Below are 71,796 nucleotides of genomic sequence, written 5' to 3'. Positions count from 1 at the left end.
TGCTTCCCTCAACGATTTACATAAAGAGGAAGCGGAAGAATTATGGATTAGCATCCGAGAGCGATTCGCCATTATTAACGGCCCTCGAATGCAACAATTAAAGGAGGAAATTGTGGAGTGCAAGCATAAGGGAAGGACCATAGAGGATTACTATGGAAAACTCACTATTTTGTGGGAGGAATTGGCGAATTATGAATAGATTTCAACTTGTACGTGCGGAAAGTGCACGTGTAATCTAGGAACAGCCTTAGAATCCAAAAAAGAAGAAGAAAAAGTCCATCTTTTCCTCATGGGGCTGGATGACACAACGTATGGTACGGTGAGGCCGAACATACAAGCCCAGGAACCATTGTCATCATTGAACAAGGTCTATTCAAAGCTGGTGCAAGAAGAATGTGTGAGAGAAATCGCACGAAAAATGGAGTACCGTAGTGAAGTCATGACTTTTGTCGTACAAGGAAGAAACCGTGACCAAGGTAAAGGGAAAAATGATAGTGCATTTTGCACACATTGCAAGAGATCCGAACACGTTATGAACGGATATTTTTGACTCATTGGTTATCCAGATTGGTGGCCAGTAAATAAAATATGAGACAAGAAAATCGAAGGAAGAAGACGAGGACAACAACAACAACAACAGAGGGGTAAACTGGGATCCAATCGTAGAGGAGGCAACTACCGGGTTAACACCGTGGTTATCAAAGAAGGAACTCAGGCGGTGAACAAAGACGGGACATGATCTCTCAAATTGATCAACGAGATTCAGAAGACTGTGATTCACATGTTGAATTCCCAAGGAATAAACTTGGATGGCAAGCTGGATAGTAAGACCGAAAACTCATGCTGGATTATTGACTTTGGAGCTACCAATCATGTGACAGGTAATTCAGAGCAACTGAGCGATCAGCGAGACATTCCTAAGTGTCCGGTTGGCTTCCGGATGGAAGTATCTCGGTGGCCACGAGAGAAGGAACAACCAGGAAAAATAATAGGATATGGTTGAAGAATGTCCTTTACATTCCGGATTTAATGCAATTTAATTTCTGTGTCACAATTTGTTGATCATTTAGGTTGTGAAGTAAAATTTAACAAAATTATGCATGCTATACTTGACCCTACTATAAGGAAGCTACTTGGGATGGGTGAGCATCGAGGTGTACTTTACTACTTTCGGAATGTGTCGTGGATACGAGCTATGAAGGTAGAGGCAATTGATTGGTTCGATCTTGGGCACGAATGGTTAGGTCATCCTTCAACACAAGTAACGAAGTCATTTATGGCACTAGGCCTAAAAGAGAGTAGTATTGGATCATATAAAGAATATGAAATATATGCCAAAGGGCAAAGCAAACAAGAAGTGTTTTTCCCTTAAGTGATAATATAGCTTCGGATATCTTTAAAATGATTCATTGTGATTTATAGGGATCGTATAGAACCCCTTCTTCTTGTGGTGTTTCGTATTTTTTTACTGTTGTTGATGATCGCTAGCGAGCCGTGTGGATTTTTCTATTAGTCAACAAGAAAGAAGTGTCCCAAACCCTGAAGAATTTCTTCACCTTGGTGGATAGGCAGTTTGGTAAGAAGGTGAAAATTGTTAAAAGTGATAACAGAACTGATTTCACATGTATGAAGACTTACTTCTTCGTACATGGAATTTTTTTTCCAAACAACTTGCACAGGGACACCACAGTAGGATAGAAGAGTTGCAACACCCCGTACCTTTAACTTAAACTTTGATCATGATCCTAGGCTTAGAAAATCAGATAAAGAATGTGAGAGTTAGAATCTCCCAGTTCAGTTGTAAGATGGTGGTTTACGCCCATGAACAGTGACCGTATTTCAGTTTACACCCATGAACAGTGATCGTAAACTGAAACCAAGAATTTCTGAACATTCTGGAATTTGGCATTTCGATGTCACATGGTTAAATACGGACTGTATTTCAGTTTATGGCCCGTATTTCAAAACTTATTTTGAATTTTGGAAAACTTCCTTGCTAAAAGTTGTAGATCTTTGAAATACCTTTCCAACAGTATACTGTGGGGGTCAAACGGACATCTGTGCAAAGAGTTATGGCCATTTTACTGAAGAGATGCAGTGCAGTCCGTATTTCAAAATACGGACCGTATTTCAGTTTACGGCCCGTATTTCAAAATACGGCCAGCACTGTTCAGGACGTAAACTGCAATTTCACAGGACAGTATATATTCGTCCATATCAGTTCGACTCATTATTTTTCATTCTTTCAAACCCTAGAACGACCTCCTACTCTCCTCCATCATCAAGAACATCAATGTAAGTCCACTCTAATTATTCCAACTCAATTCTAATACATATCCTTGTAATCTAAACAAGAAATCATTCTTCCTAATCTAGGGCTTTTCAAGAAAACCCATGTCAAGATTCAAGAATCAAGATTTAGGAAATCTTCTCCAAAATTCAAGTCTTTAATTCAAGTTTTGGAGCAATTAAGGTATGTAGAACTTCCATCCACATGTGGGAATCTCTACGTTCTTCCCCATGCTCCGTTTCTTGATATTCATGAAGTTCAATTCCTAGGGCATTAAATCCAACATATTGGTAGCCCGTATTTATGTATTTATGTACATGAATCTTGTATCTATATTCGTTATTGTATTCCTAATCTTCCATTACGGTTATTAGGAATCCCAGCTTAATCCATGAATCATGAATTCTTCCTCATGTGATCTCATTATGTTTATATGAAACTTTATGATTCTATCTAGCAAGTTACAAACATGTTTTCAAGTCAATTATATATATGATTACGAACTATTGTTATTACTCATGAATCAAGAACATGTTTGCAAGACTATGACAAGTTATCTTATGAAACTATATTTCAAGTTATTTCATGAAACCATGTTTACAAGTTATTTCGTAAAATCATGATTTCAAGACAAGTACAAGTTAATTCACGAAAATCATGGGCTTCTTAGCCAATTATATTATTTTCATGTTCGGGAGTAGTATTAATACCGAGAAGGCTCAGATAGCCTGAAACTACGTATGTCAACGCAGGATAAGGATCGCTTCGCCTAGTTAGGACGATTCCTTAATGTTTTCCCCATTGAAGGATTTTGGATCCATTCATGTCATGTTCATGTCTCGTGCCCCGGGAAGGTACGAGATGGCTTAGCTGATCGGGCAGAGATCAGACTCCACGTTTCTCCCCGTGGTGGTTCATGTCGGTATTACAGATTATTTCATGCTTACAGTACTCATGTTTATGTTCAGTTTCAGTATTCAGTTTCAGTTTCAATTTCATGTTTATGTATCTTGTGCCTGTTATTTCTCTCATGTGTTTACATACCAGTACATTCAATGTGCCGACGTCCCCTTTTTATTGCCCGAGGGCCTACATTTCACGATGCAGGTACTGATATACAGGACGACACATCTTCTCAGTAGGACAGCATTCATATCAGCTTATTGGTGAGCCCCATCTCATTCGGGGTTTAGTCAACTTTTGTTTTATGATTAGTTATGCATCCAAGGTATGCTGGGGGGCTTGTCCCAGCAAGGATGTTTTCCAGGTAGACTCATGATAGAGGTTTCATAGACTAGACAAGTCAGTTATGTTATGTTAGACATTCAGAGTCGTATAGCCATTTTGGCTCATTCATGTTATTTCCGTACTCATGTTTAAACAAGTAATTTTATTACTATTATGACTTACTATGTCTTATAAAAGCTCATCATGCACTTCACGTTATATTTCCGCTCATGTATGCCTCATGATGGTTCAGCAAGCCATGTGGTTCGCTCGGTCACATGAGTCAGGCACCGAATGCCGTGTTACGCCCAGGCCATGGTTCGGGGCGTGACAAGAGTCGAAAGAAAACACGGTCACATTCTCAATGTGGTGCGAGCATTGAAATTCCAGGGTCATCTTCCAATCAAATTCTGAGCAGAATGTGTTTTAACTGCAGGATCCTTGATTAATAAAACACTATCTTCAGGTTTGAATAAGAAAACCCCCTATGTAATTTTATACGGGGAGGAGCATAGTATGATTATTTAAGGGTGATAGGGTCACTATATTATGCACACACAAAGGGAAGAACGAGGGACAAGTTTGAGAGTCAGAGTTGTAGGTGTGTCTTCTTGGGATATCCCTACGGAAATAAGGGTTAGAGATTGTATGATTTAGAGAACGATGAATATTTAGTCTCAAGAGATGTGGACTTCTACGAGACTTTGCTGTAGGATCAAGTAACTTGATCGACAACACAGAAGTGATTCTAGACGAAACTGAGGGAGAAAGAAACCAACACAACTTCAAAAGAAGACCAGACTGACAGTGTAGGTACGAATGAAACTTGAATGGTCGAAGTACGGACAGTGGATACCGAACCTACAAATTAGCCAGAATTAGACTGGACAGATACCAACCTAGATAGATAAAACGTGAATGAAGTACAGACGAAAGGTGTTCGGGCCCACGAAGTGCCATCGGAAGAACAATTGAGTCGGGGTAAACGTCAGAACCATGAATCGATTTGGCTGGGCTACTACGTCACTGAAACATTCTGGAAAGAAAGTCCATCAGCCCATTCGCCTAATCCTCAACAACTATCAGGTGCGTCTTACCCTTTTGCTCACTATATATATCTTGTGATAATTTTTTCTCGCACCCTAAAGCTTCCTTGCAACAATAACCACAGGAACCTAGCCAAAAATCTTCTCGGAGGCAATGAAAAAGGAACATTAGAGAAAATCCATGCAACAAGAGATCCAAGCATTCGAGGACCATGGAACGTGGACATTAGAAATATTGTCACCAGACAAGAAAGCGCTCAGATGTATATAGGTATACAAAATCAAGTATAATTATGACGGCACAATCTAGCGTTATAAAGCTTGGTTGGTCATTTTCAGGAATAAACAGGAGGAAGGAGTTGACTATAATGAAACGTTTGCTCCAGTTGCTAAGGCAGTAACCGTTCGGACCTTCCTGACAGTTGCGGTTGCGCGAAATTGGATTTGCATCAGATGGATGTTCATAATTCCTTCTTGTATGGTGAACTTACGGAGGAAGTTTATATGAAATTGCCACGGGGTTTTTGTGTTCCTGGTCCAGGCTAAGTATGTCGACTCCGAAATTTTTTGTATGGTTTGAAACAAGCCCTACGGTGTTGGTTTGCGAAATTATCAAATGTTTTGATGAACTACGGGTTCAAACAGCCATACTCGGATTATTTTCTCTTCACGATGCACGAAAGAGGTATGCAACTTAACGTTTTAATCTATGTGGATGACTTGATTATCTCCGAAAACGATCATAGTGTATCTCCGAAAACGACCATAGTGCCATTAAACGATTCACAGACTATCTACGAGCATGTTTTCACAGGTAGGATTTGGGCCCTCTGAAGTATTTTTTTGGAAGTTGAAGTTGCACGTGGACCAATTGAGTTATTTCTCTGTCAACAAATCTTGAACATAATCTTTGAGTCCGGATTATTGGGAACTAAACCAATCAATACTCCCATGGAATAGAATCACAATTTGGTGTTAACCGAAGGAGCCAATTTGGGTGATCTGAAACCATACCGACATTTGGTTGTCTTATTGCGTGCATGTTCTATCCCAATTTATGCATCAATCAACTAAAGCATACTGGAACGCGGCTCTCTATGTGGTACACTACTTGAAGAATAACCTAGGACAAGGTATTGTGATGAGAAAAGATTGTGATCTCCAATTGTACGGATGGTGTGATTCAGACTGGGCCGGATGTCCGTTGACTCGAAACTCACTTACTTATTAGTTTATCTCCCTCGGGAATTCACCCGTATCATGGAAAATCAAGAGCAACACAATGTCTCTCGCTCGTCAGTGGAGGCAGAATACTGATCAATGTCAATGACAGTCTGTGAATTGAAATGGTTAAAGGGAATTTTACATAATTTGGGCGTTGAAATATATCCCCGGTGAAAATGTATTGTGATAGTCAAGCGGCATTGTATACTGCACGAAATTCGATATTTCATGAACGGACTAAACACACTGAAGTCGACTGTCACTATGTCCGGACACACTCCAATCCGATATAATACTTCTCAGTCATGTGTCAACCAGTGAGTTTTTGACCGATGTGTTTACAAAGGCTTTGGCAAATCGTAACATCAATATTTGATTGGTAAGTTAGGCATTCGGGACCCTCATGCCCCAATTTTTTTTTTTGTTTTTTTTTGGGGGGGGGGGGGGGTGTATGGAACCCTATTCTAGTCTAATTGTAATAGTTTTATTTATGGTAAATTATAATTATGGTAATATAGGATGTGTAGTCCTATTAGAATAGAGTTATTGATAAGTTATGATACCTTATGTTTTGATGATTTGACAAACTCTAAGGAACCCTATGGAATGTGCGGCTATGTTGACATGCTCCTTGAATAAATAGATGCAATTGGTCTCACTACACAAACTGTAGGATATGTTCATATATGATGGACTAGATATGTTTTCAGAGGGACCAGATGAGATCAGGTTCCCAGTAGGATATGTTCATATATGAAGGACTAAATACAAATTCAGAGGGACTAGATGAGATTAGGTCCTTAGCTATTGCTTGGTCAACTGTATAACTGTAAAGAGACTGATATTGCAGCAGTGTAGCAGCAAAGTTGTTACAGCCCGTTCAAGAACAGATGAGGGACCAGATTCCTCCAGATGAGGGACCAGATTCCTCCAGATGAGAGACCAGGACCCTGGAGCTTTGAAAAGTCAACTCTACAGTTGTAAAGTTATCGACACTGTAGTGGTACAGCAGTGTAGCAGCAGAGTTGTTACAGCCGTTCAAGAACAGATGAGGAACCAGATTCCTCCAGATGAGAGACCAGGACCCTGGAGCTTTAAAAAGTCAACTCTACAGCTGTAAAGTTGTCGACACTGTAGCAGTACAGCAGTGCAGCGGCAATACAACAGCAGAGGACCAGTATGGGTTGTCACCTTATCACCCCTTCCCTCTACATATATAACACATGCTCAAATGAATAAGCATTCTTGCAAAAATCAAATTGCTCCATCCTAAGTGTAAGTTTCCGCCTCTCAAGGTGTTCTCCTAAAACAAAGCCTCAACAAGCCGAAGGACCAAATCAAGACCTGAAGATGCTTTAGGTCCTTAGGTTGTTGAGTCTGTATTCCTTTGTGCTAAATTGTAAACCTACTCTTCTCTAAACATAAGCTAGTTGTAGGTGTTCTAAATTCTCAAGGTTGTTTCCACAAGCCCTTGAGTGGTACACTAGGCTAGAGTTAGTCTAGGTGTATTAGTATGTGGGTGGCTAGTCACGGTGTTGAATTCTCAAAGGGTGCCTTTGAGTGGTACACTAGGCTAGATTTAGTCTAAGTGTATTAGTTTGTTTGGCTAGGGGCAGTCAAGTATGAAGGTTACGATTGGGCTATTGTAAAGGTGAGGGGTTATGGGAGTTAATTATTCCTAACTTACAATCAGTTGTAATCTGAAGTTGCTCGGTTAGTGGAGTTGAAATCCTACTAGGGTAGGCCGTGATTTTTAATCCCTTGAGCAAGGAGTTTTCCATGTAAAAAATCTTGTATGATTCTCTTACGTATTGCACTGTCTGAGAGAACTGGTAGCAACCAAGTCTCTCTATATACTTTGGTTGGTGGACGCGTAGCCTCTAACAGTATATAACAGGTCATTATGATGAATACAAAGCAAAAAGAATTATCCCATTATTATTCTCTCTAAATTCTCATCTCTGTCTTGATTTTAACACTATGGTGTACTATTCTATTTTAATGTTAGTTTACAATGTACTTATGCATGAGCTTAGCGCTATCCACGGAGTTCATATAATGTATGTATTCCATCGATAAAATATTTAATAATCTGAAATGTTATATTATTGGTGTCAACTTCACACATTTCAGTGTGAAGTTTAGCTCGGCAGTCACGCAAAATGTCTGAAGTTTGTCTGCCCATATGTAATATGATTTATTGAACTTCAATCTTGTAAATCTGAAGTTAATTTTGGAGTGACCAAACTTACGATAATTTATAAAATTAAAATATGTCTTAAATAGGAATACTAAAATGGGTATATGTACACTTGCGCTATATACGGTGGAGCAAAATAATTTACACCATTTATGAATACAACCAAATGTAGCCAACTTTTTCTACTCCTCCAAGCAAAAAAATCAACTATTTCAGAGGAATTTCATTTAGATGGAGAAACATAATTGTAAATCTGTTTTGATACATAATTCCCAGAAGTTTTCTAAATGAGGTATAGAGAGCGTACGATAAGAATTAAAAGCATTCCCTTCTTGAAATCATTTTTTTCTATTTAATTGCCTTATTTATTGGCAATCTTCACCTAATTAAGGCATTTTTAACCAACATGTACATGCACATTGCCACATTCCATTATTATAAGTTAATAATTAGTTTTCGACAAATTTAAACAATTTTTATGTGTATCTTAATGCACAACAAAATAATCTACAAAAGCGCAAAATAATATATTCATCATACCAACCCCACTCTATATCAAATTATAAAAGATGCACTTGTAAGTATCATACACAAAAGCTATTTCCAAGAAATAAATATTAGCTAGTTCTTGTTGGAACACGTAAATTTATATAAAATAAACAACGCGTAAATCATAAAAATAGGAATTTACAAGGGTTTTCACGTAGCGGAAACGACCCTAATTTAAGCCTGTCAATTGGGCCGGGTCGGCCCGGGACCAACCCACCTAACCCCGGCCCATAACCGGCCTGGCTCCCCAACCCGATAAAAGGATGGTGGGCTGGGCTAGTGGAAAAAATTAGGGGCTGGGCCGGACATGTCATTTAGCCTAGTAGCCCAGCCCACCAACAGCCCGAGGTATGGCCCACCGGGCGCCCGGCCCTGCCCGGCCCACTTCGAATTAATTTAAAAAAATATATATTTAAGTGGTATATTTGTGTATATATTGTATATGTTAATGATATATTTGTGTATATCTTGAATATGTTGTTGGAATGAAGACTTCCAACGGCTATTTAAGTGCTAAAAATTATAAAAAGTTGAGAATGTGATACAAGACTACATAAGTAATTTAAAATAAAGCTTCAAACTTAAATTGATAACATTGAAAATTCAAAACATACAAACTTGAACGGTTAACTTATTACAAATGAAAAGTTCAAAACGCTAGCATCGATGGAGAAATTTAAAGAAGAGATAAACTTCAAAGTTCAATTTTGTGCCCTTTGTCGAGTGCCTATGTAACGGACCGGTACCCTAAAAACCGATTTGGACTTATGGAGATATATTTGACCACAATGTTGACATTTAACATGTTCCTCGTCTACTCGCTCAAAATGCAACCACACCAGACTTAAAATTGATCTTCGGACTGGAGGAGGATGTGGAGAATTATCATTATCCATTAAATTTAAATTTTGAAATTTGAACTTGGAAGTTGGAAGAGAGAGAGATAGAGAGATTTAGATGAGGATGAAATTTAGGGAAAGAGGAGAGTAGAGAATTGTGAGACAATATGGAGAAGAATGAATGGTATTTATAGATTGAAAATAGGACCAAAGTATAATTTAAGGAACTTGATGGTTAAAATAAAGTTGACAACAACTAGATTTTAAAGTATCAAACTTAATAAATTTTAGTATTAGATTTTTTTTTTTAAATAATTAAAATCCGGTCGAGCTCACTAACTAAAACCCGGCCTGGCCCACTTAGCCCACTATGTACCTGTCACGACCCAGCTAGGGGCCGCGACGGGTACCCAGGGCTAACCACCAAGCACCGCTCGTTCTATTACTCATCATGCTCATTTAATGCTCTTTATCAATTTTATACTCAAATCATGAGAAATTCACATTTCATATGGAAACATAAATACTCATATACATACATATACATATGCCTCTCGGCCATCAAAATAATATATACACCTAATAGCATCTCGTGAGACCATCTAACCCACACTGCGTATCTACGAGCCTCTACTGGAGTGCTGAACATAAGGACGGGACAAGACCCCGTCATGCCCAAAAATATATATACATGAATATACATAAAAAAATAACCAAGCACCTCCGGAACAAAGGAGTGATTTTAATCAGCTGACAGCTACTACGGATCTGGGTCGAGCTCACCTCCCTGTCTACCTGTGGGCATGAACACAGCGTCCAAAGAAAACGGACGTCAGTACGAACATTGTACTGAGTATGGGAGGCACAAGCAATGAATTAAGACAATGATATAAAGGAAATATCAATAAGAAACAATCTGGATCTGACTGTCAAATATGAAAGAAGTAATGCATGCTGTCTTACTCATACTGATCATCATGTCATGTATGCAGAATGTATAAGCTGCCCGACTATATCGGATCGGTGTGATAATCATAGCATTAGCCTGCGTCCAGGCCTCCCGCGTCCGGGGTATCATCTCATGCCGCCCACTAGTGGTGTCTGCCCATGCCATTTGGCCATGGTGTATAGTATAGCTGCCCGCCTTAGCGGTGATTGCCCGGCCATATAGGCGTTGTGTAATATTATCATCATGGTATGCTCATCATAATATGCTTAACATAGTACATGCATAAGGCTCAAGAACAACTATACTCTATCGGGGTGACGTAAGGTCGTGATCCTCCGATTTCATTATGGAGCAATCATTAACAACCTGCCTCACCTTAAAGGAATTAGTATATACGGTGAGTGTAAGCAATAAATAGCATCACTAACATCATAGGATCATCACATCATATGTATTAGAATTTCTATACTTTACTCATTACCTTGTGTAGCTAATTATGGACATAGACTCATATCTTCTGGAACTTAAAAGGTTCATGGATAAGGAAGAGAGTCATGCTATAGGATTCATGCCATAGAAAGAAAGGACTAGCCTCACATATCTTTGACGTTTAACTAAGCTATCGCTTGCTTGTTCTCCTTCGATATCACGTTTCTACCTTCAAGAGAGAATTCGTATTAACATTAGTAAGTCGGCTACAAGAATGCGCTACTATTTCTAAAGAAAATTGGGCAACACTTCCTTTGTTTATACTACTTTCCCCGCATTCTATTTCAACTCTCAAGTGTTCACAACAATATCCACAATATTGAAATCGACAATCATCATTTATATACATTGACCACAATTCACCATTTCTCTCCAATTTCTCCACATTTATACTTATAACTCATTATCGCGTTTTCTCATATATAATACTTATTTCGTGGTCTAAATGTCATTTATAACATATTCATAATCACAACATCAACATTCATGATTCAATACAACTACCATTCGACCATGGCACTATTCACCCATTTATGACCCATTTGCTAGGTGTTTCTACAATTCAAGTATCTTAACCTTCTAATACCTTAAACAACATGAAATGGTCATGAAGCTTACCTTAGATGTTGTAGGAACAAGCCTTGAGTGGTACTACTCTTCTTGCACCAAAACCCTAGTTTACTTCTCTTGAAATTTCCTTAGCTTGGATGAACTTTGATGAGTTCCATACACTTGATTCACTTGGATTCTTGACATTGATCTTTGATTTCCTTTGTTTTCTTGTAGATGAAGAGTGGATAATATTCTAGAGGTTTCTAGAGAGAAGTATCGTGGAAATGAAATGAATTAATGAGCTTGGGTCTCCTTTTTAATGACTTAAAATTTGATCCGGAATGAATAGTAGTTGAAGTACACAGTGGTCGTAAATCCAGTTTACGGTCCGTATTCCAGTTTACGGCCCGTATTCTGTGGACGTATTTAAGCATATCAAAACCAGAAAGGTATGTTGGAGTCATGGTGGTTTACGATCGCAGTTTACGGGCCGTATTTCAATTTACGGTCTGTATTCCAAGTCGTATTTAACCATTTGAACATTTAGCAGAAAGTTGAAGTTTTGTAGGTCGAAATACGACATGGTAGTTTACGGGCCGTATACCACTTTACGGTCCGTATTTCATCGACGAGACCAAAGTGCAAATCTGCAACTTTTCACATTTTCAGAACTTATAATAGTCGTTGGGCTCATAACCTACCTCTTATTCCCATTGCCTTTGAAATCTTACTTAGGGTCGTCAAACGTCATTCCCTTCTTATTAAAACATTGTATTCTTCGTTAGTCTATTCACTGTGCATTCACGGGGAAATTTCCGAGGTGTAACAGTACCCCTACCCGAATAGGGGGCTGGGCCGGACACCCCAACCCGACCCCCAATTCGGCCCACTAACCATGGCCCGGCCCGGCCCCATGTGACTCGCATTTATATGGCCCGGCCCGGCCCCATGTGACCCACATTTATATGGCCCGGCCCGGCCCACTTGACAGGCTTACCCTAGTTTGATTAGACAAAAAAGAGATTGTGGAAAAGTATATCTTAATTGTACATTATATATAGGGGTAGTTTGGTACACGGGATAATGTGAGATATCCTACGATTAAGTTTGGGATTAAATTTTTACTATGTTTATACCATTAACCAAACACAATATAAATTTAATTTCAAATTTAATAATGGATATCGCACGTGATCCTATCAAACTTAGAATTATAAATTAGTCCAAGAATTATAATCACAAAAAAATAATCATGAAATAATTTAGTCCGAGAACCAAACAACCCCTATTATATTTCTAGGTAAACTCTATGGCCATCCGTTCTCTACAAAGTAAAAGGTAAAAAAATAATACTCGGGTTTAGAAATTTTTTCCTCCTTATTCTTCAACAGTCCCTTCTTCATTTTGTATTTCTTTTTTCAAGCCCCAATTATTCAATTCAAATTATTATTTCCTCCATTCCAATTTATGTGAACCTATTTTCTTATTAATTCGTATAAAAAGAATGACTGTTTTTTATATTTGGAAACAATTTACTATTTATGCTATGATATATAGCCACACAAATTTTGTGTGACTCATTGAACACCGCAAATTTAAAAAATCTTCTCTTCCTCTGTATCTAGTTAAATAGGTTCACATAATTCATAAATTAAAAAGTAATATAATAGAAATTTAAAAGTTTTTCATTTTTAATTAATTGAATTGAATGATAAATGTTAAAACCCTAAAAACCCTAGTAGGTGTTTACTTCTAGACCCTTCTTTTCTTCTCTAAAAATAAATATAAGCCCAACAGCAGCCATTCAACAGAGTCTTGTTTCTCCTCCTTTCTTTTTCTCAGCTGCAATTTTCCAACTACAATGTATCGTTTTGCAGCAAAACTGGCTTCTAAATCCAGGTATCTCATCAACCCAGTTTATGCATTATGCACTAGAGTTTTGTAAATCCGTATTTTAACAAAATATCCGTTTTTTCTTGTTTGTACAGGGTTGCAAGAAGCAGCACCCAACAGGTAATTTTCACTTGTATCTAGTACTTTTAGTAGATCAAAAGCAGTGGCGATCCAGGATTTTGATTCAGGGGTTGAAAAAGATAATAAAGCTAAATATAAAAAATAATGTTGTCCATTAATCCAACCTAGGACGCTAGAGATAATTTTGAACACTCTGGATTGCTTGAGCTAACCTTTTGCATTTGTTCAGGGTATTCAAAAGTTAATATATCTACATAAACATAGAAATCTACCCTATATATACACTGTAATTTGTTCAGGCACCCCCTAAATCCGCCCCTGGTAAAAATAGTTCCATTTGGGTGTATTTAGTAAGGCATATAATGTTTTACAGTGTTTGGCTACGAAAGCATTTTCCACTATGGAATTTGCAATAAGCAGCACCCAACATGTAATTTTTGCTTGTAACTGAAGGAAAATGAATGATAATAAGATGGAACAAAATTTAATGTATATTTCAAGTTTTAATAGATTTTTTTTTTTGTTGACGAGCTATATCAGTTGCACTGTTAAAGCAACTAAAAGGATCAGTGAAATAGGATTTTTGTTCTGTTTGAGTGTATTTGGTAAAGCAGATAATGTTTTCCAACGTGGCATACATTTTCTGCAGGAAATCTTTCATGTGGAAAGCATTTTCTTGCTTACCTGATGCAACCCGAATATTTCTTAATATTTGGGATTGGATTGGTATTTGAGATAGGTTTGATTGATGCAGGTTGGTAGTAGGTTGAATTGGAGCAGAAACTATGCAGCTAAGGATATTAAATTTGGAGTTGAAGCTCGGGGTTTGATGCTTCAAGGAGTTGAACAGCTTGCTGACGCAGTTAAAGTCACCATGGGTCCAAAGGTGGGTTCTTTTACCTCCATTTATGAGTAATCGAAGTTACTATAGCAGTAGTACTCATGCTTATAACATCTGAACATTGATCTCAAGTTTTTGTTGTTAGTGAATTAGATTTTATATTTTCTACGTGTGTACATTAGTACATTTTACTGTTCCGGTTTATATTGTGATGGATGCGCTTGAAAAATTTACTAACGAGATCCAACGATCTGTCTATATTAAGGGTTCTAACAGCTTGAAATGATATAATTTTCATCCTTACTAGAGTGCAACGGAAAGTGGCTTAGAGTGAGTTGCCTCCAAGAACATAAGCTTAGTGTGATTGTCTCAACTAAAAATCTTATCGCATTCTGTTAGTTCTTGTTGGTTCTGACTCTTCTTCCCCGGGTATTTTAAAAACAAGATGTTGGAAAGCTTAGCTATCTGATGATAGGGTAACTGGATGTTTGTTTTACAGCTTGTACCCTTTCAATTAAAATTGGAATGTGTTACTAGTTCTCTCTTTCCTTGTTCCTACTATCGGCAAGCAAGATTTCTTTACGCTGACATACTCAAAGGGGACAAAACATAAAGTGGACCACTACAAATATAGTATTTTTTTTTTTGGCTGGGAGTAAAATTCATTAGGTGATGACTAATGTTATATGTTTATTTATGAAGGGTCGTAATGTGGTGATTGAACAAAGTTGGGGTGCACCCAAGGTGACAAAAGATGGTGTCACTGTTGCAAAAAACATCGAATTCAAGGACAGAATTAAAAATGTTGGTGCAAGCCTTGTAAAACAGGTTGCCAATGCCACTAATGATGTTGCTGGTGATGGTAAGATTTCAGATATATTGTTTCTTCCCCTGTGTGTCTTCATTTGTACCTAGTTTGCATGCTAAAGTTTAAAAATCTATTACATGTCCGCTTGAGTTTAACTCTAGCTCTGTATTTCAGGTACCACTTGTGCAACAGTCCTCACCCGAGCAATATTTGCTGAAGGGTGCAAGTCTGTAGCTGCTGGTATGAATGCAATGGATCTTAGACGGGGTATCACAATGGCTGTTGATGCTGTTGTAACAAACCTGAAAAGCAGAGCACGGATGATAAGCACATCCGAGGAGATTGCCCAGGTATCTTTGCTAGCTTTAAACTTTTGTGAGTCACAGTCACGAAGGATATGTCTTTTCGTTGTACTTGAACATTAAAAACATCGACATTTTGAGCAGAAAGTCCCTCTGGCCTCGAACCCCTCCCCACAGTGCCGGGGGGGGGATTCATTTAAGAAAGGGATAATGACCGCAATGTGTTAGATGGTCAGTGCTGTATTATTTCCACGAGGATTCTAATAGTGCAAGAATCAAATTGAGGGGAGGAAAAGCAGAATCTAACTTGCTTTTTGGTGCTAGAATAATTTCAAAACACTAAAGACATCAATCTCTGCTCTTGAATATCCGTGCTGAACAATTTCCAATAAGGTTATGATAGTATGGCCCTTTGATAGGTTGGGACAATCTCTGCAAATGGAGAAAGGGAAATTGGTGAGCTAATTGCAAAGGCGATGGAGAAAGTTGGCAAGGAAGGTGTCATCACTATTCAAGTAAGTAATTTCTTGATACTGTTTAGGTGCATAACGCATGGTCGTTTTTGCCACAATGGTCTGAATTTTAAAAAAATTCTGGTCCTGTAAAATCTTAATTTCTTTTAATGCCTTGTCGGATGTGCTCTCAAAGAGGAGAAGATGTTGAGTTACAACCAAACTTATTGTGATTTGATGACCCATTTGAGTTGGTAATAGCAAAAAAAATTGTTTAAGAATCTGACATTTGGAGCTTTGGCACGGTTTTTACTAGTCAGATAAGAACATTGTATAATCCTTAACTTTGTGATAACTGAGTTAGAAACATATGGAATTTTGTCGTAAAGATGTGACACTAAGTCATCTCCTTCATAAAAAAGATGTGATACTAACTCATATGTAATATCATGCAGGATGGAAAGACATTGTACAATGAGTTGGAAGTTGTTGAAGGGATGAAGCTGGACAGAGGCTACATATCCCCATACTTTATCACGAATGAGAAGAATCAAAAATGTGTATGTCTTTGGTTTGTCTATATTAATTCGGCCGCATGACTGATGTGGCAGTCTTGTGTATTTTACAGACAGCCTCTTTTTCATTTGAACTCACAACTATTCTGATACCTCACAGGAGCTGGATGACCCACTTATTCTTATTCACGAGAAAAAAATCTCAAGCATAAATGCTATTGTGAAAGTGCTAGAGTTGGCTTTAAAGGTAGTCTTTCTTCTTCTGAGATTCTTGGAGTTTCAACTATGACGTTCTTCTTCTGAGATTCTTGGAGTTTCAACTATATGACCTTTGGAGTTGTATCTTACTCTTGCTTTATATATTCAGAAACAAAGGCCACTCTTAATTGTGTCCGAAGATGTGGAGAGTGAAGCACTTGCTACACTTATTCTGAACAAGCTTCGTGCTGGAATCAAGGTAATTTGCTGCTGAGGAAAAAACATGTTTGCTTTATTGATGGTCGGTGCCACACTTTGTTCAGCTAATTATACTGGAAAATAATTCAGGTTTGCGCCATCAAAGCTCCAGGATTTGGTGAAAACAGGAAGGCTAATTTGCAAGATCTTGCTGCTTTAACTGGAGGCCAGGTAAGCAACTGTTCTGGTGCGCTCCTGTATAAGATGTTAGCTATTTGTTCTTACATCACCAACATTTCTTACCCGTGGCTGATAGGTCATCACGGAAGAACTTGGATTGAACATTGAAAATGTGGAGTTGGACATGCTGGGAAAATGTAAAAAGGTATATTTGATGTTGTCACTGTGTTATAGATTTGATCATTATTTAATGGTGCGTTCTACATTGCATTTCTTGTTTCGTTTTTTCTATTTTTTGCTGTTGAACATTTCTGTCTTCTGTAATCTCATGGCATTTCGTTTTCTAGGTCACTATCTCCAAGGATGACACTGTCGTTCTTGATGGTGCGGGTGAGAAGAAGGCCATAGAGGAGAGATGTGAACAGGTATATTTTGCATCCATCTGCACTTATCCTATCAATAAATATAAGCGCTATATTATCCAAAAGTGGGGTTGAACATATGTTCTCTTTTTGTATTGACAGATTAGATCAACAATTGAATTGAGCACATCTGATTACGACAAGGAGAAATTGCAGGAAAGACTAGCTAAGCTTTCAGGGGGTGTTGCCGTGTTGAAGGTATGCAATTTAATTGCAATTTGTATTCTCTGAGAACCTAACTATGCTGAAAAAAGGATCCCAACTTTTAGTCTAAGCTCGCAAATAATCAAGACAATTGTAGAAGGTATATTAATTCGGATTAGTGCGGGGCTGCCAGGTAGGAGGAGCTAGTGAACTTGAGGTTGGTGAGAAGAAAGACAGAGTCACTGATGCTTTGAATGCCACAAAAGCTGCTGTAGAGGAAGGAATTGTTCCAGGTTATAACATGTTTCATGTCTCTTTATGCCTGATCAAACTCACCTAAGAGCCTATAGTGGGAGACTAATCTGGTTCTTGTCATGCAGGCGGTGGGGTTGCACTTCTTTATGCGTCAAAAGAATTGGAGACGTTGCCAACAGCCAACTTTGACCAGAAGATCGGTGTGCAAATTATTCAGAATGCTCTCAAGGTCTACAACTTTTACATTTTTTGCTATCACATGTTCAGATTAGGTTCCTTAGTATTTGCTTTCTCAGGAATAGAGTAGATATCAAATCATAATTAGCAGAGATGTGATGATTTGGAATGAATTTGTAACTGCAGACACCAGTACATACAATTGCCTCTAATGCTGGGGTAGAGGGATCAGTAGTGGTTGGCAAACTGTTGGAGCAGGATAACCTGGATCTTGGATATGATGCTGCAAAAGGTTCGGATGCTCATCTCTTGTTCCTTCTGAATTTCCACGTGATAAAGATTCCATTTCCTAAAAATAAAATTAACATAGGTGGCATGTTAATGCATAATAAACAAATCGATTAATCTCTGTCTGTTCCTCTCTGCAACAGGTGAATATGTTGATATGGTAAAATCAGGGATCATTGACCCATTGAAAGTAATTAGGACGGCCTTGGTTGATGCTGCTAGGTGAGCACTCTCTTTTATCTTTTATTCTTGCAATGTATTTGTTTCCCCGGCGTTCTTGTTAATGTGCTTTTGATTTTACTCATATCGGCAGACAATTTATTGAGGTTTTTACACTATTCTGTGTAATGTTTAATTTGACCTGCTATAGAATGTTACTCGTCTTACTTTTATGAAGTTACTAATTTGACTATATAGAAGCCGAGCTTATGTTTTTACGTCTTTTGCGTGCAGTGTGTCATCTCTATTGACTACAACTGAAGCTGTTATTGTTGAGCTTCCCAAGGATGAGAAGGCATCTCCAGCTATGCCTGGTGGTGGGATGGACTACTAATCGCACTAGCAAAGAGCAGTGATTCAAGGTGCCTGACATAAGATTTAGCACACGAAATAAGAAACTTAAAGTTGTTGCTCATTTTGATGAATCCTTAATGTAGCAATGGTACCACCTCAATTGTAACAATAGCAAGAGATGAATCTGAATTCATGTTTTTTGTAGGTTGAGAACTTGTAATATTGCAAGACTGCGGCATCCTCATTACGAAAAAAAATTCTTATTCTCGGTGACATCTGAATTCCAAAAAAATTTCTATGCTGTGTATAAAAAAATTTCAAAAGTACTGCTAATCTTAGAGAATTTGTTATACAGGTACCAATTGGACGAATAATTGGCATAAAATGGCCGTATCAATGTGATAGTGGTATACCTTTCTATAAATGGGGATGCACATTTTATTGCCATGAAATTGTCAACCCGTGAAATTAAATATTTGGTGAATGTGCATTTTGTTTTGAGGAATTTCGATTTGGGAAGGGACAAGCGTGAAATTAGTAGTTGAATATAGAATAATCACTTTTTTTGATGCTTTTAGTTTGTTTGGTAGGATTTGGCTATTCGTTATCAATTTTTTTGATCTATAGTTGCTACGCATAATATTCAGCAGCTAAAATCCTAGTACTAGTTATTGGTCCACTACTACATAATAGTAAATCAGACAGCAGCTATTTGAAAATAAGTGGGCTATTCCATTCTCTAAAGTGAAAAATTGAAACTGAGAAGTCATAATAGGAAAATGAAAAGTGAGATCTAAGATGGATTAGAAATAACAAGTGGCCGGTCCAGCATTCTCTGACCTTTTATTGGACCTTTCCATGCATAATTTATAATTTCCCTTTCCATTAATGATGTGCAGAACCAAAATGAAGTCGATAGGGGTAGCAAGTCAAGACAAAACCCCCACCTCAACCAAAAGCCTTTCTTAATTATTATAACGAATTAAAAAAAAAAAAAAAGACCTGTAAAAATTTACTATACTGCAAACAAAAGATTCCATTAAGAACTCTGTATACAAAGGAGCATATACAATTTTGTAAGATTATTTGTACCTACAACACTCGAAAGGAAACTCCAACAACCTCACAACATTTAAATCCCATGTCAACTCCATTTTTCTTCCATTTGTGATCACTTCTCTTTATAAAGTGCATCCCATTGTCAACTCAAAAAAACATCTTCATACAATAACCCACAACCACAAAGAAGAAAAATCTCAATGTTTAGGCAATCATTTCCACAGTTCTATTTGCAGCCATCAACCTTGCAGTCTTTGTGACCGCAGTTGATCCTGAAACACTTGAAGAATCAATCCTGGAATTATACATGCATGATATTCTCGGAGGCAGCAACCCAACAGCCAGGCCAATCACGAGACCTCTTGGTTTCGTACCTCTATAGGATGGTGTAGCCATTCCCAATGGAGCTACTCCAACAGACGATAGGAACGCTGTTCTTCTAGGAACATTAGCAGGCACATCATTTGCTGGAGACAGCAATACCCAAACTGTGACTACTCCATTAGGCCCCTGATGGCCTAGGACTTGGCTTGGAACAATCAGTGTATATATATATATATATATATACATATATTTTTTTTTTTTTTTATGTACGTGGTGTCCGGGCCAGCTTGCGCCACCTCGACTAATTCCACAGGATACCTACGACTTCCCACCAACAACAGGTACTAGGTAACTTTGTCCACCTAAGCTTAAACAGATGGGAAGAAATCACCTAGTGTTTTTGTCTCCGCTATTATTGATGATATCTTGACCTCTTCCTCGGAGTTGGGCGCTCAAAACATTGGCAAAGCTTAAGCAGTCTACATTGCAAGCTCTGCAGATGGGAGTATTCAGATGATGGCGTTCACAGCCATGATGGAAGGAGGGGAATTCGGTGAGAGCTTCAACTTATTTGGGGTGTTTAGGATAGGAAGCACCATGGTGCGGCTTTCAGTCACTGGAGACACTGGCAAGTTTAAGAATGTGTGCGGCTTTGCAGATATTCGTAACCTCATACTAGCTGGTCAGCATGTCAAAAATGGTGCAGAGACGCTGCTTAGGATCACTGTTTATTTTTCTTAATGAAGTTTCTCTGTGTATCTTTAAGAAAATCAAGAAATTGTGGATTGACTTTGGGTTAAATTTAATTAACTTGATTGTCTTTCAAGTTTCTCTCATTCTGGCAGAAAATATAGCCAGATATTTATGTCTTCAGAAGCAATCTTTATGAATCTGAAGTTATGGTTTTTCTTTTTTCTGTCTTTTCATTGCTTCTTCTTGTAACAGAGACTTATCTTCTCTTTTGTGCTCTTCTCCATTCAGGTCTTTCTTTTTGCTCCCACCAAGACATAGGACACTAAACCTAATTTTGTTCCCCAACACCAAAAAATGGCACAGAATAGCTCACAAGTTTGAGAAGGTTCCATCATACCCTAATTCTATGGGCCAAGTAGTGCTGTGCCTAGGTTTCATACTTTGGAGATTCTTTTTTTGATAACCGTGGTGTCGAGGCCAGCTTGTGCCCACCTCGACTAATTCCACAGATTACCTGCATAAGGGTGAATCTCAACAAAATTTCTGCTTATGACACAGATATGACACCAATGATGATGCTTGGTCACAATTTTTGACCTCCAAAATGAAGGCAAACAGAGCTACCAAACTCTAGAAATCTCCTTATACCGTATAATTTCCCCTCGACAAATGCCTCTTTTGTCTTTTATGAAATCTACAGCATACAAGTGGGAGAAGCAGGATACTGAGCTAAAAATGTTACGTCTGATTAAGCGTTTAAAGCCACAGTGGTAATCCATAATCTAAAACAAGTTTCTAGAGGAATGAAAAAATGATTATCAGTCAGATACTTAAAAACGCATGTTTTTATTACGGGTTAAAGTATGTAAAAAATCTAACAAGTAAAAACATGAAGGGACTATTCGACATATACTTGATGCTACAAAACTTCACATTTGGTCTAATAGACAATGACACATTCATTTCTCCTCTAAGCATTAGAAGTGGCTGATTCTTACTCGACCAAGTGCAGTAGCTTCATCAAGTCCATATAACGAATCAATCAATTGTGTCCGCAGTGAAGCTGGACCTTTAGCCATGTCCATCCCTATCTCACTGGCGACACCAAAGATAGCCAATGCAGAAGCTGTCGCTTCAACTGCATGAGATGGATCAACTGCGACAAAGGCAGTAATGAGAGCAGAGACGGAACATCCAGATGCAGTAATTTTTTGCAACATAGGCACCCCATTATGCACACAGACGACCCTATCACCATCGGTGATAAAATCAACAGCTCCAGAAACAGCAACTACACTACCAAGTTGTTGAGCAAGGGATTTTGCGGCTTCAACAGCATCGCTTGAACCGTGTACACTATCCACACCCTTAAATCAGTCAAATGGAAACAGATGAGACATTATGTGCACAATAATTAAATTTAGTGGCTTAATAAGAAACAGAATAGGAATGCGAAAATTGTAATACAGTAACGACTCGGTTCTCAAAAACAAAACTTGGCTTATAAGAAAATTTTCACTTGGAGCACACAATTCTATATAAGATACAAAGAGGTTAAAGGGTAAAGAACAACAGAATCACGTGTATATCACTTTGATGTTTATGGCCACTGGTAGCAGAATTTGTCCTGAAAGTAGACAAATAGATCAAATCACATGAATATTTCATCAGATTACTTGCTCTTTCATTTAGCGATCTCATTCTCTGTACATTACCGTCCATAATTAGTCATATAAGTATATCTTAAAATCGTTAAACCATCTACAGATTAACCTTCTTTTTCTTTTTTTTTCCTTTCCTAACCCATATGTTGAACTTAGGTTCTTAACCAGTTTTAGGAATTTTTGCTGCTACCAATCCGCCTATACCATTATTAGGTAGAAATGCCCCACTTCACAAATTTTCTGATTATAGCATAAGAAATACTATAAGGAATATGAAGAGGAATATGAAGAGGAGTTAACTTTGCAAAAATGAGAGAAGATCCTTCTCGTCCTCCCATTCTTACATCAGCATGTTAAAGACAGGGTATATTGTAGGTCTTACATAAAGGAGAGATCAAGAATCAGGAGACCTGATATTACCAAAACTTGCATAAAAATGCAGCGTTTTGGTAAAAACTAAGCATTTCCCCCAAAAAAAATAAAAATAAATGACTGCCAAATAAAGGATCCATTTTGGCTTGATTGTCATCTAAGAGAGAAAATCATTAGGAAATTCAAATAAAAATATAAGAAGTACTATATCTCAGTCCCAATCCTTTAGTGTTCGGCTATATAAATCTTACAAGAGTACTATCTATTTCGCTCCATTTGGCTAGTTTCACAATAGTTCAGTCTTCTCTACATGTTCTACTCACATCCAAGTCTCAGATTGAAAAACCTCCTAGCAAACACTGGACATAATGTAAGCATACCAACAAAGATAAAATTGACTCTAAAAACTTACATGCATCATGTAGTTTTATTAATAAAGTACCAAAATGGTACAAAGCAGTACATGATTAAGCATCCCCAAACCAGACAAATTCTACATATTCCCACCAAACAGATTCAAGAAATCCATGTATTGATCCATATTCTCTATTGTGTTAGTATTACACCAGAAATATAAATTATGCAAACATTTGTTCTTCACTACATATATGTGACATTTCTTCCCTTCAAAACAGGCACAGTTTCTTTCCAACCATATAGTCCAGAATATGCAAATGGGAATGGTCTTCCATAGTTGTTTCATCTTACAATATTTTTTAGTTTGTTTCAAAAAGAATGTTTCTTTCCTAATTTGACAACTCTTTAATTTCAACATCCCACCTGGCATGTTTGAGACCACTAGATTAAAGGGCATTTTAATCCATTATACATCATATTTATTTTAAGACCACAAGATTTAAAAAACTTCTTTACCTTATTAAACCTCTGCCCAGTCAAACTAACACAAACAAATTGAAATAGATGGAGCATATATTATGCCAAAACAGCTTTGCACAAACTAATGCACATATATTTTCTTACCTTAGAATTTGAGTCAACAGAACCCTTAAAAAGAGCAAGAATCTCAGACCCATTGCCTCTAACAACACTAGGCCTTAAAGCAAGTAGGTCCAAACACGCATTTAACCGGAAACTTGATCCACCAGCAGCAACAGGATCAAGCACCCAAGGCTTCTTAAACTGGTTAGCAACCTGCACAGACACGGAGTCAGGATTTCAGCTTTATAGATTCTGTATTTTAGAACGACAACTTCAAGTATTAATAACTGAGTTCTAAACTTAATATTTGTATATCAGGGGTCCTTCGGTATGCTGGACAGGATATCCCATGGGTTTATTTTATCCCCAGCTTCTATATGGGATAGTAATCCAACCATTTTAGTACAAATGGTGGGATAAAATAATCTCGGGACTAATTAAACTCCCTCCTCCCAATTTAAGTGTCTTACTTTCCTTTTTGGTCTGTCCCAAAAAGAGTGCCTCTTTCTATATTTAGTAAGTTAGATAATTCAAACATCAAGATTATAACCACGAGATTCAAAGAACATTTTAGTACATTAAACACATCTTTAATTTAGAACCACAAGATTCAAAAGTCTCTCTTTATTTCTTAAAGAGTCAAACTAAGACACTTAAATTGGGACGCATGGAGTACTCATTACCAAACGTGGGATAAAATAATCCCGCATCCTTCCCAATTTATGTCATATAGTTTGACTAGGCACGAAGTTTAAGAAAGAAATCAAGAGTTTTAAAATTTGTGGTTTAAAACAAGCCGTGACTTGAATTATTTTTAAATATAGGAATGTATCATTCTTTTTGGGACAAATTAAAAAGCAAAGTGTATCAGATAAATTGAGACAGATGGAGTACCCATTACCAAACATAAAATAATCCTGCATCTTATCCGGAGATTACTATCCTTATCACACCAACCAAACGACCCCTAAAAAAATTTCTGAACAAAAGCTATTGGGTTCGGCCGAACCCGTATGCGGGCTTCTGCTTCTTGTTCCACTTACTCCCTCAGTTCCTTATTACTTGTCCACTTTTATTTTTTTAAAAGTCAAACTATATAAATTTTGATCAACATTTAGAGATATATTTTTTTGCCATATCTAAATTATAATTTTAAAATATTAAATTGATCTAATCCAATTTAGCTCTAAAGATTAGTCAACTTGACTCTAGAGAAGCGAAACATGACAACTAATATGTACCTGTGCAGCCAACATCATAGCAGGTAACCAGTCAGGTGTGAGTGTTCCAGCATTTATACAAACTCCAAGGGTTTTTGGTGTAAATTCAGGGATTTCATCAATGGAGTGTATCATTGCTGGTGATGCACCTGCTGATAAAAGAGTGTTTGCCATAAAATCCATTGAAACAAAGTTTGTTATGCATTGAATTAATGGTGAGTTTTGACGAACTAATTGTAAATTAGTCCATGCTTGTTGAGGCCACTCTAATAAAGGAGTTTCTTTAATTATGTTGGTAATTTTGTTTTCTTCCATGGATGTTTTTGCTATTTTTTTTCTGAAAGAGTTTTGATTGAATGGGTGTGCTGATAATTTACCTTTAGATTTTAGACTTTTTAGTCACGGAAATTCCACGCTATTTTTAATTGCAGAAAACTTTGTGAACTTTTACTGGAAAATGGGAAAACAGGCAATTTCAACAAAATTAATTTTCAAAGTTTTACTAAAAAGGAAAAAGAATAGAGTATTTTTTAAAAGGAAAAGGGTCAAAAATACCCCTCTAAAAATACATGAAATGTGTGTGTAAATACATGAAAGATTATTATTTTTAATTTTTTTTTTAGGCTCATCTTCTTCATTTTTTCACCCAGCCATGATCCATCACCAATGCTGCCATTGCCGCCGCTGCTCGTTGCTGTAAAACACACCAATCACACTTTTTAACTCAGTCTAATGCCGTTGATGTCTCCCACTAAAATCGAATAAGAAACTTTGAATTCGGGTGTCAAAAATATTTCTGATGAAGCTCCATTTTTATGCCCAAGCTGGTTCTGTCCGAATATGTTAATATATCTATGTAATCTAATAATAATAGATCACCAAAGTTGAAAGGATCAAAACAAAACAAAAGAACTGCGGGGACGGCAGTTCTGTGGCAGGGGAAGGGTTTGTTGGGTGGGTAGGGGCTTTTTTCAAGAATATGTTTTTTATTTTTTATTATTATTAAATTATATTTTTTAATTAGTAATTAAATATATTTTAAATAGTTTTTATTTTTCTCTTCTTATAATTAATTTTTTGATAATATTTTTGACCCAAATGCCCCACGTCATTATTTAATTCGTCAATTGTCATATTATTCGCGAGTGTAGCACACACAATTTTATATTTTTGAATGATTGGCAAAAAAGTATTCAATAGGTACAAATTCAAAGTGGCTTATCAATTTGAAACAAACGTCAGTTTAGGTAGCCATGACAAATATGTGAATAAGTTTAGAGGGGCTATCTATGATTTTTGTCTAAAATAAACTAATTTTAAAATTTTAGCCGACGACCCTATTAGTCTTTTTCCCTAAGCTTTTCTTTGGGGAGCACCGTTCTAAAGATTCTTGTATACGTGCCCTCATTAACTAAAAATTGAAATACCAACATGGATCAGCCGTACTGATTACTGACAAACAAGGGGAAAAGGTCAAAAATACCCTCTATTTTAAAAAAAGAATTAAAAATATCTTCTATTATAAATTTGAATAAAAAATATTCTTCCGTCATTAAAGTTTTCAAATATACTCATATCTTAATAAAAATTATCTAAAATAACCCGATTTTATTTTTAAATTCACTCCATTTAAATCCGATTTAACTAAATAAAAAACTCATAGATTATCCGCTCCTGTGCCTAGTTACTCCAAGTGTAGGACTTGGAACAAGTTGATCGTATATGTGTTTTTTATGTAGTTGGATCGAATTTAAATATGAAATCAGGTTATTTTAGGTGATTTGTGAATTTTTGTTAAGATCCCATTTGAAAACATTATTAATTATTTACCCAAATTTATAAAAACAAGGATATTTTTAGCCATTTGTCAGAATCGATGGGCAGTTTTGACCCCTTTCCCAACAAACAAACAAACCAATGAAACAAAGAATCTTAAAGTACAAAAACAAAAAACACTTGCCACACTTCCACCATCACCAGGCAACAAAATGCACCTTCAACCACCAACAACCACCCCTTCTGCCACCACAACCACCACCACCAACAACAACAACACTTGCCGCATCACTTTTTCAACACCATTTATCCTCCTTACAACCATCATATTCTCACTTCTCCTTATACTTTCCCTTTCTTTTTCCTCCCCCACCCCTCCTCCACCCCACTCCCACCCTCACCCTTCCCTTTTCCCCACTTTCCACAACTACCCAAATGACCAAAATACCCCTTCCATCGCTTACCTCATTTCCGGATCCTCAAAGGACTCTTCAAGAATACTCCGTTTACTCTTGTCCATTTACCATCCAAGAAATCAGTATTTAGTTCATCTTGATAGAAAAGCTACTCCAAGAGAACGTGATGATCTGGCGCGTGCTGTACAATCTGTGCCTGTTTTTAAGGCTGCCCAAAATGTTAATGTTGTGGGAAAAGCGGATTTCAGGTAGATTTTTCTTGTTTTTACTCCTTCCGTTTCAAAATGTTTGTCTGGTTTTTGACTTACACGAAGTTTAAGAAAGTAAAAGAAAGACTTTTGAATATTGTTGTCTTTAAATTAAAGATGTGTGGAATGTTAATGTTGTCCGGAAAAGCGGATTTCAGGTATTCAATTGGGAGTTGTGGATTGTCTGCTACACTACATGGTGCTTCTATTCTTTTGAGGATTTCGAGTTCTTGGGATTGGTTTGTTAATCTATTGGCTGATGATTATCCACTTGTTACTCAAGATGGTATGAAATTTAAAAAAAAATAAAATTTTTAGCTTTTACTGCTTTCGTTTCAATTTATTTGTCTGTTTGATTAGGCAAGGAGTTTAAAAAAGTAAAGAAGATTTTTGAATCTGTCTTAAATTTAAAGATGTGTAATGTACCATAACACCCACACCCTTAAATGTTGTGGTTTTAAACATGTCATGTGTGATGTTGAAATTAAAGAGTTTCCAAATTAGGAAAAAGATATTCTTTTCTGAAAAAGACTAAAAAGAGAAGTTAGACAAACAAATTAAAACACAGGGGGTAACTGTTTTTGTTTCGGATTTCTTTTGCTAGCTATTTTTTGGGCTTTTTGAGTGACAAATTCCATGTTTTCGTGAGTTAGGATCTCAATTGAAATATTACTAAGAGCCTGTTTGGATGGGCTTAAAAAAAAGCAGCTTATAAGCTGAAAACTAACTTATAAGCTGCTTTAGATAAACTAAGCCAAACGGGCCCAATTATTTTTTTGGGCTTATTTTAAGCACAAAATGGCTTTAAGCTAGCCAGCTAAACACTAGAAAAAGCTGAAAACAGCTTATAAGCTGTTTTCAGCAACTTATAAGCCAATCCAAACAGGCTCTAAGATAGGTTTATGTGACAAGTCTAAAACTATGTGAAGGCGAGTTATCTTTAGAATGACCTTGGTAGACATAGTTATCTGGTACCTGTGCTGGTGGGAGCTGGCAAACTGGCCTGGAGATCACGGTTATCCAAAATATAGTTATCTTAAAATGCTCTTGGTGGACATAGTTACCCGATATCTATGTTGGTTTGCAGTTACCTGGTGGAGGTAGTTGAGGTGTCCGCAAGCTGGCCGGATACCACGGTAATCAAAAGAAAAAGTTATCTTTACAATGACCATTGATCACCTTTTGTTGTGAAGAGATTATTCGTACACTTGATGCAATTTGTTTCTTGGAGAAGTTTGTTAGAGATTGTAAAAGAAGTTCATTGATATTGGTAACTTCTTTTGTTCTTTATAACCGTGATGTCCGGGCCAGCTTGCGCGCATATGGACTGATTCCATGAGGTACCAGCTACCTCCCACCAGCAACAAGTACCAAGTAACTCTGACCACCAAAGATTATGACAGATGGGAAGAAATCACCTAGTTTTTTTATCTCTGCTTGGATTTGAACCTGAGACCTCATGGTTCTTAACCCACTTCATTGACCACTAGGCCACACCCTTGAGTGCATTGGTACCTTCTTTATATGAAAATGTTCATTGGTATATGGGTTGGCTTATGTTAGAGTTTAGATCAACGAAGCTGTGTAGTCATTGAACGAAAATGATATCTCCTTATACCAAGCTATATCTTTGGTGATGAGTGATAACTGATTTGCAAATTCTTGTCATTGAACTGTGCCATTGATATGTTTGGATTCGTTGCGCTACATAATCAATAAATAATTTCATTGAACTCATTTCTCCGCTTACCTTGCTTTCTCTTTGGTGATGAGTCATGTGGTGCAAATTCTTCTTGATTTTCAGATCTTCTACACATTTTATCATATCTACCCAAGGATCTTAATTTTGTCAACCACTCGAGCTACATTGGTTGGAGAGAGTATGATCATATCCTTCTCATGTTATATGTTTCCGTATGTACTACTAAAGGATATGAAAACGTGGATAGCATGTGCTTCTAGAGTTTAATAATATTGCTATTTTGGATGGGTGTAGGTCAAAGAAATTGAAACCAATAGTAGTGGATCCAGGGCTCTATCTTGCAGAGGAAAGTGAAGTATATTATGCCACTCAAAAACGGGAACTGCCAGATGCTTATCGATTATTCACAGGTGAGGATGCTGACTATTGTTTTATCTGCATCAATAGGTATTGCATGTGTGAATAATGCTTGTGCTCTTTTGGACTTGGAAAAGGCTTATGATCATCTCAGCTGAGAACAAGCAACCTTTTTTAAAGAGAAAAGGTTACTTGATTCCATTCCTTTATCAGTCTTATAACACTCCGACGTAAGGAAAGCTGTCTTTCTCCGGAATTTCTGCTGTCATGTATCAGGCAGTGAACACTTTTGCGTTTCTCTAAATCCAAAATCACCAAGAAGTCTCCAATGAAATGAATAGATAGATAGCAGAATCCTCATAGAGCTATAACTTTTAGAACTATTTGAGCAAAAGAAAAAGGCATAAAATAGGGCTTTTTCATTTTTGGCCCATCGGCCGAAATTAATTACGGGCGATAGCCAAAATATACAAAACCTATACACTGCTTATGTATATTATATGTACATTTATACTTAATATACAAACCTATACATTTTGCTGGCTATTATCTTTTTAAGTGGTCCAAAAATGTAATTATCCCCATAAAATATCCCTAAATCTCCAGGAACTCTCTCTATAACTTCATGCAGAAATGCAATGCAAAAATAGGTGGATTTGATTCTGCCACTTTTCCTACAATATCGAAATTAGGTTTAACTTTGGATTCAGCAACTTCTGTACACTATGGATCTGCAAAAGATCATTCATGTTAAATCACACGGGTCTATCATTTAGGTCTTTACAGTTTTAAGTGGAACCATAGTTTTCTGGATAGGAGAATAAGGGAAAGGGTGTAGGAACTGTTTAGAATTACTATTTTACTTTGGAACAATTTCTTGGAAGTTCTCGGAGGTGTTATTGATACTTTAAAACAAGGAAACATGTGTGGGTGGTGTATTATACATAGACAACTCCTAAACTTGTCTGAATTTTTCACCTAGACACCTTATCTAAGGCCTAAGGGTTTAACCTATTGAACACCTGATGTTAGCTAAAAAGAACGTATTAGACACAAACTGCTGACATGGCCGTGTGCGTGTTTCACACCTCCTTTGAGAGAATGAAAAGACGTGTTTTCGTTTTTTACCCTTTTTTAGCCACCACCTCTATTAGGGGGTGGACGTCGTTTTTTTGATTTTTTGGTTTGTCATTTTAGAAACCAAAACCGAAACGTAGTATTAACTTCAGTTTGGTTCGATGTTTTTCATGTTCAGTTAGGTTTTTTTGGGTTTTGGGCCTGTCAGATTGGGCTTCTTTTGCAGGCCAAAAAAGAGTCTCTAATTTAGCACCTCTACCAGATTCCCATCATCTTTTCTAGATATTCACACGTTTAGTGTTGATTTTTTTTATGAAGAATATTTACTTGCATTTGACTTTAAAATGATGTCCCACTAAAATGGAAGGTGCTTTTTGATTCAACTTGGACTAATTGACCTGCTTAAGCCTGATATTGTTACAGAACTTCCTGTGAATTCTTAAAAATATAAGAGCATTAAAATTATATCCACTATGTAGCTTTGTATCATGTCCATTTTCCTCTCTGAATGTGACCTTCCAATTCTTTATAGAAATTTTCAGCTTGTTAAACCTGGTAAACAAAAGATCGGTTATTTTAATTAGAAATTTTCACCCTGTTACAATGATATTGATGTACGCGAAAACCATGTGGAGAGAATTTACAGTTTCTATGTAAGGTATGGATATATGATATAAGCTCAATGACTCACTGACGGAAGAAGACAATCAGATTCGAACGAATTAGTTTGAAAATGGAAGAAAAACGAGGACATCCTGAACTCTTTTTTTCGGAGATAACTCTACGTTGGAGGTTTGGAGACAGACCCTGGAGTCTAAAGGGTTCAAGTTGAGTAGGACCAAGACAAAATACTTGGAGTGCAAGTTCAACAGCGAATCACAAGAGGTTGACATGGAAGTGAGGCTTGATACCCAGGCCATTCAAAAGAAAGAAAGTTTCAAGTATGTCGGGTCAATTATTCAAGGAAATGGAGAGATTGACGATGATGTCTCACATCGTATTGGTGCGGGGTGAATGAAATGGAGGCTTGCATCCGGAATCTTGTGTGACAAGAAAGTACCACCAAAACTTAAAGGCCAGTTTTACAAAGCGGTGGTTAGACCAACTATGCTGTATGGAGCGAAGTGTTGGTCAGTCAAAAACTCTCACGTACAGAAGAAGAAGGTTGTGGAGATGTGGATGTTGCGATGGATGTGTGGACATACTAGGAGAGATAGGATAAGAAATGAAGACATCCGGGACAAGGTGGGAGTGGCCTCTGTGGAGGATAAGATGCGGGAAGCGAGATTGAGATGGTTCGGGCATGTGCAAAGGAGATGGGCGGAGAATCCAGTACGGAAGTGTGAGAGGCTGGCTATGGACGGTTTTAGAAGAGGTGGTAGGCTGAAGAAGTATTGGGGAGAGGTGATTAGACAAGTCCGACTTACCCGAGGACATGACCTTCCATAGGAGATTATGGAGGTCACGTATTAGGGTACAGGGTTAGTTAGTAGTTGAGTGTTTTTCTACTTATCCTTTCATAATGGTAGTTGTAGTATTACTCTTGTAGGCCCTTGTGTTTGATAGTAGCTTGCCATGTCTTGTTATACTGCTTTGGATTGCTTGTTCTTTTTTACTACGTCGTCATATTATCTTGATTTATTACTGCTTATTGTTACTGATATTGAAGGGGAGTCTTGGCGTAACTGGTAAAGTTGTTGCCATGTGACCAGGAGGTCACGGGTTCGAGCCGTGGAAACAACCTCTTGCAGAAATGCAAGGTAAGGCTGCGTACAATAGACCCTTGTGGTCCGGCCCTTCCCCGGATCCCGCGCATAGCAGGAGCTTAGTGCACCGGGCTGTCTTTTTTTATTGTTACTGATACTTTTTCATCTCTCCTTGAGCCGCGGGTCTATCGGAAACAACCTCCCTACCCGTCAAAAGGTAGGGCCATAGGGGTAAAGTCTGCGTACACTTTACCCTCCCTAGACCCCACTGGGTGGGATTTTACTGGGTATGTTGTTGTTGTTGTAGTAGTAGTTTTAGAAGATGGAAGAAAAACACGAGAAATAAGCAAAAGGAAAACAAGAGAAAAATGATAGAAAAAGGAGACAAAAAAAAAATACCTATAAAAAAAGGAAGACAAAAACCACTGGAAGTCCATATAACTTACTAATCAGAACTGAACGGGTTAGAAAGATGAGAAGGCAATTAGTTTGAAGCAAGGAGAACGATCTGCACAAGGTTTTCAGATCCATAATCCATTCATTTATCAGTCTTATAACATTCAAGAAGCAAGGAGAACCATCTTTCTTCATATGGTTTACCCTTGCATATCAGGCTCTGAAAGCTTTTGCATTTCTCTCCAGCCAAAATCGCCAAAAGGTCTCTAATGAAGAAAATACAATTTAGAACCCTCATAGAGCCGTAACCATAGTTGAAGTACTTGATTAGATGAAGCAGGCATAAAAAGATCCCTAAGCCTCTAGGAAGCATCTCCACGACCCGATACAGAAATACAATGCAATTTAGGTGTCCTTGATTGTTGCCTCTTTACTTTCGTATATTGGAGAGTTAGTTTTACTTTGAATATATTAACTTATTCAGTCTGCTGATCTGTAGCAGATCATTCATATTAAGTGTTACAAGAGTTTGTTACTTGAGTCTTTACCATGCAAAATGATGATTTTTAGTTGAATCCTTGCTTTTGGATGAGTAAATAAGGGAACGGGTGTTTAGGGATGGCATTGAAATGCATCTTGTTTTATTTTATTTTTACTTAGAAACATGCATGGATAAAGTGATGAAGCAGCAGGGATTCGAATTTCCCTGGGGGTAGGGTACTACAGAAGGAAGTTGATCATGGATTACCAATAAGTCTAAAATTGATTTTTCGTGGGTCGATGCCTGGGCGATTAATGGGGACAGTCAGTAATAGATAATTACTAGGGGAAGGAATTTAGTAAAAAATTGCTCTTGGCGTGATCTTTCAGTGAAATTAGTGAAAACATATTTGATAAGTTACTGAAAAGCCCGCTAGGGTGGCTTTGTTGGTTGAGCATGGGGCATCCGTAATGGAGGTCTCAGGGGGGCTGCCTATGATTTGATCACATAGAGTTCAATTCCAGTTCTCGACTTGTGACTAATATGGCATTGGGGTGGACGATCAGGGCATGGTCATAATGGTATTTTATGACATGATCAATAATTGCCTTCTGGGTTGAGTTCGTCGTACGGGGCTTGCGTAGTGCGGGTTATCTTTCCTGTGTGGTTTGCGGCCTATTGCACAGGAGCAAGGTTTACCTTGTGCGCACCCGAAGGTTAGCGGCTGCGGGTTCCCTTGTCATAAAAAAATAAAAAATAAAAAATAAAAAGTTAGCACAACTTAGTTTATTAAGCTGGCATTCTTGTGAAAATAATTCTTTTTGGTTTTGAAGGCTTGATTTGCTTAGAAAAGTGAAGCATCATCATCAATGAGGAACTGTTTTTCCAACCATCCTGATACTTCTTTATAGTCGTTTTTGCATAAGTGGCACTTTTTCCCACGAGATCTTCTCTCTATCTTCCTCTTTATCTGTATTATTTTGTAGAAACTTAGTTAAACAGGACATTTATAACCAGTCAATTTGTCATAGATCACAGGTTTTGCATGAGTTTCATTCTTCTTCCGACTAATGTGTTCTTAATGCAGGGTCATCATCTGCTATTTTGAGTCGGAAGTTTACCGAGTTCTGCATCTTAGGCTCGGATAACCTCCCTAGAACTCTGTTGATGTACTTGTCAAACTCTCCATCCTCGGAATCTGTTTATTTCCCAACCATTTTGTGCAATTCGCAAAAATTCAACGGGACAACAATCAACCACAACATGCATTATGCTTCTTTTAACTCCAGATCACAAGCTCGCCGGCTCAACTCAAGTGACTTCAATGACCTGGTGATGAGTGGAGCAGCATTTGCCTCGCCATTTAAGGCAGACGATCCGGTTCTTGATAAGATCGACCATGAACTTCTCCACCGCAATCGTGACGAACCAGTGCCAGGTGGATGGTGTTTAGGTGACACCGAAACTAACAAATGTTCCGTTTGGGGAGACGCTGAAATCATAAGACCAGGTTCAGGAGCAAAGAGGCTTGAAAAACATTTTCTTGAGCTTTTCACTAATGGATCATATTTGTCTGATCAATGTCAATATGAGAAGAGCTCCTCCAGATGATAACATAGCAAAATAGACAGAAGATATGACACGATTGAGCTACTCGTCGAACCACTTGAAATCTGTAATTTTAATATAAGCTAGTCAATTCTTTCGTTGGAAGCCTATTTTGTAGAAGTCATTTTGAGAGTAAAATTTATATATTGAATTGGGCAAGCCCTGCTGTGGAATCATCTCCCACGGATCCTTACACCTTAATGAAATCGTTTACATTGCAATAGATGATCATTGTGATAATAAAGACTGTTAAAAGCATTTAGCAGAAATGGAGAGTAAGGTTGCGTACAATAGACCCTTGTGGTCTGGCTTGCCCGTGCATAGTAGGAGCTTAGCACTACTAAAATTAGAGGTTTTTCCCACCGGCATTCAGTAGGAAATTTGTGCTATACAACATGATTTTCCCACCTCATTTCCACTGAACAATTTCACTGGAAAAATGCATGGTGGGAAATAGGTTTTCATTGAAATGCTAGGAAATTTCATAAATGTTCGTGTGGAAACTCTACTATTTATGTTTTCCCACAGACATTCATTGAGAAATAGCCACTGATGATTTTTCAGTGGGAAAATAGTGATTTTTTAATAGTGTGGTGCACCAGTCTGCCCCCCCCCCCCCCCCCCCCCCTCTTTTTTTTAGCATTTGATATTGTATATTTATATTAATTTAAAAAAAATGTGAGATTCAAATATAATATTATTTAGATATTATATTCAAGAAATACTGGAGAAAATCTTAATTTACTTGATGTTGTAATTGTTTATTAGATAAAACACACTCCAAAACCTTTGTGGTGGTATTAGATGGTGGCGTTATGTTGTTGGTCAGTATGATGGTTGGCGGTGGATGTGGTTGATGGAGGAGTAAGGTGGTTGACAATGTTTGTTTAATAATTCTCAATGTGATAGTCGTGTTGATGGTGATGGTTGGCAGTAGAGGTGATCGGTAGGGGAGGTGGCTGATATAATATGGAGGTTGTGTGACAAGAGATAGTCCTCGAGGTGTGTCTGGCAATAGTGGTTGGTGGTTACTCATGTTTTAATCTTCTGCTGGCATCTTTGATCTTTGATTTTGAAACTTGTGTGATTAATTAACTTTCTTTTGCTAGCATCTTGACCTTGGAGCTGTTTTAGGTCATACCATCGGTTTAGAAGAATTATGTTAACTCATATAGATCTGCATTTAGTCTATATGACTAAAGATGTTTTTTGACAACCATGTGACACCCATAAGTGGATATTTTGCTCCTAAGAATATATCACTGTTATATGATATCTGATTTAATTGCTATTTACAAGCATCATGAATTCGCAGAATTGCCCTTCTTTTGGGGTGGTCTTTAAATTTTGCCCATCATATTTGAAATCTTTAAGTTTTGCCCTTCGGCTAAACTTGGGTTCCACGTTCGAACCCTCACACAGTCAAAATTTTAAAAAAAATTCGCAAGACAGAGTTTAAATTCGCTATGCCCCCACCGGCATACACTTGTGAAGGAATTACCAAAGTTATGCTGGACCCGGCATACTTATGCCTTATGGGCAGACTTGGCATAAGTATGCCGAGTCCGGCATAACTTTGGTAATTCCTTCACAAGTTTATGCCGGATCCGGCATAAAAGTTTGCCCATTAAAAGTATGCCCCCAACGGCATAAACTTGTTAAGGAATTACCAAACTTATGCCGGTCCCGACATACTTATGCCTTATGGGCAGACTTAGCATAAGTATGCCGGGTCCGGCATAACTTTGGTAATTCCTTCACAAGTTTATGCCTGGTCCGGCATAAAAGTTTGCCCATTAAAAGTATGCCCCCACCGGATGAGGGTACCTAGGAAGAATTTCATTGTCCTCCTTCCAATATTATTACAGAACTAAAAGGCTTCATGGTAAAAACTTTGTGCGTGACCTCTTTCACTCATCGTTATGCAAAAGCTGTCAACAATTATCATAGTGTTAATACTCATGAAAAACTAGGCTTAGATATAATAGAACAAAATCACGACAACTACTCTTTTCTAACACTACCCCATAATATATTAACAAGAGCAGTTATAATATATCCAATACAGGAAATGTAGCAAAGAAAGTCTTAAGCCACATTGACACAAAAACCACTTGAATAGAGCATTTTGATGTCACTAAAAATCTGTAAAAAGTTGACATGAGATCTCAAAATTATGCCGGACCCAGCATAAACTTATGAAGGAATTACCAAAGTTATGCCGGACCCGGCATACTTATGCCAAGTCTGCCCATAAGGCATGAGTATGCCGGGTCCGGCATACACGCGACCCAAACCTTGCCTTGCAGTTTTCTTTTTTAATTTATGCTTGAGCGGGGGTTCGAACTCAGAACCTCATGATTTCTGCGTGAACGTTCAGTGTTGCAATGCGAAGGGCAAAATTAAAGACTAGCAATATGAGGGGCATAATTTAAAGACCACAAATATGAGGGGCAAAATTTAAAGACCACCCGCCAATCCGCGCAAAAAAATTAACTGCAATTTCATATCAAAGCAAAGTTAATCATAAAATAAAAGTTTCAAATTTCACAATATTGGGCCTGCTGGCATGGGCCACCCGCACCTAGTGTTTATTCTAGGGAATTTGGCATGGTATGACACCGTGGGAGACTAATTGGCATAAAAAAAGCCTACGTTTTTTAAAATTGGCATCTGATAACCAAATATACATCTCTATAAAATGTTTGACATTTTCTAGTTAATTCCTTCACCGGAAAAATAGATCATTTTCTCTCTCATCTTTAATGTATTTATCCTTAAATAAGCCTCGTTACACGTTAACCTCTCCATGAAAATCTCTACAGTTATTTATTCTTCCCCCTTAATTGCTATATTCTCCAAAATTTCCAGTGGATTTGATATAGGCTTTGGCGAGTTTTAGTCTTTTAATTTGTTTTATTGAGAAGTACCATATATACTTTCAGATATATATTTTAAAGTATCATGTATAAGTTCTGATATATATTATGAAGTACTATGTATACATTTAGATTTATATTGTGAAAAATACTATGTATACATTCAGATATATATTTTAAAATACCATGTATACATTCAGATATATATATTTTAAAGTACAATGTATACATTAATTATATATTTTAAAGTATCATGTATATTAATACATATGACGTACGATGTATACATTCTCTGATATATATATTTTAAAGTACCATCTATGCATTCTGCTATATATTGTGAAGTACCATGTATAAGTTCTGATATGTATTGTGAAGTACTATGTATACATTGTTATATATATTGTGAATTCATGGAATGTATACAATGTATTAATTTCACACATAAGAAGGTGAACTAACTTTGGATTCTGCCCCTATTATTACGTTATATTAATTTTTAAGAATGCCTAATATAGCGTGAATTTAAGGGGAAAATATTATGCTCGGAGTGATTTTAGGAGAAAGAATATTCCACTTAGCATGATTTTAGGGGTTAGATACCAGATTGGCTACACAATGCCATTATTTTTAGGCCTACTTTTGCTAAATACGTTTTGGGTCAAAAGAATGCCAATTTTATGTATGACTTGTACCTATGTGTCAATTTCCCTTTATTCTATAACACATTGTTGTATTGTTAACCAAGGATAATGGCAAACCAATGGATTAAGAGAGGAACTTGAGAAACAGGAAGTGCCACAAAAAGTAATAAAGGAGGATAATAACGAAGAAGAAAGAGGAACAAGGAGAAGTTCTGTGGGCTGAGTTTATATTTGCACAAATTTCTTAAATGGAGACAATATTGCATCAACACTCTTCAAATGGACATCAGTAAATTTTTTTGTGAATATATGAATAATGTCGCTTTTGGTTGGGCGCGCGCCGGGGTGGGGGTATGGTGTTTGGGATGGTTAATTTTCATAAATCATAGTTCACGGGTAATGAAAACACCTTGATAGTTTTAGTATGAAATTTGCAAAACAATAATAGTTCAAGATCGTTTTCCGCCATTATAAAAATCGCATGGATAACTTACTTTACTTCCACGCGCCTCTAAGTAAGTGCTAGCAAACAATTTGCTATCTGTTAAGTCAAGGGAGCTTTAACCCTTGAAAGCTATAATTTAGAGGGAAGAAAACATGACATAATTTAAGTATGAAATGTTAATAAAACGTAATAGTACTTTAGAGAGGTTTTTAGCAATTAACTCTAGTTATGGGATTCTTATAATTAGAAATGATGTTGAATGTAGCTTTAAAAAATTAAACTGAAATTTATTGAAAATTATAGAAAGACTAAATTTTAACCAACCCCTAACTTTGATAAACCTTTTTGTGAGAAACAAGGAAGATCTCCTCCCTTGACTACATCATTGATTGAGTTAGATGTGTATTTTAATCACAAAGGCAAAGCTACTTTTCTTCCACTTCAATTTAATTAAACAAATTTAGAACACACAACATGACTTTTTCATGTGAGTATCACATGCAAAATGGGAGAGTAGTTGCAAGCATCTAACCACTACACTAATTAATCATAGAAGTTTGGAAACATGGGTGGGTCCTAGCTCATGACAAATTAGCTACAATCAAACTAATTTTAAAAAGCACCGGCAAACAAAATGGGAAAATGCAAATAATATGAAAATTGATTGAAGAAAAAAAAAAAAAAAAGAGGAAAGTCATAGGAATATAAAAACGTTCGACAATAAATTCTACAAGTATTTTAGATTTTCAAAGGCATCACACCCACTATGAAGTTCAATTTAAACATTACACAAATAACTAAGTCACACTAATCAGAAAAAAGTCAAGAGAATCTAGCTAGAAAAGTCGTGTTAAAACAAATATCTACTTATCTCATCTTAAGTAACAAAATTTTAAGGACGAGAGTCAAAATATCTAACATATATATATATATATATATATATATATTAGTACTTTTAAAATAAACTTTACAATTTTAAAAGTAATATGGGGCTTCTTCTTTAGTTGTTAATAATCCATAATATTGAAAAACGTCTGGAATATGAAAAGAGAACATAGAGAATAAGATTGATATCAATTGTTAAACAACTATATTTCTTTTGTCATATTTTTGAAAATGTCGTATTATATATTTAAAAATTACGTAACTATAATTTTCTTATTTTATTCTTAAGAGACACAAGTTTATAATTATAGAAAGTATGTCATATTTAAAAGTTTAAAATTACAAGTTAAATTTTTTTCCATTCTTAAATTTTGCATCTAATGATACGCCGTGATAAATTGAGACAGAAGGGAGTATTTCTTTAGTATTATAAAATGTCAAGAACCATGTAGTTTCAATTTGAATCATTCATCATTTCTTTAAATCTTGTGTTAAGCTTTTGATTACGACTTTTGAACGCTTCATTAAACACACAAAAAAAAAAGGAAAATTAAGTACGTGACATCTACTAAGAGACATTTGAAGAAATCACACAACACAACATTATCGCCGCCACATGCGTTGTCGGAATAGTCAAAGATTTTTCAAGTAAATTAGTATTATATGCTCCGTCTCAATTTAAGTGACGCCTTTAAAATTTTGAGATTTAAATATCTTTATTTGACATAATATTTTATATATATCTATTAAGTATTTTGAATTATTAATTATTATAATTTATAATATTTTTTACGTAATTTTCAAATATGTAAATCTTATTTCACAAAACTCAAAAATTTCATGCTGGAGTTCACGGTTAAAATTAAACTACTCGACTCTCAGATCAGAACTATGCTAGGTAAACAGAAAGTTGAGACAGTGGGAGTAATCAATAACAAACGTGGCACTTTCTTATTGGATGATCGACACATCAATTTGTCGAGTTGCTTAAGCGGCCAGCGCTGGCTAATAATGTAAGATACATGCGTTATGACAATAATGCCCATTAACCTTTTAATTACTATTTAGATTTGTATCCTACTTTAACTTTTCCAAAATGAAACCACATGTGAATATTTATTCGATAATAAAATATAGAGGCAAGTGTATAGTCCTTGTCAAGTTCACGAAATGTTGGGTGTCCTTTCACTAGTTCTGTGTTTGGTCTTGTCGATTTGACACAGACAAATACCTAAATATAATTGATGTCAAAGCGACACGTACCTACTTGTTGAAATAAACAAATGCAGATAATTAGATTTTTTTAAAAAAGAACGAATGTCTTCTTAGCAAGATCTTTGTGGTAAAGAATAAATGTAAATAATCACTTACATATTCAGCTTTGAACTAATTAAACAGAAGTTTGGACATAAATTTGATCAGAACTTGAATTTTTTTGTTTGATATCAAAGTTAAAAAATAATACTCCCTCCGTCCCAAAAAGATTATCTTACTTTTCTTATAAGTTTGTCCCAAATATAATTTACAGTCACACAAATATTTAAGGCTTATTTTAGACCATCTACTTCAAAAGTTTTTCTTTATTTCTTAAACTCCATGCCAGGTCAAACTACGACAATCTTTTTGGGACGGAGGGAGTATTTGGAAGTTAAAATTATGTTTGAACATGTATTTTACTTGAAAAAAAATGAAACTTTTTGAGTGAAAAAAAGATTTTTAACTTGAAAAATAGGTTTCAACTCATCTTCAAAAACTAACCGAAAAATCGCTAATATATAACCAAACCATGTTTTGAAAAAAAGAACAAATTTTTTTTATGTCTCTTGATATTTCGTTCTACTTTCACTTTCATAAAAGGAACTGATTCACGTTTTCTAACTTATAATGCTTAACTTGGTAAAAGATTCTTTTTGGCAATAGAGTCATTTTAATGCATGGCTTAATGGGAATTATGTTTTCACCACAAAGATCATTTTATTTGTTTTACGATTAATACATATATTCAAGATTGGACCTTTAATTTATTCAATTTGATAAATGTTGATGCAAAAACAAATCACACCCAAAAGGCCAAAAGTATCAAACAACCTAGATTTATTTCAGCAAGTCAATATACACAATTATGAGGTAGTATTTATTTTGAGATTATATATCATTATTGTTTATATTGACCGGCTGAAATAATTAATACTGAATCATATCAAGCCAAGCTCACCCAAATTCTTGATTCAAATTTATTTCTTGGTCTAAATTCTTAAATCAACACAATAAATGCAATTTTATTAATACCAATCTCCTCTTAAATATGGATAAGTAATTCTGCTCCATTAATCATGTAACAGATATGCATGGTTTTATAGTCAAAGTAATTTCTTCACTCCCATGCATGTACACCTGAAATTGGCAGCTAAATACATCGAATATATCCTTATAAGGGCATCCGTAATTGGTCAATGTTTCTTGTGAATTTGGAGATAGTTTTCTAAAAAGATATAGTCACAGATAGTAACATTAGGTTAGATAAGTGGGAGCATTCATCATGAATTAACTAATTTTTATGCCACTAATTACAGGCCAAGTACAATTATTTTTCTTTATCTGAACTTGAAATCGGTAACATGAGTAAGCTCAGACTTGTTTTGTGCTATTTCATATATTGTTTCTGTCTAATTTATGTGATATCATTTGATTAGACACGAAATTGAAGGAAAAAAGAAAATCTTTTAAAATTTATGGTTTAAAATAAGCTTTAGATATTTTTGTGGCTATAAATTATCTCGTAAGTTAAATTATTTTTAAATATAAAAAATTAACTTTTTTTCTTACAGACTAAAAAGAAAAGTGTGTCACGTGAACAAAGGTGTCGAGTTTGAATTACAAGAGTGAAAAAAATTCGGATAGAAAATGCTTCCCGTAAAAGGAAAGAAAATAAGAAAAGCAGGCGAAAAATCAACATCCTCTTGTTGCCAACTTGTGCCAATCGCCATCCAATAAGAAACATCGGCCTTTATTGGTAACAACAATAATAATGACTTTATTCTAATAAGAATGTTACATTTATCTATTTAATAATAATTTAATTATAATTTTTTTATTTTATTTTTAATAAAATAATTTATAATTATATAAATATTTAAAGTTCATTTTAAATCATATATTTTAAATTTTTTTAATTTTATGTCAGGTTAAATAGTATCACGTAAATTGAAACGGAAGAAATATTATAATAAGAAGGAGAGAGGAAAGTGACCCTCTCTCTTCCCACTCACCACTATTTCTTCCCAATTTCTCTCCTTGTTCAACAAATTCAAACCAAACTCATAGCCAAAAAAACCAAACACTTGTTCTTGAATTTCTTTCTTCAATTCTATAGAAAAAATTTCTTCCTTTCTTGAAACAAAATTTATGAATATGGAAGGTTTGGACCCAACAACATGTTTCATGGTAGATGATGATATTCTTAATTTCTCTTTGGATGATGAGAAATACCAATCTTCTTCTTCTTCTTTTGAATCGTCAAACACCGTTGGATTTCTCCCTGATGATCATAGCCCTTCATTTCCTGTAAGTCATATTTGATTGATTTTTTAATTTTTTGTTGCTATTTTCCCATAGAATGGCATTTTCGTGAATAAAAGTGAAAAGTGGGGGTAGTTTTGATACCCTTTCTCGACAGATGACTGACAAAAGTGGAGGCGTTCGAGAATACCTTATATGGACTATTTTACCCTTGAAACCCTCAGAATTTTTATTCATGGCACGTTATATGACAGTATTTTTTTCGTTTTAATTTATGTGAACCTATTTTAGATATAAATTTTAAGAATGAAAGAATTTTAACATTTGTAATTTTTAATATTGTATAACATTTTTGTGACTATAAAAAATGTTTATGTAGGATAAATTAATAATTTAAATTAAATTAATTTTGAATTTTCTAAAAACGTTAAATTTTTAAACATAAAAGGGCATACAGTGCACTAAGCTCCCGCTCGAACTAAGCTCTTGCTATACACGAGATTCGGAGAAAGAGCCAAACCACAAGGATTTATTATACGCAGCCTTATTTTGCGTTTCTACAAGATGTTGCTTCCACGACTTGAACCTATTACTCACTCTTTAGATTTTTAAACAAACTTAAAAGGTAATAATTTCACATAAATTGAAACATTTGGCTAAATTCCATTCACAAAAGAAAAAGGAAATTTTTCCATTTCTTCGATAAGAAATGATAGGGGTACTTTGGAAATAAAATATGGGGGTATTTATGGAAATAAAATATGGGGGGTGCTTTTGGAATAAAAAATGGCCGACGTATATTTATGATTGGTGCATTGGATGTCACGATAATATGAGCTGTACGAATATCTACGACTTGTCCGTTTTCCAACTTGCATTATATACATTTAAAAGGACATTTGGTCCACATGCATGCACTAGTTCAGATTGACTTTTTTCTTGTGGAATATTATAACGGATACCTAAATGATTGCCCTCTTAGATATTTTCAAGTTCTGCTATAAATAAAAACAACGAAATTATTATTTAACTCAATTACTGTGGAAAAAGTTATCATCACTCACCTTGTTTAAATTTACAGGACACTCTTTCTGTATTAGTATGTTCCGTCCATCTTCTATATTTAAAAATAATTTAATTTTAAACTTTTCATTTTATTCGTAATAGCACGCTTTTATAGCTAAAAAAATTATTATGGCATGTTTAAACAAGTTTCATAAGCCTTTTCACGAGCCAATTTTCGACGGCACATTCGTCGAAAATTCAGGCTATTTAGTAGTGTTTGTAAACTTCGAGCTAATCAAACAACGCATAAATTGAAAAGTTGAAAAGGAGGGAGTAGTATAGAAAACTTATTATTCCCAAGAAGTGGAAAATCAGAGGCTATTATGAATGTCATTTTGAGTTAAACAAATGGTTGAAGAGTACTAATGGGAATGCATTCTGCAGGATTTTGTAGAGGAAGAATTGGAATGGCTTTCAAATAAAGATGCATTTCCAGCAGTAGAGTTTGACATATTTTCGGATCATGTTCCGAGTGTCATGTTTGATCACCATAGCCCGGTTTCAGTACTGGAAAATAGTAGCAGTAGCAGCACCAGCAACAACAGCAGTTACAATGTAAACGTTAAGGAAAACGCGTTTATGACCGGCTATGGAAGCAGCCTACAAGTTCCTGTTAACTACCCTGTTGGTGCACGGAGCAAGAGAAGGCGAAGAACCACCTTTATTGATTTGCAAATAGAGCATTTATGTGTGTGGAGAAACCAAGTGAAATTCAAGAACACTACTAAAAGAGCTTCTAGCCTTGGTAGGAGGTGCCAGCATTGTGGGGTCGATAAGACCCCACAATGGCGTGCGGGTCCTACAGGGCCTAAGACGCTGTGCAACGCTTGTGGGGTCCGGTATAAGTCCGGAAGGTTGTTGCCCGAGTATCGACCGGCGAATAGTCCTACTTTTTCAGCTGTTTTACATTCAAATTCTCATAGGAAAGTTTTGGAGATGAGAAAGCAGAGGATTGTGGAGTATTAGCAGGATTTTATTCAAGTATGTTTATATATAGGGCAGGATTAATTAGTAGTGAGCCTATAGCATATTTTTTTTATGAGATTTTCTCTTTTAGCACAATTAGTATGGAGTCTAGGTTTGTTGTAGTGGCTAGAAGGTTACTGAACAATATTATTTTGTTTTTATTTTCAGCAAAATCCATTAGGGAATTATCAATTTAACCTGTTCTTATTATGCTTTAGAATTGAATAAAAAAAGAAGTGCTCCTAGCAAGAATTTGATCATGGTACTCTTTCTACCATTAAGTATTTTTTCTTCTTCATTTCCGTCGTTTGGAAGTGATGAAGTTTTGCTCTCATTGTTGCACTTGCATCTTAAGCTGTGAAAGATTCAGACCTGTTTGGCCATAAGGATTTTTCACTTTTTTCGGGAAAACGTTTTCGCTTTATTTGAAAATTAACGTTTGACTTTGAAAGTTTGAAAAACACTAAAAAAAATCTATTTTCACTTGTTTCACTTTCAGTACATTCAAACAACCAAATATTCTTTGTAAAAACTATAACCAAACTAACGGAGATATAGATATTGAAGAGAGAACACTACCGGAGAAGATGACCGGCGTCACCATCGATGAGGTTGCTTAATAGGTAATGTTGAATTTCTTGGTTATGTCGACAAAGTGAAGATAGAGGAACGAATATACTGGGTAAAAGAGAAGCAGACACGTGGCTGGACAATTCATACCTCTCACATGCACAAGGGGGGCACACGAGAAATTGCCTAGAAGTTTCCTATTTTTATTTACTTAGTCATTTTATATTTACATAGATGAATTTTTATTCATTGTAAATAAAAGTTAGTTCATGGTAGCTAATTAGCTAGATGACACTTGTACATAGTCATCATTCATCATATTCCCTTATGGGGGTGTACATGGTGTTAGGATTGGAAAAGTCTTCTATTCATAATCGGAACAGAATTATAATAGGGGAGCAACTCTCACACTCAACTATTACCACAAATCAATCCTAAACTTAATACCTATATCTCACTCAAGTGTTTTCCTTACTGTTTTTCTCTCTTGCTCTTGGTGATGCTACAAATGATAGAAGACTTCCCTATTTATAGGGATGACATGAACCTATTGATGTCATTTGTGACTCAAGCAAGCTTTGACAATTTGTCAAATACAAGTAAGATGTTTTCTTCCTTAAAACAAGGACTATGTTTTCTTCCTCAAAACAAGGGAAATGTTTTCTTCCTTAAAATGAGGGAGATGTTTCCTGTCACGACCCAACCCCGTAGGCCGTGACTAGTGCCCGAACTGGGCACCCGAACCCGCTCATCCAATCCGAATCACATACAGATAGCGTATACGGGCACAAATATCACACGCTGCCTCAAATTATCTCAAACTGTCTCAAACACATTTCAAACACAACCATATATATATATATATATATATATATATATATATATATCAGAAGCCGACAAGGCTATCAAATGGCGCAACGGCCCCAAAACATATACAATTGCATGCCGACAAGGCTGCCATGGCGAATAGGATCATACAAACACACCTGTACAGAAGTAGACACAACCCACATACGTCTACAGACCTCTAAACAGACCAACTGAATCATATGGCGGGACAGGGCCCCGCCGTACCCCTGAACAAATATATACATATGCAAAGAACGAATATATACCAAAATGCAGGCTCCGGAATGATAGGAGCACTCCAAACAGCAGAAGAGGGTGTTCTAAACTGGTGGATCACCAAACTGTGCGTCTATACCTGCGGGCATGAAACGCAGCCCCCGAAGAAAGGGGGTCAGTACGAAATATGTACTGAGTATGCAAAGCAGAAGATACAGAAAACAAATCTGAGGCATAAACGAAATAGAAGTACAGAAAATAAGTACAAGCCCAAAATATCAAAATGTTACTTTCGAAATATAAGTCATGCATAGGGCACAGAAAATATGGTCGCCCTCCCGTCAATGGCGCCATAACACAGCATAACACCAGAAGGTTTCAAATCTCCGTCTCCCCGTCACACATTATAACACAGCATAACACCATACACAGCATAACGCCAAATATAAGTGGAACCCGACCCTCTAGCGAGTGGCTCGGTGAACCATAAACACAGCATAACACCGGAGTATATCAAAGTGCCCACGACAACAGAACCGGCCCGGGACTCGGCGAAAGATATAACAGAACGCACGAGCAGAGTCGTGAATAACCATATGCATAAAATCATTATCATGGACTCAAATATAAGTAAAATGGCCATACTTGAGAATCAAAATAATAGTGATACTAAATTCTTTCAAAAGTCTTCCGAATTACATAAAGGAAAGTCGCGCGACCCACGGACGGGTATCGACCCGAGCCGGGCCCGCCTATGGAGAAAATACTCATCATACGCCATGCAAACTCCTACGAAAATATCGGAGCAATCCGAACCTTTATGTGAAAGATACGGCGTCCATAGTTACGGAATTCTTTAACACAAAACTTTTTATGCAATATTTGGAAATCAATTATTTCGAAGACATAAGAGTTCATATTTCATCAAATCAAACATACAAATGCCAAGAAATATATATATATATAGGAGTCATAACGTGCTCGGATTGCGAATTTAGAATTTCCTCGAGGCTCGTGACATAGCCTATTTATAACTAAGGCAAGCCAAAAGAAGGAAGGTGTGAGCTTTACATACCTCGTACGCACTCCAAGCTAGCCCAACTCAAGCTAATCCCAACTTACGCCTCGGGCTCCCCAAGGTCTACAATTACGTCAACGAATATCACACATTAGACATAGGCACTTAGGCGATTTATTTCAAACTAACACTCAATTCTACAGAAATTTGGGCAGCATTTCCCCTGTAAATAGGCCAACCCCGAGAATTTAACTCGGCCAAATCAACAACAACAACAACAATAACCAACCTAGCAACCCCAATAACCAATCCGAAAGGCAATATAGCATTAATAACTCTCTTTTACAACATTCAACAACATTCATAATATTCAATGGACATTTTAAACAATTGACACAATATTTTCAACAATCCAACAATTGCTCCAATTTTCCCGAAAACAGTCCCAAACCCGAGAACCTCGCTATACACGCTTCCGACTTTCGAATCATGATTTGCACCAATAATCCACATTCTAACAATGCTATTCTCATAAAAATAAAAATTGCATTAATTGCACATAATTCTCCAAATCAGTCCGTAAAACTTACCATATCAACTTGCGACATTAAACTCTCATTTCCAACACAAAAGTCACCACAACAACCACTAAAACACTAAGCGACATTAATGCGTTCTTTGGCATATAGTATGACCCACATTCGGCTATCACCATACATGCATACATTAGTGATTCTTAGCCATCCTACACACTACAACAATTAAACATGCTACATAAGATCACTTCATCACCTCAACACCACACAACACACACACACCTCATACGACTAACACACCATGCACACCACTCACTTCCAACCTACTATATTTCACAAATTTCACCCATATTAACATACTACAATAGGCATAAAACATTCACAACACATAAACAAGATCAAATCTTACCTTTCTTTTTCAATTCCACAAATAGGCTAGGGTTTGCGATATCGTAAACGGATGGCTTGATCGCTCCAACATCGCTTCCACGCTGCTTAGGGACCTCCAATTAGTGGATTTACACCAAAGAAATATTTTTAGAGTGGCTCAAATTGGACTTGGTTTTTCTTGTTCTTGGCCGAGAGGTGTGGTGTTGGTGTTCTTCAATTTCCTTGATTTTTTTCTAAGTGTTGAAATGAGAGAAGATGACTTAAGAGTCATCTTTTAAGTTCCCACATTAACTCTCCAAGTGTCCATGGCCCACACATGTGTTGGACCATTTAAAATTGGCCACAACAATGTGTGGGACCAACTCCAAATCACACAGCCACAAGGCTTTTTTTTTGGCAAGATTTCAACTTCCAATTATATGAATTTTGGTCCCAATTTTTTTCCTAAGTTTTTTTTTTTTCATGCCAACAATTTCATGTACAACTTATGTCTCAAAATAAAATCGAAGGTCAAAAGTCCCGACTTCAAGTCCCGGAATGGTCTTGGCCCTAACTTATCATAGTTAATCCGGGTTGTCCCAATGTATAAAAATACGGGACATAACATTTTCTTCCTCAAATTATGGGATGGACCCAACAAATCTCCCCCTCCAGTCCCATACACCTGAAGGAGGGTACACTGACTTTTAGTTTGAGTGTATGCCGACAAGTTCTTTGCATAATTCGAACTTGTCTCTCGGTACCACCTTGGTCAGCATGTCTGCAGGATTGTCGTTTGTGTTGATCTTGGAGAGCTTCAGTTCAAGTTGCTCGACTGCTTCTCTGAGCCAGTGATATCGAACGTCAATATGTTTTGTGCGTGAGTGGTACCTCGAGTTTTTGCTGAGATCCATAGCGCTTTGACTATCACAATGAACTGTGTATTCTTCTTGTCGGAAACCCAGTTCTTGAAGGAAACGTTTCAGCCACATAAGCTCCTTCCCAGCTTCAACTGCGGCAATGTATTCGGCTTCTGTGGTTGATAGTGCTACACACTTTTGTAACTTGGATTGCCATGACACAGCTCCCCCTGCAAATGTGAATATATAACTCGAAGTTGATTTCCTGCTATCATAATCTCCTGCCATGTCAGTATCAGTGTAACCTTCCAAAATCGGCTTAGCTCCCCCATAGCACAAACATAGTCTGGATGTACCCTTCAGGTACCGTAGTATCCACTTGACAGCTTCCCAATGTTTTCTTCCTGGATTTGATAAGTATCTGCTCACAACACCGACAACATGAGCAATGTCTAGCCTTGTGCACACCATTGCATACATCAAACTTCCAACTGCTGAAGAGTAGGGCACTACTTTCATCTTCTTCTTTTCTTCTTCGGAAGAAGGACAACTTTCCTTGCTCAACTTGAAGTGATTTGCTAGTGGAGTACCAACAGGCTTGGTATTTTTCATGTTGAACCTTTTGATCACGCGTTCAACGTATTCCTCTTGTGACAAGAACAACTTCTTTGCCTTTCGATCACGAATGATTTTCATGCCCAAGATATGTTGTGCAGGGCCTAAGTCTTTCATATCAAAGAACTTAGACAAATATTTCTTCAAGTTGTTGATCATAGTTGCATCCTGGCCTACTATCAGCATATCATCCACATAGAGCAGAAGGATGATAAATTTTCCATCGGGGAACTTCTTCAAGTACACACAATGATCTGCAGTTGTTCTTTTGTATTGATGTTTCAGCATGAATGAGTCGAACTTTTTGTACCATTGCCTTGGGGCTTGTTTGAGACCGTAGAGACTCTTCCTTAACTTGCAAACGAGATGCTTTTTCTTTGGGATTCGAAAACCATCGGGCTGCTCCATGTATATTTCTTCCTCCAAATCACCATGCAGAAAAGTTGTTTTCACGTCCATCTGCTCAAGTTCAAGATCCATACTTGCCACCAATCCGAGAACCACTTGGATAGACATCATCTTCACAACCGGCGAAAAAATCTCATCAAAGTCGATTCCTTCCTTCTGTTGGAAACCTTTGATTACGAGCCTTGCCTTGTACTTCACGATATTTCCGCTAGCATCTTTCTTGAGCTTGAAAACCCATTTGTTCTTCAAGGCCTTCTTTCCCGGAGGAAGTTTCACCAACTCATATGTTTGATTCTTTTGTAAAGAATTCATTTCTTCCTCCATGGCCTGTCGCCAATTGGATTTTTCACGATGAGATTGAGCTTCTTGAAAGCTCTCTGGCTCCCCCTCGCTGGTAAGAAGGATCCATTCTGTTGGCGAGTATGACCTTTGAGGGATTAACCCTCGTGCAGAACGTCGAACTTGATTATTTCCAGCTGCGTCTTGGGGTGAAGGCTCCCCCTGCTCAAGAATTTCTTCGTTTTGATCATCATCAACATCTGCCGGATCAATGTTTTCTTGTTCATCATGGACATTATCATGAAGTTCCTCGTTGTTGAGAGGAATGTGTGGTGATTCAGGGACATCATCTGGAGCATGATAACTTCGTTGCTTGTTGACTGTTGAAGCACACTCATGAAACTGGTTTTCATGGAACACGACATCTCTACTTCGAATCACTTTCTTCATTTCGGGATCCCACAGCCTGTATCCGAACTCTTGATCTCTATAGCCGATAAAGATACACGGAGTTGATCTGAGATCAAGCTTCTGCCTCAACTCCTTGGATATATGCACAAATGCCTTGCACCCGAACACTTTCAAGTGAGAATATGAAATATCTTTCCCAGACCATATATTTTCTGGAACTTCAAAGTTCAATGGGACTGAAGGTGACCTGTTTATAAGATAACAAGCTGTCAGAACAGCTTCGCCCCAGAATGGCTTTGGTAGTTTAGCCATACTGAGCATGCATCGAACTTTCTCAGCAATAGTACGGTTCATTCTTTCAGCTACACCGTTATGTTGTGGTGTTCGTGGCACCGTTTTCTCATGTCTGATCCCATGTTTAGCACAATATGCCAAAAACTCCCGGGAAGTGTACTCGCCTCCATTGTCGGATCGGAGGCATATCAGCTTCTTTCCAGTCTCCCTTTGTACCATAGCATGGAATGTCTTGGAACGATCAAATACTTGATCCTTCGATTTGAGACAATAAGCCCAAACCTTCTGTGATGCGTCGTCGATGAATGTCACGAAGTATTTGCTGCCACCAAGAGATTCTTCTTCAATGGGTCCGCACACGTCAGAGTGGACAAGGCTCAGCAACTCGGAACGATTCTTTATGGTGGAACTGAAAGAAACTCTATGTTGTTTCCCGAATAAACAGTGATCACAGGGATCCAAAGTTACGTCTTTACCTATTGAGATGGCTTCTTTCTTTGCAAGAGTCGTCAATCCTTTCAGACTCATGTGGCCCAATCGTCTATGCCACAAGTTTGGCGATGTCTCTTCTTCAACTGCATTGAGACTCGGTCGATACAACTTTACATTGGTTTTGTAAAGAGTACCACAAATATGTCCTCTAGCAATAACCATAGAGCCTTTGGAAAGCTTCCACGTACCATCCTTGAACAGATTTCCATACCCCTGTCGATCCAGAGCTACTCCTGAGATCAGATTCAATCTCAGATCCGGAACATGACGAACCTCTTTTAACACAAGTGAGCTTGCATTGCTGGTTTTTATGTGCACATCACCAATGCCAACAATGCTCGAGAAACTGGTGTTGCCCATCTTCACAACGCTGTGGTCTCCAGATTTATAAGTACTGAACAAATCCCGGTGTGGAGTGGCATGGAATGATGCAGCAGTATCAATCACCCACTCAATATGATTTGTGCCCACGTGTAGGCATGCTTCCTCTCCGCATGTAACAAGTGCAATGTCTGGTGACACGGTGACCATGGTCTCACCATCTTCCTTGCTCGAACTCTGGTTAGTTTGAGGTTGCTCCCGTTTAAGATTTCGACACTCCACCTTCTTGTGGCCATAGTTGCCACAATAGTTACAATAGCCCTCGAACCAAGTGTTGGTATCGAAGGACTTTCCCCGCTCTCGTGATCTCCTTCGAACTTGAGATCTTCCTCTACTTTGACCTCGACCTCTACCTTTGCCTCGGCCTCTTCCTCTACCTCCGCTTCTACCTCCGTTGCGTCCACTATTTTCAGAAACAAGGGCATATGATTGATCTACCCCGACTTCTTTTCTTCGCGATTCCTCGTTTATTAAGGCGTCCGTGACCATCTGCATGGTCACCTTACCATTGGGGGCGGAATTACTGAGAGTGACGACAAGAGTCTCCCAGCTATCAGGTAGAGAACTTAGGAGCAAGATTGCTTGCTCATCTTTGAGAACCCATTCGGCTGCACTTAGCTGGTTCACGAGATCTTGGAACTGACTTGTGTGTTCTGTGACAGAGGTACCGCTACGTAGCTTGTGATTTACCAATCGCCTCATCAACAATGTTTTATTTCGAGCCGTTTTTGCTTGGTACATGCTCCCAAGCTTTTCCCAAAGTTTGTAAGCACTCGTTTCCTGCGCGACATGATGGAATACACTATGGTCAATCCACTGTCGAATTTGTGCGACCGTTTTCCTATTCATTCTTGCCCATTTTTCGTCTGCCTTCTTGTCGAGTTTGGCACCTTTATTTTCGAACGGCTCGGCTAAATCCTTCAAATTTAACAAGTCCTCCATACGAGGTTTCCACATGTTATAATTTGAGGATGTTAGCGGAATCATGGTATCCGATGATGATTTCTCCATGATAAAGTGCACCTAATCTGCTTGTACTGGACTGTGGAAGCAGAATCAGGAAAAACGGGACTCACGGTTGAATCCGGAATGGTCAAAAACTTAGGGAACCGGTCTGACCAATCTGAAAATCGAACAAAAACAGAGTGAACCGGGCTGCACTAATTCAAACCGAACCGGGCCGGTTTAACCACTGGCTGGTTGAAAGAGTCAACAAAAGGATGATGTGGCAATTGGACTTTGACCAGATCTGGTTCTGGTCAAACGGGTTGGTCGGATCGGGTTTCTCCGGTCGTCTTCTCCGGCGAGCTGGTGGCCGGAAGGTGGCGGAGCGGCGGCGGCGGCGATGGTGGACAGAGAAACTTTGACTGGACTTTTGGAGGCCTTCCGGTGGTCGAAAAATTCTGAAAAATATATATTCGGAATCCTCGGAACGAGATCTTTCTAATGGTATACTCAGAGCACAATTTTGGGACAAAAAATTTTTGACTGAAAATTTTACGAAACTTTAAAAGATTGGCCTGAAAGATTAACCAAGCTCTTGATACCACTTGTTAGGATTGGAAAAGTCTTCTATTCATAACCGGAACAGAATTACAATAGGAGGAGCAACTCTCACACTCAACTATTACAAAAAACCAATCCTAAACTTAATACCTATATCTCACTCAAGTGTTTCCTTACTGTTTTTCTCTCTTGCTCTTGGTGATGCTACAAATGATAGAAGACTTTCCTATTTATAGGGATGAAATGAACCTATTGATGTCATTTGTGACTCAAGCAAGTACTTGACAATTTGTCAAATACAAGGAAGATGTTTTCTTCCTTAAAACAAGGAATATATTTTCTTCCTCAAAACAAGGGAAATGTTTTCTTCCTTAAAATGAGGGAGATGCTTCCTTCCTCAAATTATGGGATGGACCCAACACATGGATCGAGTTGGTTCGGATTTTTTAAACACCAAACCAAACTAATTGCGTCGGGTTTTAAAATTTATACACCAAACCAAACCAATAAAATTCAGGTTTTTCAACCTCGGGTTTTCTCGGGTTGTTGGATTTTCTCGGGTTTTTCGAGTTTTTTTTCGGAATAGTCTTGATACAAAACATATAACTTTTACTTCAAATATTTCTTTAGCCCTACTAAGATACAATTATATAATTAAGGTGTTTCTTAAGAAAATAACACAAAATGTGAGAAGAGTGATGACATTGTATTAAAATATTCAACAAAAGCTAATATAATCGGTTAAAATAAATATTGCTAATTAACAAGCCATAAAAGAAAATGACCATAATTTGAAAATAGTAAGTCATGCTAAAATAAGTATTAATTATATGACAAAGAAAAAAAAACTTAAGTTATGTATTTTTACTCTCTAAATCAATTATGCAAAACTAAAGAATAGATATCCAACATTATTGTCATTTCTAGTGGTAAATTGAATTTCTTTTGTTAGGATTAGTGTTGAGTTGATTTTGGTTTGAACTTTATTTGAGTTACTAACATCCATAGGATATAAAACTTATTGACATTCAAAATTCTAAGTTCAAGCTTGAATAATATGATAATAGATAAAAAATTACGAAAAAATTTAAGAAATATTTATAAATTACTTTACAAATAAATATTTTTATGTATAAAATATTTTAAAAATTGAATACATGTAATATCGGGTTGGTTTGGTTAGGTTTGACTTTTTTTAGCTAAAACCAAACCAAACCAATTATGATCGGGTTTTTTTTCCAACACCAAACCAAGTCAAACCAAACCACTAGTCGGGTTTTTTTCTCGGTTTGACTCGGTTTATCGATTTGGTGCGATTTTTCGGTTTACTTTGTACACCCCTATTCCCTTGTATAGCTATAAATAGATGTACAGTGAGCAAAACTAACACACAAGAAATTTGGCTCATTTCAATTCTATACAATTTTATCCTTTGACAACTCCATCTTCAACTTCAACTTCAACTTCAAAATTTTAGATAAAGTAAAAAAAAATTGATTTTTATGGCCAAACGCCTACGAATCATTTTTGCATTTGTATTCTGGAAAGTCTCCATCTTGAAATTAAAGAATACTATGAACTGATCTTAAAGATTCAAAGAGCTGAGATTGATCTATAGCTGAGATAGATTGATCTATGTATTTATAAAAGCACCCTTGCTTGTAGTCAGGGGCGAATTTGTGTGTAAATTTTGGGTCACGTGAACACATGGTCACTCGATTAATCTCGATATATTATGTGTATAATTCTAAAAATATATCTAATATTAACTAAGTGAACACATGATCATAATGGGCTGAGTGGAGCACGGTCAAAGGTTATCTTTGTTTTCTCAAGGTCACTGGATTCGCCTTTGGTTGTAGTCATTACACTACGGCAATCAAATTTCCACATAAATGGTCTTTCCTAATCAAGAAAAATAACAAAAAAAAAATGCATGACTTAACTTTTCTGGTTACTGTTTACATCTAAACTGGTGAAAACATCAAAACTAGCCCAAACCACATATCGTTAAAATCACATAACGGCCTGCAGTCTCACTTGGTCTGATAATTTTCACGACTTGGCCACGTTTTAGACCATAATATCTAGCAACTGGATCAGTGATCAAAATTCGAGGAAGCTGTTTAAACAGAGGAAAATATTAGGCACTCGATTAGATAGAAAACTGAACATAGTAATCAACCACACCTATCTAAATAGCATAGAGCCAATCAAAATGATATGAACAAATTAAACAATTAGACAAAAGCTTTGTTGATCATCTGATCCTCTAAGAGTAATGCATTTTTGAAGGATTCGAGCAACATAGGTCAAAAGGGCAGTAGAATCACTCTCGGTCAAAACTCAACCCACCTTGGATGATATGCAGAAGCAGATCAGCCTGAACAGATTTTTTAGAAATATATATGTGAAGTCAGTCTGAACATGTATGTCGATTTGTTCGTATAATGCACCATGATCTTAAGCCATTGTTTTGTGGCTTATTTAGTTAAGTATTGGTTGTCTAGTGGTATAATCCACAATGGTACATAAGCTATTTTATTGCCTCATCTACTTGAAAAAGGGCTCTTAAAGCTATTATCATTTCAGCACTTAAGGGGGCTAGGCATTGCATGCCTGAATCTCTCAGCACTTTCCTGTATTGTAGGAATTAGATTTCTTAAACTTGAAATTTAGTCTTTGCACTTATATTCCTTCTGAAGCTTGAAAATGCCATCAAATGAAAAGGTCCTATCCTAATCAGATTCAAGTTCTGGTGAAATCCAGACTAACATGAAGAAGTAATTTTTCTTGATAATTGAAAAAAATCCACTGTTTTTAGCTTCCAAGTTCGGTAGTATATACACCAATATCTCCCTCCTAACTTTTGAAAAGTTACCCCATATTTGATCCATTGGTTCTAAGCATTATCTTGCAAGTGATTAGACGAATTCTACTAAGAACTAGTCAAAATACTCTAGTTTTGACATAGATTTCGATCTGATGAAACTCCGGATAGCAATCTGATAATTAGGAAGAAGGGTATCTTAGAGAGTCTGGGAAGGGTAGAGGGTACGCAGACCTTACCCCTATCTTACAAGGTAGAATCGGCTTACAAGGATACTAAAAACAAAATAATCACAAACTAGGAGTTAACTAAGCTCCTCAGCTATTTCATAACAATTTCAATCCTTCATTCAAGTAGTAATGACAAACTATTAGTAGAAATAGTATAGTACTCACCTGGAAAAACTCTAAGTGGAACTTTGTAGATACTTCATTTATTAAATCGCGAGCTCTGGGAGTCAAATTTTGTTGTACAACTAGAATTGCTTGTAAGACATCTGTTTTCATGCGCTCTGCATAAGGTCTTATTGTCTTAACACCGACCTTTGCCTCCTCCGGAAAGAACACATATATCTTGAATCAATAAACCAAAGAAATGGCTGAGACATAGGTAGCAAATAATTTCCCTAAGCATTTTGGAATCAACTTTAAAATGTTTTGAGCAAATAATTCCAAGTGGAGTACAAGAAAAGGAATAACTTAACACAGAGTGGACTGACATACTAGTAGAAAAGGAATAACTTAACACATAAAACCTCAGGGGAAAAAAAAAAAACAGATCTGTTGCTGGAAAAGTAAAACAAACCCCGAAAAGTTCATCGATTCAAAGAAAGATTAAAATCGTTAAGACAATAGAACACTGCAAATAAACTGCCAGTCACCTTAACAACAATTAGGCAAGAGAGAAAATTGAAAGAATGAACCTGTTCAGAACTGTTGTTGCGCTTGGCTTTCTGAATTACAAGGTCTTCTCTCTTCATGTTCTCGCCGTACTTCTGAAGGAACTGATGTTTTGACATGTTTATCTCAAACTCTCCAACAAGGTAGCCCCTATCGGCCAACATTTCCATCAGTGTCTTACGAACTCTGAAAAGTCTCGAGAACTCTCTTCTGATAGAGTCATCTTTGCCCTGCTAAACTCAAAAATTCAAAAAAACGTTATTATTGTAAAGAATATGGTAGAACTCCTAGTTAGAGCTAATACTCTGAGCACTAAACACATCAGACAAGAAGTTCAATGTATCATTTTTGTAACAAGGACCTTTTCCCATTTTTTAAAATATAAGTACATGATGGATGGACAAGACAGGTAGATGAGTTATATTAGGCATGGAAACTATTCTGAAGAAGCAAAAAAATTGTCTTTCTGAATAGTTTTCTTGGCAAATAAAAACACTAATGCAAAAGAAACACAAGTTCAATGGTGATGGCGCTTAAGTTGTTAAATTATATAGCATATGTGATACCACAAATTGCTTTTCTGAAACACCAAATTCATATCCAACGTTGAGAGATTCTGATTTTCGTCATAGAAAATTGAAAGTAATGTTTTTGTGGTCTCCAGATCAAATTGTAATAGTACAGTCCCATAGGAAAGGGATAAAAATATCCTACCTTCCCATAAAGGGATGTATTATTTTCCTATCTTATCTTTTCCTGCTCAGTAACAATTGTATCATTCTATCGATTTGCACAAGAATGACAGGTAAACAATAGTTAAAATATGTTCTAGATATGGAAACTTATATCCAAATGTAAGGATGTAAAACTAGCATTTAAAAAGGACATGTGTTACATGACGGTCCAAGAGTTTGTATTCACAACCACTACTAAAAAAAAAAGGGCGTTTTCGACTAAAAAAATTCGACCACATTTTTGGTCGAAAAAAATCGACCACGCGCGGTCAAAAAATCAAGAATTTAATTTTTATTTTATTTTCAGTAGGATTTCGACCACACGGGGTCGATTTTTTAAAATGAAAATATAATTTCGACCACGTGTGGTCGAAATTAAATTTTGTATGAATAATAAATGGGAAACGTTTAATTTAAAAATAAAAAAATGTTTATACCACATCTGCTGGTCTTTACTTTTCAATTGAAGGTTTTTCTCTCTCTCTCTCTTTCCTCTCTCCCTCTCCTCTCTCTACCCACACACACCACCTCTCTCCCTCTCCTCTCTACCCACACCACCAGCCCACCGCCCCACCAGCCCAGACCCTCAACCCACCGCCTTCCGACCACCGCCAGTCCACCGTAGGCGGCGCAGCCCATTATTTTCAGGTACGTTTTTTTTTTTTTTTTCCAATGTCATGAACACTTACCAATGCATAACAATCTCATGTTATTAGCTACATTACCTTCTATATTTAGTAGATTTGATAACTTTATTTAGTGTTCAATATTTGTTTTAGGGTTTATATTATGTTATTTTTTTTTGGATTTTGAATTGAAATTGAATGTTATTTTTTGGGCTGTTTTGGTCCCTTTTTTTGGGACTATTTTGATTCTTTATTTATGTGCTATTTATTTATTTTGGTTCTTTATTTATGTGCTCTTTATTTATTTTTTCTTTCCATTATGAAGTGCTAACATTATTGAGGCTACTGGGTACTTAAGCATGTATTGTTTTCCGCCCAATATTATATTTTTTTGTTTGGAAGCTAGCAATGACATACAAATATATTGTTTAAGCACTGAATCTTACAAAGTAATTATAGATTAAAGGTAGTTGAGTGCCTGCAACTTAAAACTTCTAGGTCTGCAAGACTCTGTCGCTCCTCTCCCTTCTTTCCGTTCTTTTTGGGCGCTTAAGTTGTCAATTAGCAAAGTTTTCAACAATGCAACTAGTCAATGGAAAAAATTAGAAGTATATTTTACTAGCAAAGTTTAAGTTGTCATTCTTTTTGGGCGCTTAAGTTGTCAATTAGCAAAGTTTTTGGGCTGTTTTGGTTCAAATTTTGGGACTGTTTTTGTTATTTTTTGGGAATGTTTTTGGTCATTTTTTGGACTGTTTTTTCAGAGTGTTTTTTTTTTTTGGACTGTTTTTTTGGACAGTTTTTGGGGACTGTTTTCGTGGACTGTTTTTTGGGACTGTTTTTTTTTTTGGGCTGTTTTTTTTTTTTTGAACTGTTTTTGGTCATTTTTTTGTACTGTTTTTTCTAGTTGTTAATACATGGGTGGTTATTATGTAGTTATTAATTAAAGTTAAAAAGATTTAGATACGTGAGAGACCGTTGAATCAAATGGAGTATAAATCAGCTTCGATACATATCTTGTTAAATTGCCCAGAAGTTTAACCTTATTATGAGTAAGTTTACCAAAAATTACAAAATTTCATCATTTAAATTGAGAATAGGGGCTAACCTAAATCAACACACTAATTTCGGATGCATAGATTCTTACGTCCTACATAAACCTATGTATTATACAATAGGAAAATAAAAGAGTCTAAATTCGTGAGCGACCGTACTTGATGCATAATCTGAGCAAGTGAATTCATCATCAAGTACAAAGAAGCACAAAGCACATTGAGAATGCTACTAATTTAAAAAATCCAGATGATTTCACATTTTTCATCTCTATAGTTGCCATCATCTTCTGAATAATCTGTCATTATCTACTTTATCATATTCATCCTTTTTTTTTTTTTTTTGGTGGAAGATGATTTTTCCCTTTTGTGTTACCTGCTCTCTTTCATCTTCAACTTAGTGAAAGCCTTATTAGTCTTGTTTTAAGATAAAAAGGATTTTTTAAAAGCAATCTAAACATAGTTTTTTTTTTTAATAACCGTGGTTCTAGGGCCAGCTTGCGTGCACCTCGACTAATTTCACGAGATATCCGCCACCTCCCACCAACACCAGGTCCCAGGTAACTCTTTCCATCGAGGCTAGGACAATTAAACATAGTTTAAATCTTTGTTAACTTCATCAGGTACTTGAGCGTGAGGCTAAAGATTTGAGAGGATTTTTTAAAGCAAACTAACACAGTATATCGAATCTTTGCTAACTTTAACGGGTACTTGAGTGTGAGGATAAACATCTCTTTTTTTCTTTACCTTCACCAAGTATCTGGTATCTTCCACCAACACAAACACAGGTTAAGTTGTCCACCCAAGCTTACACAGATGACAAACGCCAAACTGTATTTAAGCCTAAACGACAGATTTCTTTGGTAATTTTACAATTACAATATTGATCATCAAACTCAACTCCATCCTCCTATTCGACAAGCAAACAATTTAATCTCTGATTTTCAACTAAATTTAGTTAAAGAAAAGAATTGCAGCTAAGGCAAAAAATATAAATATACAATTCAACTTCTAACAATCAACAACTTTGACACAAAAGTAATTACTTACTAAATATGTAGGGGTATATATTTTGACACAATTTATAATTACAATCCACCGTATTACCACATGGAAAGCAAATAACAACATAATTACTCGCACAATCACAATTAACAATGATGCTACCATTCAACCAGAAAAAATCACAAGTAACAATGATATAAGGGGTTGTTTGGTAGCTGGTTTGGAGTTGAGTTATACAGGTATTAAATCTTGCATAAGTAATACCAGGTTTGGTAGCTGGTTAGGAGGTAGGTTATTTATGTAAAAATTAATACGGTGTTTGGTTTGCAATTTAAAAACCCTCATAACTGATACATGTAGAACTTATATGGGAATCTATGCATTATTTTATGCATGATAAAAGATGAAAAATCTAAAACATGAATAACTAATACGTGAATAACTAATGTCTATATAAAATAATATATAAATTTCCTCGTAACTAATCCTTATAATACTAATAGTTGCATAACTACAACCAGCTACCAAACAACTACATAACTATGAAAATTCAGTAAACATTGTGTTTATGATTAAACATTAGAGCAAAAGTAAGGAGAAGAGGTAGATACAATTCTATTACGTAGGAAAAAAAAGACGTTGAGACGTTTGTTTTACTTTTACAGAAAAAAACTGAAGTTATATTTGACAGAGTTAACGAATTCAAAGGCAGAAAGCAGTTGAACTTATATTTGGGCTAAGGCCCTGACTTTCAAATGGGCCTCTACAGGGTTCATCTGCTTTGGGGCAATTCGCAGAATTGCCCTTCTTTTGGGGTGGTCTTTAAATTTTGCCCCTCATATTTGCGGTCTTTAAATTTTGCCCCTCATATTTGTGGTCTTTAAGTTTTGCCCTTAGCTTGGATACCTGAGGTTCTGGGTTCGAACCCCCGCTCAGGCATAAAATAAAAAAATAATTTCGCAAGGCAGAGCTGGAGGGAGTATATGCCGGATCCGACATAAAGTCCTTAAGGAAAAACTAAAGTTATGTCGGAGGGGGCATAACTTTTCCTCAAGGCATAATTTAGTTATGCCTTATGGGGCAAAACTTTTCCTTAAGGAACTATGCCTTATGGGGTAGACTTTTAATTAAGGCATAACCAAAAGTATGCCTCATAAGGCGGAACTTTTAGTTATGCCTTAAGGAAAAGTTCCGCCTTATGGGGCATACTTTTAGTTATATGCCCCATAAGGCGGAACTTTTCCTTAAGGCATAATTAAAAGTTTGCCTTGAAAAGTAAAAAAATAATATATATATATATATATATATATATATATATATATGTCTCAAGGCAAAGTCTGCTCCCTCCGGCATAACTTTAATTTTTCCTTAAGGATTGTATGCCGGATCCAGCATACACTCCCCCCAGCCCTGCCTTGCAAAATTCTTTTTTTATTTTATGCTTGAGCGGGAGTTCGAACTCAGAACCTCAGGTATCCAAGTGAAGGGCAAAACTTAAAGAACACAAATATAAGGGGCAAAATTTAAAGACCACCCCAAAAGAAGGGCAATCTGTGCAAAAAAAAAAAGTCTGCTTTTTCATTATTTTTTGTGAAATCTACATGGCATAACTAACACTAGTATATATTTATATTTAATAGATATAGTTTAGATAAATTACATCATATAGTTAAGAGTAATATGTTAAATACAATTAATAGTTATATATATATATATATATATATATTTAAAGTAGAATATTTTATTATTATTATTTATAAATTTGGGGGTCGACTGCTTCTTCTCTCAGGGACTGACCGCCTCCGGAGCTCCGACCACCAACCAACAACAACACACCACCGCGGTGCCGTCTCTCAGAGTTGTAAGCCACCGTCGACTCTGCCATCGTCTCTCTCTCCTGCTGTCTTTGTTGATGGCGGCGACGACTTTCTCTTTCCCGTCACCGTCTCTCTCTCTCTCTTTTCCGCCACAAACACGCCGGAAATAGCCAGATCTGGCCGGAAATGCCTCCATAAGTGCTGCTGTTGTTGTTATGAAGTTTCCGGCAGATCTAGCCAGAAACCGTCAGCAGATTTGGCGGAAACTAGTGGTTGGTGTTGTTGTATTCACGATACAGCGATTGTATTCACTTTTTTGAGCTTTTTTTTTGTTAATTATTTAGATTGTATTCATATTTTTAGGGTGTATTTGTTAATTTCCAGCAGATCTAACCAGAACTAGTGGTTGGTGTTGTTGTATTCACGAATACGACGATTGTATTCACTTTTTTTGAGCTTTTTTTGTTAACTTTTTAGATTGTATTCATATTTTTAGGGTGTATTTGTTAATTTTTGGTGTATCTATGTTTTTATGTATTCAGTTTTACTCGTTGTATTCATGAATACATCGAGCCCGTTTATGAATACAGATAGTCATTTCATGAATACAGTGGAAAAAAATTTCGTTGTATTCATGAATACAGCGGAAAAAAAAATGAATACAGTGAAAAAACTTAGCTATGCCCAATTTTAAACCCCTAAACTTTAGTCATTTATGTAAAATGTCCTTTGTTTTGTGCACGGATTCCTTCAAAGGCGCTGGTCTTTAATTTTTATCCCTCGCTTAAAAAGTAGTGGATTCTGGGTTCGAATCCCCACTCAGTGAAAAAAAGACCGTAAGGCAAGGCTTCGCAAAAAGTTTGACTTATAAAGCAGAATTTGCTTCAAATTTTTGCCTTAAAGGCATCTTTTTTTACTTGTTGGAATTCTAGAAGTCCCGAATAAGCCTAATTTTGCAATGAACCCTGATTTTTTTTATTGAGTCGGGAATCGAACGCAGAACCTCGGGGTATTTTAGGCGAAGGCCAAAAATTAAAGACCAATAATTTGAGGGGCAAAAATTAAAGACCACTCTCGGAAAAAGAACAATCGTGCAAGTTGCCCCTGTTTTTTAAGACGAAATATGTAAAAATAGCCACTATTGATACTCGCAATCAAATATTAGCCACTATTTTAAAAATTAAGAAGTATTAACTTTTACCCACGCGCTTGATACGGAAAAGTTTTGGTAAAAAATAGTCCCAGCTAAAATAAGGAACAAACTCCATCAAATGTTACTGAGAGTTCGAAGGATTAACAAGTGCAACTCAAGGAAAGCTTTAGAGAGTTTAAAACCAGGGAAAAAATTTTGTGGTCCAAAAAATTTGCTAGAATTTCAAAATTAAGAAAGGATTCATGACTTTAAGACCTTTATAAATTTAAAATTAAGGAACAATTCATGAGCTTCAAAAATTTAGTGAAGTTTCAAAATCAAAGAATGATCATTAGACTTAAACTTTTATTAGTTCTTCCGTGTTTTAAGTATGATTACTTTTATCCTAATTTTATTTTCTCATTAAAGTGTGGATATTTTGCTACTACTACATTTGAAATGGTGACTAAAAATTCATAGCAAAATCAAAAACTGGCCATTCCACCAAATTTTTATATTTTTAGGAACAAGGTCTTTACGTCCAAATGGGACCCAATACTTGGTTATTTTCCAGAAAAAATACACAAATTACTACATTTAATTATTTAAAGAACTGTTTTCGACATTCACATGTTACCTCATATTCTGACCAATTCGGAGTTACCCATTGTTACATTAACACTTTTCAATTATGCTCGGGGTTGGCTTGATTATAATGACAATAAAGCAATCGTCTGGGCTCCATTTTTTTTCCTTAGATGTATTTTTGTATATAAACTGTTGCCTCAACCGAAGGAAGTTTTTCAAAATTAAAATTGATAAAATATTATTTAAGATCAGTAATGTCTCAAGAGTGACTGAATGAATTAGATATATTATCAATTGAAAAGGAATTGTTACAACAAATCCATCATAAAACAGTAATTAATGACTTCGCATTTGAAAAAGTTAGAAAAGTAGACGTTAAATAAAAATATATATAACGATCTTTCCTTTAAAAAAAATTAGAACCGTTGTTTGAAGTTTGGCTTTAGACCACCAATGTTGTTGAAACGGCCCTGATTATACCCGGGGACAAAAAAAAGACAGCATTCATCCACTAAACTATTCTTAAAGCCAAAGCGGATATCATCCAGTAACGCAGTAACACATTCCCATTTCTCAAATTAACAAAAATAAAATAAAAAATGATTTGCTATTCAGAAGAAGATTTGAGTCTGTTCTCAAATCAGAAATCTTTATTTGAATAAAAAAATGGATAACATATATTTGCACTTTAGCTAGGCAAGGCGATCAACTAAAACATAGGTTCGGGTCTTCATTAGATTAAGAAATAGGTTAAAATATGAGATGTGCTGATATGAAAATTTAAACCAACAAAAAAAAAAAAGTGTGTCAGTGCATCAGAAGGTTATATGTTTGGCCATTGTGACTTTTTTGTTACATTAATATTGTGATTTTTATGTAAGAAAAAAAAAAGTGATGTGATTCTAGTGGGGACAACGATAGTTTAGTAATCATTTATGAAATTTACTCAGGATTGCGGTTTGGACTTACCTTTGCTGGTGTCTATTTGTATTTCGGTCCATGACAACCCTTATCATTATCTTTCATTTTAAATATATAACAACATACTCAGTTTAATCTCACGAGATGGAATCTGGAGAGGATATAATGCACACAGACCTTATCCCTCTACCATAACAAATGTCAGAGCCAAATTGAGCAACAATTAGAGAGAAGTACACGTATGCAACAAAATTAACAAGGCTAGACTTTCATAAAATTCCAACCATGTGAATTAAAGCAACATAAAATAACAATATTGCAAGAAATAACAAAGTGGAATCAAACTATTCAGATTCCCACTCTTCAATCAACTTAAAATCAATATTATTCCAACTTAAATAAAATCCATCTTTTGTCACCCTCTAATAGATAATAGGATGACATTTGTCTTTTTTTTGGTTCAAATCCATCAATTGCAGCATATTTCAAACCCCAAATGGCAGCACAACCATATGGACTCTTCATAATAACTTTGATTGAAAAATCTTGGCCTGATTTAAGAGTTAAATCAGCACCAATATATCCATTTACTTTGCAACTAATATACGTACACTGGTTCTGTCCCATTATCCATTTTATTAATAAGATGAATAGTTGGTAGTATGGTGTCTGCAAAAGAAAGTGAGAATGTAAAAAACACAACAAAAATGAAAATCAAGAAAGAGTTTGTAATATTGATCAAAGCCATTGCTCCAATAATGTTTGTTAAGAATGAGAAAGAGTTTGGGAAAATAAGAGCAGATTATTCTTATGCTATACTTATTCTTGTTTATATAGATTCTGTACATATTGAAGATAAATATAAAATTTTGAAATCCTTATCTAATACATATTCTAAAGGAAGAGTAATTCTTTTGTTATAATGGATAAGCTAAAACAATAAAATTCAAAATGGACTACAATTTGAATTCAAAACGGATGATACACTCTAATATACTAGGACTCTAGGAGTATATATTTTGCCTTCAATATTGTTTATCCTTTTTATAATTTTGAATTCTAAAGTTTGGTCAACATGCAATTGCAAGTTGAGATTCGTATTTATGTAGTTTACTAATTTAGGGTCATATTCTAGGAGATAATTCCTTTTAACTGTAGCACTATACTTATATATTTTTCCCTTCAATATTTATGTAGTTTACTAATTTAGGGTCCCATTTTAACCGTCGTTTGTGTTCTTTTCACGCTTATTAATATATATATATATATATATATATAAGATATGTATAATTTTCTAAGTAATCCATATTTATTACTTGCTTTTTGAGAATTGAATCGTATTTTAAAAAAAAACTATTTCTTTAATGATAGTTGGAAACAATTGCTAACTTTAGTCTTGAATTTTTAAAGTGACCATTATTTTAAGATAATTTATTTGAGCTAAACCTACTGTCAAAACGGACGAACGTAATTTGGAATAATTGTGGGGTTTCTAGGAAAAGAATTTAAAAAAAGATCTGAAACATCTATAAATAATTTTGGTAGGTTGATGAAGTTTTATTAGCAGATTTTCATGTTTTGTTTTTCTTTTTCATCAAAAAGTTTTACCAATTCGAATGTGTAAACTATTCTTCTTCTTTTTTTTCTTTCAATTTTCACTCCAATACGTATTCAAGTTAGTTGATCATTTATCATTACAATACGTCATCACCATACGGTATTCTTGGAGAGTATGTTGGATATTTCGTCTCTCTACATTCTTTTTTCTGTTAGTATAAAAGATGATAAGCTCGTTGGAAAATGAAACATGGAAATTCTGTGAGGTTGATTTCGATTTAGCATCTAATCCATTAATGGCATCAAAATCTTTTCCGAAATTTTAGATTTGAACTCAAGAAATTTTGATATTTTACTAGATGGCGATATTCACCTCCATTTTCATTAAGCGTACATTAATGTTCATTTACATGTTTTTGCTATTGACCGAATCGTTCAGTTTTTCTGTCTTTTTTTTTTCGTCGTATGTTAGAAAAACAGATAAAATCTATAATAGTTAGAGCCAATCGATTTAAACCCACCGAGTCTGTCGAATTTGGACCTTTTCGAGTAGTGTAATTAGGTTAAAGTATTTATACTAATTCCAATCAGGAGCCATATATTTTAGTCACCTTGGATAAAAGTCTCATGAAAAATATATACTCCAGTATTTATAATTGTGGACTATGAACATATATTAATCTCTTAAAACACTCGCACCAAACAAGTTTGTTTAGGTTTCATTTTACTTGCCGGTCCTCATAACAGGAAAAAAGACTTACCCACACCGCATGTTTACGTCAAATTGCATCAGTTTTACAGTTTACTATGGTCAAGTATCAAATAAGGTTAAAAAAATGTGTTATTTAACTTTGTTAAGCAGTAACATGTATTTAAAGATACTTGTCATATATTCATTGTATCTTGTATAACTGAATGAGGATAACTTTTACTATCCAAATAGGGTTAATACATTTTTGTTTAAGTTATTCAATCTAATAGTGTGACCGGTAATCATGAATTAAGACAATAACAAAAAGAGAACAAAAGTACTAATGCTCCATGTGAAAGAAGAAATTATGAATCATACATAACCAACATAATGCGAATTAAAGAGAATAAAAATAACAACATAAAGATCTTAGCCAAAAACAAAACAAAAAAAAAAATCTTTGAGGAAGAGGACGATTCAAATCACTCGTTCCCTTAATTCAAACACGAGCTAGGTCAATTTAGATCGCTCGTCCCCTTTATTCAAACATGAACTGATTCTTATCTCTTATCAAATCTTTCTTATCACTTTAAAAAAGAAATCAAAATTTCGCCTTCACTTACTAGTTGTTCCATCCCGTAACGCCCGTCCAAGTAACTTTATCCCAACTCTTATAGAAACCCTGCAATCTAATGGACCAATAGACAATAGGTTTGCCTTTGTCATCTTTAAGTGGATCGTATGCATTAAAGTAGGCCCCAAAATCACCCCATCTAGCCAAACATACATATATATCATTAGTAATACCAGCATCAAATGGAAATTCTTGGTTTAGTACAAGAGTTACACTAAGCAAAGGGAGTCCTGTTTGTATTTTACATGTAATTGTCACATTATCATCTGGTTTATGTTCAGGAGGCAAATTGTTAATGAGGTGAACACTTGGTGTAGGGTCATCAGCAAAAGAAAATGAGAATTGAGACAAAATTAAAGACACAACAAGAATGGGAATAAAAAAAGAAGTAGAAGCCATTGTTGTATAATTAATTTGTTTTTGCTTTTCACTAGTGATGTCCTTTTTATAGTTTGGATATTCTAATGTTTGGTACATTGATTTAAACATATTTTAGGATATGATTTTCTTTCCATATATGGTAGCAATGTGGTGAAGATTTTTCCTTTAATAGAAGAGCAAATTAGTAAATTGGTATATCTAAAGAAAGATGGTTTATGATAACAATGAGTTTATTAGAGTAACATTTTTAAAACTTGGTAATTTGATAAATTTTCATTATCATGTTTCCATATTTATCAAAGGTCAAAATTTAATGTGTGAAATTTAATTAATTACTGCTTAAGACACGTTTCTGCATTAATGACTTTACTATCCACTATATCATTATATTAAGTTACAAAAATCGAATGAGAATAAAAAAGAAGTAGAAGTCATCGTTGTATAATTAATTTGTTTTTGCTTTCACTATTGATGTTCTTTTAATAGTTTGGATATTGTTTAGTACATTTGATTCTGAGTACTAGGTCAGATTTGGTTTATGTGATTTAAAACATGTTTTAGGATATTATTTTCTTTCCATATATTGTGGCAACGTGGTGGATATTTTCTCTTTAATAGAAGAGCAAATTAGTAAAGTTGGTACTTGGTATACCTAAAGATAGTTTATGATAAAAATGAGCTTATTAAGGTAACATTTTTAAAACTTGGTAATTTGATAATTTGTTCATTATCACGTTTCCATATTTGTTTTTATTTTTCATCAAAAGTCAAATTTCAATATGTGAATTTTAATCAATCACTACTTAAGACACGTTTATGCACTGATGCCTTTGCTGTCCAAGTCAATGTTAAAGACTTATAGCCTGTTTGGCCAAACTTATTTTCTCCCAAAAATACTTATTTTTTTTAATAAGTGTTTATTTTAAAAAACATGAGTTGTTGGCTAAGCTTTTAGAGAAAAATAAGTATTTTTGGGAAGTCGCAGAAACAGTTTTTCAAAAGCTAAAAAAAAAATAGCTTTCCTCAAAAGCAGAAGCCGAAGCAATTTTTAATTTTTGTCTTGGCATACCCTTAGTAAAAGAAGTTATATACCACAATAACCCTACTTAGTTAAACTTAGTAATATTATGTGGTTTTTGGGATGATTCTTTTCCATATATTTGTTGACTGACATTTGATATATTTAATTATGTTGAATGAGTTAAGTAAATTTAAATTTTATTCTCATAATTTACTTAAATAAAAAAATGAAAGTTTAATCATAGTCTTTCATAATAAATATTTAACGTATTTATCAACTTACTAATACTATTATTATTAAGTATATTTATTCATGTCCTTATTCGTAATTTGACATTTAAAAGTACCTTTTGAAAATCTTGGCCAAACACACATTACTGTACAAAAGTGCTTTTTATATTGATTGGGTCAAACACAAACTGCTTCTCACTAAAAATATTTTTTTGAAAAGCACTTGTCAAAAAAAAAAAACATATTTTAAAGGGAAAAGAGTCAAATATACCCCTCTATTTTGTTTTATTAGTTAAATATACCCTCCATTAGTAAAAGTTAATAAAAATACCCCTAGTGTCTTCAAGCTTTACACTTATGCCCCTATTTGGATGGAAATCCCCAAATCCTCTCAAATTACCCCAATTTCAAAAAAAAATTACCCACTTTTTTTGTTGACCCGCCCCGCCCGACCCGCCTATCATCATCATCAAACTCTAGCTTCATCTTTTTCTATGGAGAAAAATAGAAAAAACAAGAACACACCCAAATGATAAAATCCCAAAACTCACCTCAAATGATAAAAAAGCAAGAACACACCCCAATTATAATATTATGATTAAATTATAACATTGAGGAAAAAAATATAGTACTAATTAGCTATGATTAAGTAATAATAATATCATGTTTTCATTGTATTAGTATTTAATCATAACATGCGAGATTCTTTGATAAAGCACTACTAGATTTTACGCTTTTTACTTCTTTTAATTTTAAAAGAATATCGAAGCATACGCGTTTTCTAAAATTATTCTAAAATGGTAATAATTTTTTTAGAACTTAAAAAGAAAACACGTTCTCTGGTGGGTTTCAATATGTGCCATAGAGATCAGGAAAGTTCACTTTCGTAAGTCAGATGTCAACTCATTATTCATTACTTTCTCATTTGGAGTTGGATTTAAAGATTAAATTTGAAGTAAGTTTTGGGCATCAAGATTTGGAGTTGGATTTAAAGATTAAATTTGAGGTGAGTTTTGAGATTTTATCATTTGGATGTGTTCTTGCTTTTTTCTTTTTTACTCCATGGAAGAAGATGAAGTTAGAGCTTGATGATGATGATAGGCAGGGCGGGTCAACAAAAAAAATGGGTAATTTTTTAGAGGATTTGGAGATTTCCATCCAAATAGGGGCATAAGTGTAAAGTTTGAAGATGTTAGGGGTATTTTTATTAACTTTTACTAACGGAGGGTATATTTAACTAATAAAATAAAATAGAGGGGTATATTTGACCATTTTCCCTATTTTAAAAGCTTGACCAAACAGGCTATTAAAGTCATTGATGTCATATCATGAGTGTAATAGGGTAAAAACTTGTACTACTAGTATTTCCATCAAACCAATGGATCCATATGTGCTTAAATGTTCACAATTATCACTTAGCCATGATAAGTCATAAGTAGTAATATATTTTTTCACTTTATTAAATTACTCAACTATGATAAGTTAAATTGATTTGGTATAAATATTCAGTACAAATAAGTATTTATAGTGATACGTGAAATAGGTATGCTCAACAAAAATCAAGGGAAAGTTATTTTAACGGTCGTTTGTGTTCTTTTCCTGCCGATTAAGGAAAATAATATAAGATAGGTATAATTTTTTAAGTAATCCATATTTATTATTCGTTTTTTGAGAATTGAATAGTATTAAAATGATATATTTATTTAATTGTTAAGGATATAGCTGGAAATGATCCAACTTTAGTCTTGAATTCCTCAAGTGATAATTATTTTGGAACAATTTTCTGAACTAAAGCGACAACTAA

The 71,796-nt window shown here is 35.8% G+C and overlaps 5 protein-coding genes and 1 long non-coding RNA gene across 8 annotated transcripts; 4 read left to right on the top strand and 2 right to left on the bottom strand.

Moving 5' to 3' along the window:
* Positions 1 to 13,131: 13,131 nt before the first annotated feature.
* Positions 13,132 to 18,905, top strand: LOC132640300 (chaperonin CPN60-2, mitochondrial-like). The gene is made up of 18 exons (XM_060356824.1): positions 13,132 to 13,264; positions 13,354 to 13,378; positions 14,094 to 14,225; positions 14,883 to 15,042; positions 15,163 to 15,338; positions 15,710 to 15,805; positions 16,198 to 16,302; positions 16,418 to 16,504; positions 16,625 to 16,714; positions 16,804 to 16,884; positions 16,970 to 17,038; positions 17,181 to 17,258; positions 17,358 to 17,453; positions 17,593 to 17,692; positions 17,780 to 17,883; positions 18,018 to 18,123; positions 18,263 to 18,341; positions 18,573 to 18,905. Exons 1-18 carry the CDS (start codon positions 13,227 to 13,229, stop codon positions 18,670 to 18,672), a joined length of 1,722 nt encoding a protein of 573 aa, XP_060212807.1. The 5' UTR covers positions 13,132 to 13,226; the 3' UTR covers positions 18,673 to 18,905.
* A 2,630-nt stretch (positions 18,906 to 21,535) lies between these two features.
* On the bottom strand, positions 21,536 to 25,764 carry LOC132640301 (hydroxyethylthiazole kinase). Its single transcript, XM_060356825.1, has 3 exons — positions 24,925 to 25,764; positions 23,726 to 23,896; positions 21,536 to 22,075 (listed from the first exon to the last, which is right to left on the bottom strand). The coding sequence occupies exons 1-3, from the start codon at positions 25,216 to 25,218 to the stop codon at positions 21,686 to 21,688; spliced, it is 855 nt and encodes a 284-aa protein (XP_060212808.1). The 5' UTR covers positions 25,219 to 25,764; the 3' UTR covers positions 21,536 to 21,685.
* Positions 25,765 to 26,777: 1,013 nt separating this feature from the next.
* LOC132640299 (beta-glucuronosyltransferase GlcAT14B-like) lies at positions 26,778 to 34,893 on the top strand. Its single transcript, XM_060356823.1, has 5 exons — positions 26,778 to 27,343; positions 27,502 to 27,629; positions 29,148 to 29,223; positions 29,340 to 29,455; positions 34,150 to 34,893. The coding sequence occupies exons 1-5, from the start codon at positions 26,892 to 26,894 to the stop codon at positions 34,671 to 34,673; spliced, it is 1,296 nt and encodes a 431-aa protein (XP_060212806.1). The 5' UTR covers positions 26,778 to 26,891; the 3' UTR covers positions 34,674 to 34,893.
* Positions 34,894 to 42,779: 7,886 nt separating this feature from the next.
* On the top strand, positions 42,780 to 45,333 carry LOC132640298 (GATA transcription factor 1-like). The gene is made up of 2 exons (XM_060356822.1): positions 42,780 to 43,087; positions 44,492 to 45,333. Exons 1-2 carry the CDS (start codon positions 42,929 to 42,931, stop codon positions 45,071 to 45,073), a joined length of 741 nt encoding a protein of 246 aa, XP_060212805.1. The 5' UTR covers positions 42,780 to 42,928; the 3' UTR covers positions 45,074 to 45,333.
* Positions 45,334 to 46,535: 1,202 nt separating this feature from the next.
* Positions 46,536 to 58,311, bottom strand: LOC132640297 (DNA-directed RNA polymerases II and IV subunit 5A-like). 3 transcript variants are annotated; one of them, XM_060356819.1, is made up of 4 exons: positions 57,630 to 58,311; positions 57,103 to 57,279; positions 47,784 to 47,849; positions 46,536 to 46,847 (listed from the first exon to the last, which is right to left on the bottom strand). In XM_060356819.1, the coding sequence occupies exons 1-3, from the start codon at positions 57,774 to 57,776 to the stop codon at positions 47,811 to 47,813; spliced, it is 363 nt and encodes a 120-aa protein (XP_060212802.1). In that variant the 5' UTR covers positions 57,777 to 58,311; the 3' UTR covers positions 46,536 to 46,847; positions 47,784 to 47,810. The 3 variants fall into 3 exon arrangements, with proteins under 3 accessions (XP_060212802.1, XP_060212803.1, XP_060212801.1); XM_060356820.1 differs by lacking the exon at positions 47,784 to 47,849 and having other exon boundaries at positions 46,538 to 46,847; XM_060356818.1 differs by lacking the exons at positions 46,536 to 46,847; positions 47,784 to 47,849 and adding an exon at positions 55,686 to 55,999.
* A 472-nt stretch (positions 58,312 to 58,783) lies between these two features.
* Positions 58,784 to 63,378, top strand: LOC132640296 (uncharacterized). The gene is made up of 3 exons (XR_009582198.1): positions 58,784 to 58,988; positions 60,507 to 60,575; positions 62,810 to 63,378. It is a non-coding gene; the product is annotated as an uncharacterized LOC132640296 (long non-coding RNA).
* The last annotated feature ends 8,418 nt before the right edge of the window (positions 63,379 to 71,796 follow it).

Source organism: Lycium barbarum, chromosome 5 (genome assembly GCF_019175385.1).
Source record: "Lycium barbarum isolate Lr01 chromosome 5, ASM1917538v2, whole genome shotgun sequence".
In the NCBI taxonomy this organism is placed as follows: domain Eukaryota; kingdom Viridiplantae; phylum Streptophyta; class Magnoliopsida; order Solanales; family Solanaceae; genus Lycium; species Lycium barbarum.
Note: the sequence above shows the minus strand (reverse complement) of the source record. Positions and strands in the feature narration are given on the sequence as shown.

Excerpts from the sequence above, each read along its gene's own strand:
- LOC132640300 (XM_060356824.1), top strand. The coding sequence starts at position 13,227 with ATGTATCGTTTTGCAGCAAAACTGGCTTCTAAATCCAG. Across the intron at positions 16,303-16,417 it reads ATGAGAAGAATCAAAAATGT|GAGCTGGATGACCCACTTAT; the intron begins GTATGTCTTTGG and ends GATACCTCACAG. Across the intron at positions 18,124-18,262 it reads TGGATATGATGCTGCAAAAG|GTGAATATGTTGATATGGTA; the intron begins GTTCGGATGCTC and ends TCTCTGCAACAG.
- LOC132640301 (XM_060356825.1), bottom strand. The coding sequence starts at position 25,218 with ATGGAAGAAAACAAAATTACCAACATAATTAAAGAAACTCCTTTATTA. Across the intron at positions 23,897-24,924 it reads CTATGATGTTGGCTGCACAG|GTTGCTAACCAGTTTAAGAA; the intron begins GTACATATTAGT and ends GTGTCTGTGCAG. Across the intron at positions 22,076-23,725 it reads CTGTTGACTCAAATTCTAAG|GGTGTGGATAGTGTACACGG; the intron begins GTAAGAAAATAT and ends GACTGATTTAAG.
- LOC132640299 (XM_060356823.1), top strand. The coding sequence starts at position 26,892 with ATGCACCTTCAACCACCAACAACCACCCCTTCTGCCACCACAACCACC. Across the intron at positions 27,344-27,501 it reads GTGGGAAAAGCGGATTTCAG|GTATTCAATTGGGAGTTGTG; the intron begins GTAGATTTTTCT and ends AGCGGATTTCAG. Across the intron at positions 29,456-34,149 it reads TGCTTATCGATTATTCACAG|GGTCATCATCTGCTATTTTG; the intron begins GTGAGGATGCTG and ends TTCTTAATGCAG.
- LOC132640298 (XM_060356822.1), top strand. The coding sequence starts at position 42,929 with ATGAATATGGAAGGTTTGGACCCAACAACATGTTTCATGGTAGATGAT. Across the intron at positions 43,088-44,491 it reads ATCATAGCCCTTCATTTCCT|GATTTTGTAGAGGAAGAATT; the intron begins GTAAGTCATATT and ends TGCATTCTGCAG.
- LOC132640297 (XM_060356818.1), bottom strand. The coding sequence starts at position 57,776 with ATGGAAATGTTGGCCGATAGGGGCTACCTTGTTGGAGAGTTTGAGATA. Across the intron at positions 57,280-57,629 it reads GCAACAACAGTTCTGAACAG|ATATATGTGTTCTTTCCGGA; the intron begins GTTCATTCTTTC and ends TATTGATTCAAG. Across the intron at positions 56,000-57,102 it reads TCCACTTAGAGTTTTTCCAG|CTTCCTCGAATTTTGATCAC; the intron begins GTGAGTACTATA and ends CTGTTTAAACAG.